General features: G+C 43.9%; 2 protein-coding genes and 1 pseudogene across 4 annotated transcripts; 1 reads left to right on the top strand and 2 right to left on the bottom strand.

The window, feature by feature from the left end:
* Window positions 1-2,948: 2,948 nt before the first annotated feature.
* LOC103289406 (C-X-C chemokine receptor type 2) lies at window positions 2,949-3,924 on the bottom strand. The gene is given in 3 exon segments (XM_028151184.2): window positions 2,949-3,055; window positions 3,058-3,447; window positions 3,450-3,924. Coding segments are annotated over 3 exon segments (957 nt in total). The 5' UTR covers window positions 3,910-3,924.
* A 19,026-nt stretch (window positions 3,925-22,950) lies between these two features.
* LOC129150764 (40S ribosomal protein SA-like) lies at window positions 22,951-23,926 on the bottom strand (annotated as a pseudogene).
* A 9,566-nt stretch (window positions 23,927-33,492) lies between these two features.
* Window positions 33,493-62,589, top strand: ARPC2 (actin related protein 2/3 complex subunit 2). 3 transcript variants are annotated; one of them, XM_054723453.1, is made up of 11 exons: window positions 33,493-33,594; window positions 33,797-33,878; window positions 41,275-41,309; window positions 43,281-43,393; window positions 47,148-47,193; window positions 50,497-50,683; window positions 51,338-51,431; window positions 57,320-57,446; window positions 58,742-58,802; window positions 59,206-59,306; window positions 59,633-59,720. In XM_054723453.1, the coding sequence occupies exons 2-10, from the start codon at window positions 33,805-33,807 to the stop codon at window positions 59,303-59,305; spliced, it is 837 nt and encodes a 278-aa protein (XP_054579428.1). In that variant the 5' UTR covers window positions 33,493-33,594; window positions 33,797-33,804; the 3' UTR covers window position 59,306; window positions 59,633-59,720. The 3 variants fall into 3 exon arrangements, with proteins under 3 accessions (XP_054579428.1, XP_008143400.1, XP_054579427.1); XM_008145178.3 differs by lacking the exon at window positions 58,742-58,802 and adding an exon at window positions 62,348-62,589 and having other exon boundaries at window positions 33,494-33,594; window positions 59,633-59,733; XM_054723452.1 differs by lacking the exons at window positions 33,493-33,594; window positions 58,742-58,802 and adding an exon at window positions 62,348-62,589 and having other exon boundaries at window positions 33,609-33,878; window positions 59,633-59,733.
* The last annotated feature ends 583 nt before the right edge of the window (window positions 62,590-63,172 follow it).

The following is a 63,172-nucleotide window of genomic DNA, read 5'->3' as shown; positions in this document are numbered from 1 at the left end:
AAGACTGAGTAGCAAATGGTTAAGGACCCAAATCTGCTCTCTAGAATGGTGTGGAAACCCAAGACCAAGAAATAACAAAAACAAAAAATGCTCTGAAACTTATGATTCAACTAGAGGCCCGGAGCATGAAATTCGTGCATGGAGGGGTGTCCCTCAGCCCAGCCTGCACCATCTCCAATCTGGGATGCCTCGAGGGATGTCCAACTGCCCATTTAGACCCAATCCCCAGTGGGACATCCCTCTCACAATCCAGAACTGCTGGCTCCCAACTGCTCACCTCCCTGCCTGCCTGTTTGCCCCTAACAGCTTCTGCCTGCCAGCCTGATCACCCCCTAACCACTCCCCTGCCAGCCTGATCAACACCTAACTGCTCCCCTGCTGGCCCGATTGCCCCTAACTGCCCTCCCCTGCCAACCTGGTCGCCCCCACTGTCCTCCCCTGCAGGCCTGATCACCCCTAACTGCCCTCGCCTGCCAGCCTGGTTGCCCCTAACTGCACTCCCCTGCTGGCCCAGTCACTCCTAACTGCCCTCCTTTACCAGCCAGGTCGCCCCCCAACTGCCCTCCCCTGCAGGCCTAGTCACCCCTAGCTGCCCTCCTCTGCTGGCCCGGTCACCCCTAACTGCCCTCCCTTACCAGCCTGGTCACCCCCAACTGCCCTCCTACTCTTACTAACAAAAATATTTAAGGCTGCCCTAACCGGTTTGGCTCAGTGGATAGAGCATCGGCCTGCAGACTCAAGGGTCCCAGGTTCAATTCTGGTCAAGGGCATGTACCTTGGTTGCAGGCACATCCCCAGTAGGGGGTGTGCAGGAGGCAGCTGATTGATGTTTCTCTCTCAATGTTTCTAACTCTTTATCCCTCTCCCTTCCTCTCTGTAAAAAATCAATAAAATATATTTTAAAAAAATATTTAAGGCTACATTGTATAAGTTTAAGGAACACAGATAATCATGCTTGTTAATGGCAATAACATTGGTTAGAGATCCCAACATGAAAACTCAGAGATGAAAGAAATCCTGGATACAGAGATGGAGTTAGTTTTGTTCACATCTACATTTATACACTGTCCTTAACTCTCTGCCATCTCTGACCCCTCAGCCCAACTCCTCTCCTAAGATGCACCCATCCCTGATCTCAGCACCTTCCTGAACATTGAGCTCCTCCCTGAGGTGAACTCTCTGCCTGACCTTCACCAGGTATCTAACCCTTATCCTATCTAGTGATCGAAATATCAGTCTTTTATATTTTAACTAAGGGCCCAGTGCACCTTGAAAGGAACTATGGGCCACGAAGCTGAGGTAGGCACAAGGGCAGGTCTCAGCCCATCCTCCACACCCCTGCCTGGCCCCTCCCGCCACAGCCCTTCCCATCCCTCCCCTGGTCTCCTGTCTGCCGGAAGCCCCACTCCCGCCACTGCCCCTCCCATATACTGATGGTGCCAGCCCTGCTCATACCCGCTGAAGGCATGAAGCAATTGGGGCCGGTGCCAGCAGCGGGTGCAAGCAGGGCCAGCATAGTCAGCAGGTGTGAGCAGAGGCTACCGGCCCTGATTGCCCCTCAGGAGCAGGGGGAGGTGGAGATGCCCTGAGGGGCGATTGGGGCCAGCAGCTGCTACCGCTTGCACCCACTGATGGTGCCGAGCAATTGGGGCTGGCGCTTGGCACCGGCAGTGGGTGTGAGCTGCGGGTCCAGCACCAGCAGCAGGTGCAAGCAGGGCCGGTGCCAGCAGCAGGTGTGAGCACCAGGTGGGACTGTGGCACGCAGGAGCAAAGAATTTTCAGTAACCACCAGAGGCTTGCCCCGATGACAGCAACTGGCGCCCCGCCTTGGCCTGGCACCCCTGCTCACCTGCTCCACCATCCTGTCATGGTCTACGCCCGCCATGTTCCGTGCACGTCCCCTAGTGGTCAGCACACATCATTGCGACCAGTCGTTCGGTTGTTCCACCGTTCGGTCTATTTGTATATTAGCCTTTTATCACATAGGATGTGCTATGTTATTTCAGTACCAATATCCTGGCATTTTTACAGATCCCAAATCAAAATCTTTTATGTCTTGAGCTATACCCAGAGAATTACACATTGCATTAACAAATCTAACTGAACAATGGTGTACTTGTTAGAAGACAGTTCTGACACCACCCCTCTCCTTTTGCTATTTGATTCCCACTTCTCGGTTACTAATGAGGCCAAGCATCTTTTCAAGTGTGTATTAGTCATTTGTATTTCCCCAGGCCCAATATTAACTTACTGAAGCCCCTGATGAAGTGGTCTTTGGGATGAAGGAAGTTGAGCATTGGGGGATACAGTAGGGAAGGTGGGAAGAGGATTCAGGAATGGAAAGAGAAGAAAGGGAGGATCCCAGGGCCAGTTCCCAGCCTCCTTTCCTGGATTCTTTCTGCATTCTTCTGTCTTCTCTCCTTAATCAAATCCAGCTCTTAGGGATTGAGCCCCTAACTCCTTCCTCGCCATCATATTTGGAGAGTCTCAAGCTAAGGCAGGCGGAGGCACCTCCATCCTGGTCCTGGAAGAGCACCTTAGGAAATACTCTAGAGAGGATCGTGATGGCTTTTTGTTCCAGTCACTAACTGGACTAAATACCAATGGCTACTGTTGTAGTCACTAACCCACCCTAGCCATTCACTCTATTTCTGACACTTCTCCCTGAGACTCACCAACCTCCACATTCATCCCATTCCTAAGCCTCCCTCCATTATCTGCTCCCAATGCCATCTTAAACCTCCCTAAATCTCACTCACATCATTGCCAGACTTTCCCTATTTCTAAATCTCTCCCTATACTCTGACCCTCCACCTTATCCCAAGTTCCCGCACCATCCCTGGCTCCCCGCTCTGACTCTACTCTCAACCCTGACCATAATCCCAACCTTGATCTAAATCCCATTCCTGAACCTTACTCCATCCCCAACTACAACAGCAACAGGGGTCTTAGAGGATAGTAGAAGTGTTCCTTGAAGAAGAGCCAACAAAGGAAGGCCTGCTCTCCTTGGTCAAGAACTCCTTGCTGATCAGGCCATGGATGGCCATGATCTTAGGAGTCCATGGCAAAACTTCTGACCAATGAAGGCGTAGATGAGGGGATTGAGGCAGCTGTGGAGGAAGCCCAGAATCTTGGTGGCACCCAGGGCCCGGCCAATGTCGTTTCAGCAAACACAGGTCTCCTTGATCATCCCGATCCTCATAAGGGTGTCTGACAAAAGGACCAGGTTGTAGGGCAGCCAGCAGAGCAGGAAGACGAGCACAATAGCAAAGATGACCTGCATGGCCCGGTGCTTCTGCCCCATTTGGGCCTGAAACAGTGTGCGCAGGGTGAGCCCATAGCAGAACAGCATGACCAGCAGTGGCAGGAGGAAGCCAAAGGTCTGGGGCAGGGCCCGCATTACCATGAGCCATTTAGTTGTACTGTCACTCAGGTCTTCATAGCACCTGGGCTGGATAAAGGTGGTTGATAGGCTTTACGTAAGACGAAGATGGGCAGGGACAGGATCAGAGATAGAGCCCAGATGCCTAAGCATATGAACTTGACCCAGTGCCGCTTCTGAGTCAGAGTGAGTGTGGCATGAACAATGGCCAGGTAGCGGTCCACGCTAATGCAGGCCAGTAGTAGAATTCCACTGTAGAAGTTGACTTCCTTCAGGAGTGAGACCACCTTGCACAGGGGTGTGCCAAAGATCCAGCCCTTTGCCTTGGAAGTGGCCCAGATAGGCAAGGTCAGGGCAAAAAGCAGGTCAGCCATGGCCAGGTTCAGCAGGTAGACATCAGTGACAGAGCAGCTGGCCCGGCTGTATAAAATGACCAGCATTACCAGGGAGTTTCCCAGCAGGCTCAGCAGGAAGAAAAGGGCATAGATGACGACCACAGCATGCCTATTGAGTGTCTCAGTGTCCATGAGACAGAGGCTATAATCTTTTTCTGTGGGTGGTGTGCCGGTGACGTTTTCAAAGTAATCCCATTCATATGAAGGAAGCCAAGATTTAATCTAGTTGAAAAAATTAGGAAAGAATTGTGATTTATAACTCCAATTCAAGTCACTCTCATCAAGAATGTGAGAATAGGGACGCGGAGACCACGCCATCTTGAGAAACACAGCAGCCTGAGACTCAGATCCTGGCTTCTGACACAAACCAGGACCCTGCAGCCACTGGGGACAGAGAACTGCTATCACAGCTTCAGACCAACAAACAACAAGAATCCAGACGTCCCGGCAGAATTCCGTGAGTCAAAGAGCCTATCCCCCTCCCTGCAGGTGCGCAGACAGCGCCATTTTAACTGATAGATCCGCCTCTCGCCCAAGCCGCAGAGCTTTGCGCAGGGACTCACTCCCCCTCAGGGAATTTGGCGCGTGTGGGACAGAATCAGCTCCCTGTTGGGGAAATCTGTCAGTGTGCACAGAGGGCTCCCCTTCGGAGAATTTGGGGGAATTTGGCTTGCGGGGTCACAGCTCTCCCTTCGGGGAATCTTAGTGCTTGCACAGAGGGGCTTTCCTGGCGCGCAGGACAGACTCCGCCCCCCTTCCGGGACTCCAGTAGAGTGAACGGAGCCAGCTCACCTTCAGGAAATTAAGAGTGTCCGCCCTAGCCGGTTTGGCTCAGTAGAGAGAGCACACACAGGACGCAGCTCCACTTCAGGGAATTTGGCACGCTGGACACAGCTGCCTGGGATCCCTGACCCACAGCGCATTCACACTAAGAGCCAGCGACCCCAATTGTTGGTGCATGCACACACAGGGACCCTGAGTCTCAACAAGAAACCGCACAAGGCAACAGAGACTCTGACACTCTAGTCTTGGTGCAGACACAGGGAAACTCTGACACCCGGCACATGCTAAGGATCTCATTTTCGGCACATACCAACAGTGTGGTGCAGACAGGGTCCCTGATTCTAAGTGTGCACACGAGACCACACGGAACACTGGGGACACTGACTCTGGGCAAGTCTGGTTCCCACCAACCAAAGGCAGCCACACGTCCTAGTGTCAGAGCACTTCAGTGAAACTCGGGTGGAGCGAAGTCCCCACAGCACACGGCCCAGGTCCACGCAAACAGAAGCTTGAGCTTTCTGGTGATAGCCAGAATGGGGAAACGAAATAACTCCCAGAGGAAAGAAAATGTGGAGTCGCCAAGAAAGGAAATCAGTGAAACTGAAGCTTGCAACATGACCGAAAAGGAGTTTAGAGTAATGGTCGTGGAATTTATACATCGGATGGATGAGAAAATAAACAACTTATGCAAGAATCAGGAAGAAATGAAAAGTGATATAGCTACAATCAAAAACACCATGGAAAGTTTCAACAGTAGACTACAAGAAACAGAGGACCGAATTAGTGAGTTAGAAGATCAGGTACAGAAACAAGCTCAATCTGAACAGCAATTGGAGAAAAGAATTAAAAAGCAGGAGGAAAGCCTAAGGGAGCTTCGGGACAACATGAAACGAAGTAACATGCGTATAATAGGGCTGCCAGAAGGACAAGAAGAGCAGCAGGGATTAGAAAATTTATTTAAAGAAATAATGACAGAAAACTTCCCAGATATGGGAAAGATAAAAGTTACGCAAGTACAGAGAGTCCCAAGCAGGATCAACCCCAAAAGACCCACACCAAGACATGTCATAATTTCAATGGCAAATATAAATGATAAAGAGAGAATCTTAAAGGCGGCAAGAGAGAGACAGAGAGTTACCTACAAAGGAACACCCATCAGATTGTCAAATGATTACTCAACAGAAACACAACAAGCTAGAAGTGAATGGACGGAGGTATACAAAGTGTTGCAAAGCAAAGGACTGAATCCAAGAATACTATATCCAGCAAGACTATCAATCAAAATTGAAGGGGAAGTCAGGAGCTTTGCAGATAAAAAAAGGCTTAAGGAGTTTATCACCACCAAACCAGCAATGCAAGAATTGCTAAAGGGAATACTGTAAAAAGAAGAAATAAACAGGTAAGAAAGAATATAGACACAAAAATAGATATGACCACAAACAAATACCTTTCAGTAATATCTTTAAATGTAAATGGACTAAATGCTCCAATCAAAAGATATCGAGTAGCTGAATGGATAAAAAAACACGACCCATATATATGCTGTCTACAAGAGACCCACCTCAGAACAAGAGACTCACACAGATTGAAAGTGAAGGGATGGAAAAATATCTTTCAGGCAAATGGAAATGAAAAAAAAGCTGGGGTAGCAATACTTATATCTGACAAAATAGACCTCAAAGTAAATGCCATAACAAGAGATAAAAACGGCCACTTCATAATACTAAAGGGAGAAATCCAACAAGAAGAAATAATTCTGGTAAACATATACGCTCCCAATATAGGAGCACCCAAATACATAAAAAAACTCCTGGAAGATTTCAAGGGAGAGATTAATAGCAATACAATCATAGTAGGAGACTTTAATACCCCACTATCACCACTGGACAAATCCTCTAAACAAAAAATCAGCAAAGAAACAGCAATCCTAAATTAATCACTAGACCAGATGGAATTAATTGACATCTTTAGAACATTTCACCCCAAAGCCACAGAATATACATTCTTCTCAAGTGCACATGGGTCATTTTCAAAGATAGACCATATGCTGGGTCACAGGCAAAGTCTCTTCAAATTCAAGAAGATAGAAATTATATCAAGCATCTTCTCAGATCACAGTGGCATAAAACTGGAAATCAACTACAATAAATACAATCCAAAGAAATCAAACACATGGAGACTAAACAGCATGCTATTAAACCATGACTGGGTCACCAGAGAGATCAAGGAAGAAATAAAAAACATCATGGCAACAAATGACAATGAAAACACAACAATCCAAAATCTATGGGACACAGCGAAAGCAGTCTTGAGAGGGAAGTTCATAGCTCTACAAGCCTATTGCAAAAAACAAGAAACAATGGTAATAAATTACTTAACCCTACAACTCAAAGAGCTAGAAAAAGAGCAGCAAGAAAAGCCCAGTGTAACCAGAAGGAAGGAAATAACAAAGATCAGAGCGGAGATAAATGACATAGAGACCAAAGAAACAATACAAAAGATCAACAAAACCAAGAGCTGGTTCTTTGAAAGGATAAACAAGATTGATGGGCCTCTAGCCAGGCTCACCAAGAAGCAAGAGAGAGGACCCAAATAAACAAAATCAGAAATGAAAGAGGTGAAATAACAACAGACCCCACTGAGATACAAAGGATTGTTACAAAATACTACGAACAACTCTATTCCAACAAACTGGACAACCTGGAGGAAATGGACATATTCCTAGAAAAATATAACCTTCCAAAAATCAATCAAGAAGAATCTAAAGAGCTCAATAGGCCAATAACTATGGATGAAATTGAAGCAGTCATCAAAAAGCTTCCGGCAAACAAAAGCCCGGGGCCTGATGGCTTCACAGGAGAGTTTTACCAAACATTCAAGGAAGAACTAAAACCTATCCTCCTCAGACTATTCCAAAAAATTCAAGAGGAAGGAACACTTCCAAGCTCCTTCTATGAAGCCAGCATCACCCTAATACCAAAACCAAATAAAGACAACACAATGAAAGAGAATTACAGACCAATATCCCTCATGAACATAGATGCCAAAATCCTCAACAAAATTCTAGCAAATCGACTCCAGCAGTACATCAGAAAGATCATACACCATGACCAAGTAGGATTTATCCCAGGAATGCAAGGATGGTACAATATCCGCAAATCAATAAACGTGATACATCACATAAACAAATTGAGAGATAAAAATCACATAGTCATATCAATTGATGCAGAAAAGGCATTTGACAAAATCCAACACCCTTTCTTGATAAAAACTCTCAACAAGGTGGGAATAGAAGGCTCATACCTCAACATAATAAAAGCTATATATGATAAACCCACAGCAAACATCATACTCAATGGACAAAAACTAAAAACATTTCCCCTAAGAACAGGAACAAGACAGGGATGCCCACTCTCACCACTCCTGTTTGACATAGTACTGGAAGTATTAGCCATTGCAATTAGACAAGAAGAAGAAATAAAAGGCATCCAAATTGGAAAAGAACAAGTAAAGCTGTCTTTATTTGCAGACGACATGATATTGTACATAAAAAATCCGAAAGACTCCGTCAAAAGACTAATAGACTTAATAAATGAATTTGGCAATGTAGCAGGATACAAAATTAACGCAAAGAAATCTATGGCCTTTCTATACACCAATAGTGAACTTACAGACAGAGAGACTAAAAAGGCATTTCCATTTACCATCGCACCAAAAAAATTAAGATACCTAGGAATAAACTTAACTAAGGAGGTAAAAGACCTATACACGGAAAACTACAGGACACTGAAAAAAGAGATAGAGGAAGACGTAAACAGATGGAAGAACATACCATGTTCATGGATTGGTAGAATCAACATCATTAAAATGTCCATACTACCCAAAGCAATCTATAGATTCAATGCACTCCCCATTAAAATACCAATGGCATATTTCACAGACCTTGAAAGAACTCTCCAAAAATTCATCTGGAATAAAAAAAGACCCCGAATAGCCACAGCAATCCTGAGAAAGAAGAATAAAGTAGGAGGGATCTCAATACCAGATTTCAAGCTGTATTACAAAGCCACTGTTCTCAAAACAGCCTGGTACTGGCACAAGAACAGACATATAGATCAGTGGAACAGAATAGAGAATCCAGATATTGACCCAAACCACTATGCTCAATTAATATTTGACAAAGGAGGGATGAACTTACAATGGAGTCAAGACAGTCTCTTCGACCATGTGTCCCTGGATCTGGGTGAGGCCTCGTGCACCTAGGCCCGGGTGAGGCCACGTGCCCCTGGGTCTGGGAGAGGCCAAGCGTCCCTGGGTCTGGGTGAGACCATGTGTCCCTAGATCCGGGTGAGGCCTCATGCACCTAGGCCTGGGTGAGGCCACGTGCCCCTGGGTCTGGGGGAGGCCAAGCGCACCTGGGTCCGGGTGAGACCATGTGTCCCTGGATCCGGGTGAGGCCTCGTGCACCTAGGTCCAGGTGAGGCCACGTGCCCCTGGGTCTAAGAGAGGCCACGCACCCCTGGGTCGGGGCGAGACCATGTGTCCCTGGATCCGGGTGAGGCCTCGTACACCTAGGCCTGGATGAGGCCACGTGCCCCTGGGTCTGGGAGAGCCCAAGCGTCCCTGGGTCCGGGTGAGACCATGTGTCCCTGGATCCGGGTGGGGCCTCGTGCACCTAGGCCCGGGGGAAGCCACGTGCCCCTGGGAGAGCCCAAGCGTCCCTGGGTCCGGGTGAGACTATGTGTCCCTAGATCCGGGTGAGGCCACGTGCCCCTTAGTCCGGGTGAAGCCGTGCCCCTGGGTCCGGCCGAGACCAAACCAGAGGGAGTCGGACCTCCGTTACCACCATTTGTCCACCATCCAGAGCTGAGGGGTCAGTGCTGACATGTACACATAAGGAACTGGTGGACATTGAAATTGGGTCTCAAAAGGACTGTTGGTCCAGAAAGAAACTCACTACAGACTAATCCATCTGCCTGTCAGCATAACTATTATAGCTCGTCTCACATTCAGTTCTCATAAGTATATATCTAGTGACATATGATCTCGCTCATCTAGGGGAAATGATGAACAACATAGACTGAGGAATGAGAACAGAACCAGAAGCAAGGAGGCATCAAGGGGACTATCGGGCCTCAGAGGGAGGATAGGGGAGGGTGGGGGGAGGGGGAGAATTCAACCAAAGGACTTGTGTGCATGCATATGAGCCTATCCAACGGTTAAGTTCAACAGGGGGTTGGGGCATGCGTGGGGAGGGGGGGGATGGGAATGGGGGGATGAGGACAAATATGTGACACCTTAATCAATAAAGAAATAAAAAAAAAAAGACAGTCTCTTCAATAAATGGTGTTGGGAAAATTGGACAGATACATGCAAAAAAATGAAGCTTGATCACCAACTTACGCCATACACAAAAATAAACTCAAAATGGATACAGGACTTAAACATAAGACGGGAAACCATAAAAATACTAGAGCAATCCACAGGCAGCAAAATCTCAGACATATGCCAAAAGAAATTCTTCACTGACACTGCCCCTAGGGCAATGGAAGCTAAAGAGAAAATTAACAAATGGGACTACATCAAAATAAAAAGCTTTTTCACAGCAAAAGAAACCATCAATAGTGCAGACATATGAGCCCAACCAGTGGTTAAGGACAACAGGGGGGTGGGGGCTTGTGTGGGGAGGGGGGTGGGATGGAAATGGGGGGACGAGGACAAATATGTGATACCTTAATCAATAAAGAAATTTAAAAAAAAAAAAGAAACCATCAACAAAACAACAAGAAGGCCTACTGCATGGGAGAACATATTTGCAAATGGCATCACTGATAAAGGTTTGATCTCCAACATCTACAGGCAGCTTATACAACTTAATAAAAGGAAGATAAATGATCCAATAAAAAAATAGGCAACAGACCTAAATAGAAGCTTTTCAAAAGAAGACAGAAGGAAGGCCAAGAGACACATGAAAACATGCTCAACGTCACTAATTATCTGAGAGATGCAAATCAAAACAACAATGCGGTACCATCTCACACCGGTCAGAATGGCTATCATCAACAAATCAACAAATGACAAGTGTTGGTGAGGATGCGGAGAAAAAGGAACCCTCGTGCACTGCTGGTGGGAATGCAGACTGGTGCAACCACTGTGGAGAACAGTATGGAGTTTCCTCAAAAAACTGAAAATGGAACTCCCATTTGACCCAGTAATCCCACTCCTGGGAATATATTCGAAGAAACTAGAAACACCAATCAGAAAGGATATATGCACCCCTATGTTCATAGCAGCACAATTCACCATAGCTAAGATTTAGAAACAGCCTAGGTGCCCGTCAGCAGATGACTGGATCAGAAAACTGTGGTACATCTACACAATGGAATACTATGCTGCCATAAAAAAGAAGGAATTCTCAGCATTTGCAGCAACCTGATGGAATTGGAGAACATTATGTTAAGTGAAATAAGCCAGTCAATGAAAGAAAAATACCACATGATCTCACTCATTTATGGGTAATAAAGAACATTATAAACTTGAACAAAAAGATAGATACAGAGACAGTAAAGCATCAAACAGACTGTCAAAATTACAGGGGGAAAGTTAGGGAGAGGTGGGGGAGATAAGAGATCAATCAAAGGACTTGTATGCATGCATATAAGCATAACCAACGGATGCAAAACTCTGGGGGGTGAGGGCATATATGGGAGTGGGGTGGGGGGTGGCAATGGTAAGATATGTATACATATAATACCTTAATAAAAAAAAAAAAGAAAAAGAAAAAAAGAATGTGAGAATAGACCTAGCTGGTTTGGCTCAGTGGATAGAGCATCGGCCTGCAGACTGAAGGGTCCCAGGTTCCATTCTGGTCAAGGGCACATGCCTGGGTTGCAGGTTCAATCCCCAGTGGGGGGCGTGTAGTAGGCAGCCAAGTGAAGTTTTGCTCTCACATACATATTTCGCTCTTTCCCTCTCCTCTCCGTTTTCTCTAAAAATAAATACGTAAATACATAAATAAATAAAGTTGCCGAAACCTGTAAGTCGGCCTGCGGACTCAAGGGTCCCAGGTTCAATTCTGGTCAAGGGCATGTACCTTGGTTGTGGGCACATCCCCAGTGGGGAGGGGGGGGGGGGTGCAGGAGGCAGCTGATCGATGTTTCTCTCTCATCGATGTTTCTAACTCTCTATCCCTCTCTCTTCCTCTCTGTAAAAAATCAATAAAATATATTTTTTTAAAAATAAATAAAGTTATCTGAGTTTTCTGCTCTATGGATGACAATGCTTATTCTCTTCCTTTTCTAATATTTATTTCCGCTTGTTTATTCCTTACATTCCCTAGCAGACCGCCTTTGAAAGCTTCCAACCTGCCTGACACACTTAAAGGGGAAAGGATTTGACTTTTTACAGAAGGAGTCCACTGGAGGAAAGCTCACAGGACTTAGGAGGAATTTGGGAGCTATCTGGTGGGAAGGACTGTGTACTTAAGCTGCGTTTGCAGAAAAGGCACACAATTTTTACTTATATTGTAAGTTCCTTTGGGGGCTGGTGGAGATGTTGATGGAGATATGGAGGGAGAATTGAACCCCCTCCATACTAGCCACCAGCATTTCCTTTGCACAACCACTACCAATAATTGGTTGATTAGAACAGCCCTGGAGCTGGGGGCATAGGCCACAGCTGGACAACATAGGTCTGGCTGGACAACAGGGGGATCATTGGGGCAACTAGTGAATGGAGGAGGTGGGGTTCATTCTGCTCCTCTCTCTGTTCTGAAGGATGGCTTCACTGGGAACCTGCCTCAGCTGACCCCAGCAGCTAATGTTGTCCCCTGGCTTTACACCTCTGGTACTTTAATCACTTCTCCATTATCACATGAACCCTACTGTACTGCGATGCTGTGTTTACCAGTCAGCCCTCCCCACTAGACCAGGGATCCTCTCCGAGTCATCTTAGGATCCTCCACCAGGGAACAAGTGCTCAAACCAATGGTTGTGCAATGACACTAGACAGATCTCCTATGATTTATGGATCATGGATCTCCACTAGGATTCAGAGTGTCTGTCACTGCAGGTACATGGTTATGCCTAAGGTGTGCCTGAAAGCTTCACTTGCATACAGCCAGGCTGGTCTGTCTGGCATTGCTCTTTCCAAACCATCCTCTATTGTTTAAAGTTAGTGGCCATCTCGCACCTAGGTCCAGGTGTGGCCACGTGCCCCTGGGTCTGGGAGAGGCCAAGCGTCCCTGGGTCCGGGTGAGACCATGTGTCCCTGGATGCGGGTGAGGCCTCGTGCACCTAGGTCCAGGCGAGGCCACGTGCCCCTGGGTCTGAGAGAGGCCACACACCCCTGGGTCTGGGCGAGACCATGTGTCCCTGGATCCGGGTGAGGCCTCGTGCACCTAGGCCCAGGTGAGGCCACGTGCCCCTGGGTCTGGGAGAGCCCAAGCGTCCCTGGGTCCGGGTGAGACCATGTGTCCCTGGATCCGGGTGAGGCCTCGTGCACCTAGGCCCGGGTGAGGCCACGTGCCCCTGGGTCTGGGAGAGGCCAAGCGTCCCTGGGTCCGGGTGAGACCATGTGTCCCTAGACCCGGGTGAGGCCACGTGCCCCTTAGTCCGGGTGAAGCCGTGCCCCTGGGTCCAGCCGAGACCAAACCAGAGGGAGTCAGACCTCCGTTACCACCATTTGTCCACCATCCAGAGCTGAGGGGTCAGTGCTGACATGTACACATAAGGAACTGGTGGACATTGAAATTGGGTCTCAATAGAACTGTTGGTCCAGAAAGAAACTCACTACAGACTGATCCATCTGCCTGTCAGCATAACTATTATTGCCCATCTCACATTCAGTTCTCATAAGTATATATCTAGTGACATATGATCTTGCTCATCTAGGGGAAATGATGAACAACATAGACTGATGAACAAGAACAGAACCAGAAGCAAGGAGATATCGATCGGACTATCGGGCCTCGGAGGGAGGATAGGGGAGGGTGGGGGGAGGGGGAGAGTTCAACCAAAGGACTTGTGTGCATGCATATGAGCCTATCCAACGGTTAAGTTCTACAGGGGGTTGGGGCATGCGTGGGGAGGGGGGGGATGGGAATGGGGGGATGAGGACAAATATGTGACACCTTAATCAATAAAGAAATTTAAAAAAAAATAAAAAATAAAAAAATAAAGTTAGTGGCCATCTGTTCGAGTGCAAATTATGCACCTACCCATAAATGCCAAATTTATCATGCCACTGGTGCCTACCATTCTGCCCCGGGCAAGCATTTTTTTTTTTTTAGGCTAAGTCATGCTCTCCACCTGGTTCTCTTATCATTTATAAATAGTAGCAGGAAGTGTAGGAGACCATTGCCTAGAGCTACCCATGCTTTGCGTTTACTGCCCTGGGAATATTGTGATCTAATGCCTAGACTAAAAAGGAATTGAGGATGGGAAAGTCCCCGAAGGGAGTGGACATTCCTCCTATTAATCATCTAGAGAAAATGTAGCTCATGAGGCAGAAAGTAGTGACTGGACACAGAGAAAAGAGACTGGGGCCTGGACTGCAAAACGCCTACAGGTCAAGAGGCAGCTACAGGGGAAAAGAGTGTTGGCCACCAGGGGGCAGCAATGGGCCCACTGAGAAAGACCAGGACAAGCAGCCATATCTTATATCTATTTTTAAAACCCCTTGTGTTTAATTCTTTCTGCTTTTCCTAATCCCCCAGTCAAGCCGGTTCAGCATTCCAGTCTATTTAGACTAATGACTGAGAATTAGAAAAGACTCTGGTCCACCCTCAAGCCTGGAAGAGCAGCAGTGGTAGCTTAGGTCTCCAGTGGGAACACGATCTGGGGGTCAAGAGTCGAAAAGAATCTTTGCCTTCATGGCAAGAAAGAGCATTTCATTGAGGAGGGGGAAGGGCACATGTACATGGGCATGAGATAATGTTTTATCTACTTGAAAATGTTCCAACAAGTCTACCCACCCAACTATCTTCAACCTCACTTCCCACTTCTAACCGCTCCATCACAAACAGATCTGTAATGTTCCTAATGGGAAAGCATTTCTCCTTTCTGTGCATAGCATCCAATGCCCCAAAGACACGTGGAGGTCATGCGTCGTGATATGTGAAGCCTGAATGCCACTCTGATGGCAAAATGCGGAGGCCTCTTCTTGACACCATGTTTTTTAAATGGCAGCTTCTATGCAAGACCACGTGAACAGCACAGTACGGCTGTGAGTATATCGATGTTGCCACGTGTCAGCTTTGATGTCCGCATCGGCGTCTCTTCACATTCCTGAAGGAGAATCCACTTAAACCTGAGGACCAAAGTGGAGGCAAAGAAGGGGGAGGAGAGGATTCACCCCCCTCCCAGGGATTACCCCCATTGCCAAATGAGAGGTTCAAGGACAAGCATGTGGCCTAAGATGATCCACTCAGAGCCAAGTTCAGGTTGGTTGTTTAACAACATTGGAAAAAACAAGTATGTAGTCTTGTTGCTGCTGGATGTCATTTTGCTACCATAAATGGCAAACCAGTCCAAGGACAATAACTAACATGCGGAGGAAGGCAGAGCTCAGAGAACCAGAGAAACAGGAGCCAGGGTCCTGAACAAAGCAAGTGCAGAGGTCATCTTCTCTCTGTACTTTTCAGTTACATGAGGCAATAAATTCTCTTTATTGTTAAGACCTATTTGTTGGAGAGTGGGAATTTTTGAGCACTCCAGAGAGGCCGTGGACTGTGCCCCAGACAGAGCTGTCAGTGCTGACACTAGGCCAGGCCTTGAGATAGGATCTCATGGCCCCTTCCCAGCATGTAGGCCTTCTTTCATAGAATACTGTCAGCTTTCTGAAGAACAAGATGACCCTGTGAATAACATGGTCGTCATTGGCATGATCCTGACGTTGCTTGGGAAAAACTGTTTCGTCTTGGGTTACTTGTTCTGCAAAAACTGGATGTGGTTAATGTGCTTAAAAGTGGTCCTACACGAAGGGTCGCTGCTGCTCTCTGGTCTCCCTGCATGGAGAATGGCAGAGCAGTCGCCAGGTCTCCCAGCCGCCCGGCTAATAAAGGCTCCCTAAATTTTAATTTGGTCTGGGTTCCAGCAGTCATTCACTCGCATCCGCTCCACACTATTCAAGTAAAGTTTTCTGTTACCCCCAACCAAAACTGTGCCTAACTGAGAGAGTTCTAGAAACAAAAGGTGATCTAGAATGAGAGGAGAGGGGAGGAATGTCATTGCATCACAGGGTCCTGGCTGTGACGGTCAGGATAATAGCAGGACATAATAGAGATATGACCTCCTGGGTGCAGACCTCCTGCCCCCAATTGCCAAGCTCTGGTGGAAGCCAGAGAAGAACTTGGAAAGTTGAGTACATGAGGGATCCAGAAATCCCTGCTTTGAAGTCAGACAGACCATAATTCAAACACTGCCCACCCCCCTTTATTAGTTTGTGATCTTGGACAAGTTTGTTAACATGTATCAAAGTATTCTTATCCACAGACATGGAGATAATAAAACTTGCCTAATGGTGCTGTTGTGATGATGAATGAGATAAGAGTACAGTATCTAGAGCCAAACCACCCACTTCCATGCAAATCCCAGCTCTGTCCCATGGCCAGTATGTCCACGAGAAGAGTAGATACTTGCCTTGGGCCTCAATTTTCTCATCTTTAAAATGAGGATGAAAGTAGCACCTAGCTTATAGGATGGATATGAAGATCAATGAGTTAATACATGTAAAGTGCTTAGCACAGCATCTCACAGATAACAAATGTTGAATCACTTTTATCCGTCTTTATACAAAACTCCCATGGTCCTATTGGGTAAATATGTACCAAACACACTAAACAATACAGACCCTGACCCTGCAATCCCACCTAATAAAAAGGAAGGAAGGAACGTAGGAGGGAAGGAAGAGTGGAAGGACAGTTTATCACAGGATTGTTCATAATAAAATTGGGTAATCATTTCAATGTCTTTCAAAATACTTTTATACAAAGTATAGTAGAACTATAAAATGGAACACTATGCTTCTATTTTGATAACTGTATCTCAAGTGCCTAGGAGGTATCTTAGTAATTAGGGTTCAATATAAAGTTTTTGAAGAAAGAAAAGCTAAGGGAAGAAAGATGGATTATATTTCTAGAGATTGGAGGACCCACCATGACTTGCTTTCTGTTTATTTCACCTCCAGCCTCTGGCAAATAATTCTGAAGGTAAAGTGGACTCCACCATGGCCATAAAGAAATGACTTAGCAGAACATAAGACCTCTAGCTATACTGGAAAACCAACTTAGATAAAGCAAAGGAGATAAAAAAGAATCTAGGCCTGATTGACAGGGACTGTAGTTGCAACAACAATCCAGTAGAGGGCAGCATTATCTTCGGTGGGAGTGGTGAAATAATCCAGGTGAAAATACCTTGTACTCCCTAGAAATTGGATTAGACAACAAACATCTTTCACCTAACACCACCCTTGAAAGTTTGAAAACCTTTTCCATTCTCCCCTTCAAGTCCTTCCAGGTTAGACTTTAGCAAGTGCCAGAATATGAGTGCAGTTTGAGATGAGCGGTTGAGGTTTGTCACCCACATATGTCACTCAACTAATCACTGGCTTCAAGAACTTAATAGTCCTGTTCCTGTGGTCATCACTCTTTTCCAGCCCACTGACCCTTCCTCCAGAGCAGTGTGAACCCATACTTTCAAACAGCACCTTTGCATACTCTCGGCAAAGCAATGAAAAGGTATAGTTCAGAGAACTAAAAAATTTTCCATTTTCTTCTAGCTCATTATTTGGTCCTCCAGCAGTTAGCTCGGCCTGCCATCACAAAATCCCGTGGACTCGGTGGCTTAAACAACAGCTATGTATTTCTTACAGTCTGAAGGCTGGAAGTCTGAGATCAGGGTGCCGGCAAGCCTGTGTTGTGGTGAGAGCTCTCCATCTGGTTTGCAGACAGCTGTCTTCCATGCAGCCGTTTGCTCTCACGGTGCAGAGAGAGAAGGAGCTCTGGTCTCTTCCTCTTCTTATAAAGACACTAATATCATCGTGGGGCCCCACCCTCATGACTCCATCTAAACTTAATTGTCTCCCAAAGGCCCCACATCCAACAACCATGACTTTGGGGATTGAGGCTTCAACATACGAATTTTGAGGAGGCACAGACATTCAGCCATAACAAGCACAGCATCACAATTTGAGTAGGATGATTTCCTTCCCCTGTAGTGCTCTCTTACATATTCATGAGGCAAGTTCCAACAAACTTCTGTCTGTCTTTAGTGCAGGCTTGCTTGCTTGTTTTCTCTTATAGGGAGGTAACTACTCAGAGCTCTACCCTATGTGACCCAACCAGCATAAGCAACAGTCTGTCTTGACAGGCGTGGCTGCCAACATAGTATCCTTGGTTGCAGTAAAAACAAACTGTACAAATAGTTACCTGGGAGTGAGGGATTAGGGATGGAACGGGAAGAGAGGGAACAGGTGGGAAGAATACTTTTCATTAATAGATTTTAATAGTTAAAACATGTGAACTGGTTCCTACTTAAATATTAAGTGTAAAATATAAACCTAAAATGTTAAAAACGAACTTAAACATGGAGTGGGGAAATGCGGTGCTGCTGAACACCTCCTTTAAGCGCTGGTCTGCAATTGTCTGTCTTCTGGCTGCCCTGTCTCCACTTTCACCCAGGGAGCCCAGGAGGCCTTCGGCCAATTCCAGGAAGCACCTGGCTGGGCCCCGGGTTAGAGACCCGTTGCTTCTCTTCATTCCCTCCACTACAGACCCTTGACTCCAAATCAGCTCACCCTGGACTCTCTTGGTCCTTATCTCCTTCCTGTCACTGGTCTATCTAGCTTCTCGTCAGTCCCTCCACTGCAAGCCAGGGCATCCTGGCATCTCATCTTCCTCTTGGCCCTCTCTGCCTGCACTGTTTCCAGAGGTGATTCCAGATAACTCCATGAATGTGCTCCTACACTCTCCTAGGCACCAAGGTGACATCACACCCTGGGTTTTCATCTAGCCCTGGCAGTGAACTCTCACTAACTTGCATTGACTATTGAAACCCTCTTATGTGCCCTAGCAACATCCCCATTTTCTTTCATTTAAAATAAGGCTCTTGATTTATACTTGATTGTACATAGATACAGCTTCCATTGAAATTACCTCTCATACTAGTAGTCCTAAAGCCACGGATGCAATCAGACTGAAGGTGAGTTTCTTTGGCTGCACAGAATTGGTTCCTTTGTTCATTTAAATTAAAATTGGTTCCCAACTCTTAAAAAGTTAGACATTTTCATATTAAAAGAATCTGGGTTTTGCCGAAACCGGTTTGGCTCGGTGGATGGAGCGTCGGCCTGCGGACTCAAGGGTCCCAGGTTCGATTCTGGTCGGGGGCATGTACCTTGGTTGCAGGCACATCCCCAGTAGGGGGTATGCAGGAGGCAGCTGATCGATGTTTCTCTCTCATCGATGTTTCTAACTCTCTATCCCTCTCTCTTCCTCTCTGTAAAAAATCAATAAAATATATTTTTAAAAAAAGAATCTGGGTTTCTATGTCCTCTTCTAAAATTTAGAAGATTGGCAATACTGAGCCCATGGGACGGCGGGGGGGGGGGGGGGGTCGGGCGGGGGGGGGAACCTGCTAAATTGGTACAGAGAAGAGATCCTAGAAACACCATTCAATTTTAAACAAAAACCCCAAAGCAATCAAATGGGAAAAAGAAAGTTTTAGCAATAACATGGTGCTGGAATAACTAAATATGGGAAAAACACAAACTTTGACCCCTATATAGTACACAAACATTATTTCGAGATGAATCATAGGCCTAAATGTAAAAGCTAAAACTGAAAAGCCTTTAGAGAAAAACATGAATGAGTATTATCTTCATAACTTAGGGTTACGCTAAAGGCTTCTTAGACAAATAAAAGAATGCAACAACCATTTTTAAAAATTTTTGATAAATTAGACTTCATCATAATCAGAAATTTCTACTCATCAAAAAGACAATGTTTAAAACAGGAATAGACAAGCCGCTGCCTGGGAGCCAGCACTGACTCGGTGGTGGTAGAAGCCATGGCTGGCCGAGGTCTCCCCAAGAGAGAGACCATGGCGTGAGAAGGGAGGAGAGCCATAGCTCCCAAATGCACTGATTGTCCTTGTGCCTCTCACACAAATCTGTAACTCAAATGTCTCACAGCTTCCAGCCATGTTAAATTGTAATCAAGACAATAAATTACATGGCTAAAGTTTGGAAATAGACAAGCTGGAAACTAAACATTCCCTAGGCCTCTGAAACCCAGATGCACGACAGAGTCAAGCTGCCTCCTGCCTTTAGACACAACCCAGAAACAGAGCTGATGGGTGACATTGGCAGGCCCCGGAGGAAACCCATCTCTCCTGTATTTATTCCTTTTGTCCTCTTGATGCTATTTAAGGAATAAACATTTACCCTTAAAGATGGTCCTCCTAAGAGTACAGAGATGGCATAAAGAACATACTAGTTGTCAGAAAACCTGGTTTAGAATTACATTAAGTTGGACAACTTAACTACTCAGAACCTCTTTTTCCTCTTGTGTAAACTAAGGATAATAACTCTGTAAAGAACAAATGAGAAAACACTCTTTTTAAAAATATATATATTTTATTGATTTTTTTACAGAGAAGAAGGGAGAGGGATAGAGAGTTAGAAACATCGATGAGAGAGAAACATCGATCAGCTGCCTCCTGCACACTCCCCACTGGGGATGTGCCTGCAACCAAGGTACATGCCCTTGACTGGAATCAAACCTAGGACCCTTCACTGAGCCAAACCATCTAGGGCTCCATTCTTAACATTTTTGAAGAAGCATGGTAGCTCGACTGCAATAAAAACATAATACAGCCCAACTGGTGTGGGTCGGTGATTGAGCATCGACCTATGAACCAGGTCACGGTTTAATTCCCAGTCAAGGCACATGCCTGGGTTGCAGGCTCAGTCCCCATAGCGGGGTGTGCAGAAGGCAGCCAATCAATGATTCTCCTTTATCATCGATGTTTCTCTCTCTTTCCCTTTCCCTTCCTCTCTGAAATCAATAAAAATATTTTTTTAAAAAATACAGACAGCAGTGTAGAAGCAAGATCATGAGACAGGCAGAGAAGGTACTCTCTCTCTCCCTCTGACCAAAAGCGCTGACCCAGTCCTGTCAGCCTCAGCACCTGCCTTGGATGGCTTTCTCTTTTGTTTTTTGTTTGTTTGTTTTGTTTGTTTGTTTTATTGATTTCAGAGAGGAAGAAAGAGTTAGAAACATCAATGATGAGAGGGAATCATTGATTGGCTGCCCCCTGCACGCCCCCCACTGGGGATCAAGCCCACAACCCAGGTACGTGCCCTTGACCACTGGAATCAAACCTGGGACCCCTCAGTCCAAAAGCCGATGCTCTATCCACTGAACCAAACCAGCAAGGATATCTCTCTTGGTGTTAGAACCTGCATGATGTCGATGGTGGATGAATCCTCTCTCTCCAGTTACCACTCAATCCCTCCTCCCCTACAGCCAGATTTCTATAAAGAACTGTGTGTTTTCCCTCCTTTTTCTCCTAATTCTCAGCCCATCAAGTTGGCCGCTGAGCTCCGCCCCTCCACCAAAACCAGTTCTCTCCTTGGACACCTCTCAGTCCTATCTCAATTTCCCAGCAGCATTTAGCATCACACTCCTGTGTCTATCCTTTCATGGTATCCTTCACCAGTGTTTCCTTTCTCTTGCTCTTCTTCCTGTACCCTCTTTCCTAGACAACCTCATCCAGTGTGTTAATCACTGTACAAACACCAGTGTCCTCCAGGAGACATTTGCTTCATTGCTATAGCCACATGTCTTATAAATTTCATTCATTCATTCTCATTCATTCATGTCTCATAGATCTCATTCATTCTGTTCATCACCTAAATGCGTCAGGAGCTACAGGTACTGGATAAAAGAAACAAAGAACTACAAACCTGTCAGAATGGCTGTCATCAATAAATCAACGAACAAGTGTTGGTGAGGATATAGAGAAAAGGGAATCCTCATGCACTGTTGGTGGGAAATGCAAATTGGTACAGCCACTATGAACCTGTTTCTATTTTGTTAATTTATTTTGTTCATTAGATTTCACATAGGAGTGAAATCATAAGGTACTTGCCTTTCTCTGACTGGCTAATTTCACTTACTATAATGCTCTCTAGGTCCACCCATGCTGTCTCAAAGGGTAATATTTCCTTCTTTTTTATGGCTGAATAGTATTCCATAGTGTAAAGGAACCACAGCTTAAGGCCACTGGAATTTTGATAAAGGGTGCATTGAATCTGTAGATGCTTTGGGGAAGTATTGCCATCTTAACAATAGTCTCCCAATTCATGACCATGGAATGTCTTTCCATTGATTTAGGTCTTCTTTAATTTATTTTAGCAATGTTTTGTGGGTTTTAGTGTACAGACCTTTCTCCTCCTTGGTTATACTTATTCCTAAGTAATTTATTCTTTTAAATGAAAATCATTTCTTCATTCCTTTTCAGATTGTTTCTTGCTGGACTATAGAAACACAACTGAATTTTGTGTATTGATGATCTTAAACACTAAAAGTTTGCTGAATTCAATTATTAGCTCTAGCAGTTTTTTGTGGATTCTATGCGATTTCCTTTTTTAAAAAAAAAATATACATTTTTATTTATTTCAGAGAGGAAGGAAGAGGGAGAGAGAGATAGAAACATCGATGACAGAGAATCATTGATTGGCTGCTTCCTGCATGCCCCCTACTGGGGATAGAGCCTGCAACCCAGGCATGTACCCTTGACCAGAATCAAATCCAGGACCCTTCAGTCTGCAGGCTGAAGCTCTATCCACTGAGCCAAAGCAGCTAGGGCTATGGAATTTTCTTTATACAGAATTATGTCATGTGCAAATAGAGATAAGTTGAGTTCTTGTTTTCCAATTTAGATGCCTATTTATTTTTATTGCCTATTTTCTCTGGCTAGGACTTCCAGTACAATGACAAATGGCACAGGTGAAAGCAAACATCTTTGTCTTCTTTCTGATATGAGAGGAAAGCTTTCAGTCTTTCCCCACTGAGTATGATGGTAGTTTTGAGGTTTTTCTCATAAACGTCCACTATCATGTTTTAAAAATTCCCTTTCATTCCTAATTTTCTGAGTATTTTTATCATGAAAGGGTGCTGAATTTTGTCAAATGTCTTTCGTGCATCTATTGAGCTCTTTTTTCTTTTCCTTCATTCCATTAATGGGATGCATTACATTCATTGATATTCTTATGTTGAACCAACATGCATTTCTGAGATAAATTTTACTTGATCGTGGTATATAATCTTTTTAATGTGCTGTTGAGTTCGGTTTGCTAGTTGTTTTTTTGTTTTTTTAAGAAACTGTTTATTTTCCATCAACCTTATTTCCGTTCTGTTAAGAATTTGTGGAAGAACAGCTTAGGACCACTCAGTGGTTGTTGCTACCCATTCAGTAGCCTGAGCAGTGGGGGCTGCAGGCCAGTCTTCCGTGGCAGGCTGAGCACTCCAATCTTCAGTAGGAAACTGCTGAATGGGTACAGAGGGCACCTGCACGCCTTCAGACCAGTCTGCGACCTCAGGCTGAGCAGCAGTGAACTCAGGAGCAGGAGCAGTCCATTCACCCTGAAATTCCTCCTTGGTCACAGCCTTTTTAGCAGCGGCCTGCTCTTCCTTTTCAATCTCTTCAGGATCTCTGTAGAAGTATAGATCAGGCATGACTTCCCACGGGTGTTCACGGGAGATGGTGCCACGCATGCGTAGTACTTCCCGGGCCAGCATCCACCACATCAGACCCACTGAGTGAGCCCCCTTGTTGTTGCAAGGGATGGCAATGTCCACATAGCGCAGAGGAGAGTCTGTGTTACACAGAGCAATGGTGGGCAGGTTAACATAAGACGCCTCTGTGAGAGGCTGGTGGTCAGCCCTGGGGTCAGTAACCACCAGAAGTCTTGGCTCCCAGAAGGCTGCCTGGATCTGGTTGGTGAAGGTTCCAGGAGTGAAGCGGCCGGCAATAGAAGTGGCTCCAGTGGCAGCAGCAAACTTCAGCACAGCTCGCTAGCCAGGATTCCTGGACGATATGACACTGACGTCAGCTGGGTTTTCGATGGCAACAATGGCCCGAGCTTCCAGCAGAAGCTTCTCCCAGGTTCTCTTCAGATTGATGATGTAGATGCCATCACTTTTCCTTTTGTAGATGTACTGTTCCATCTGGAAGTCAAGGTTGGTGCCACCTAAGTGGGTTCCTGCTGCAAGGAATTTGAGGACATCCTCCACCTTCATTTGCAGGACATCAAGGGCTCCGGACATGGTGAAAAGTTTACCTTTAAGTTACGTGGGAACCGAGAACAATGCCCTATAGAGCCCTCCCTGGGTAGCGCGGAAAGGTGGTTTGCTAGTATTTTGTTGGGGATTTTTCAAAATATGTTTTTATTGATTTCAGAGAGGAAGGAAGAGGGAGAGAGAGATAGAAACATCAGTGATGAGAATCACTGGTCAGCTGCCTTCTGCACGCCCCCTACTGGGGATTGAGCCCGCAACCCGGGCACATGCCCTTGACCAGAATCGAACCCGGGATCCTTCAATCTGCAGGCTGATGCTCTATCCTCTAAGCCAAACCGGCTAGGGCTTGTTGGGGATTTTTGAATCTATATTCATAAAAGATAGTGATCTGTAGTTTGCTTTTCTTGCGGTATCTTTGTCTCGGTAACACTGGCTTCATAGAATGTGTTAGGAAGTTTTCCTTCCTCTTCTGTTTCTTGGAAGAATTTGAGTAGAGTTGGTATTACTTCTTTAAACGTTTGGCAGAATTTACCAGTGAAGCCATATGGTCCTAAACTTTTTTTTCTTAGGAAGTTTTTGATTATTGATTCAGTATCTTGTTATAGATATTTTCTACTCTTGAGTTTTGGTAATTTGTGTCTTTCTAGAACTTGTTCATTTCATCTACATTATTTAATATTTTGGTATACAGTCACTCATGATATTCTCTTAATTATTTTAATTTATGTAAGGTGTGTATTTTCATTTCTCGTTTTAGTTTTTTTGCCTCAATCAAGCTAAAAGTTTATCAACTTTGTTAATCTTTTCAAAGGGAAAATCCTTTTATTTCATTGGTTCTCTTTATTGTTTCTCCATTCTCTATTTTATGTATCTACTAGTGGCCCAGTGCACGAAATTCATGCATGTGGGGGGGTTCCCTCAGCCCAGCCTGCACCCTCTCCAATCAGGGACCCCTTGGGATCAGGCCTAAACCAGCAGTCAGACATCTGTCTCCCAATCTGGGATCACTGGCCTCTCACACAAATCTGTACAGAGAAGAGATAGCTCCATGAATGTGCTCCTACACTCTCCTAGGCACCAAGGTGACAACACACCCTGGGTTTTCATCTAGCCCTGGCAATGAAGTCTCACTGACTTGCCTGATTGCCCCTAACTGCTCTCCCCTGCCGATCTGATTTCGCCCCCCAACTGCCCTCCCCTGCCAGCATGATCTTGCCCCCAACTGCTCTCCCCTGCTGGCCTGATTGACCCTAACTGCCTCTGCCAGCCTGATCTCACCCCCAGTGGCCCTCCCCTGCTAGCCTGATGTCGCCCCCAACTGTCCTCCCCTGCAGGCCTGATCTTGCCCCCAACTGCCCTCCCCTGCCGGCCTGATTGCCCCTAATGACCTCTGCCTCGTCCTCTAACACCATGGCTTTGCCCGGAAAGAAGTCGGACATCTGGAAGATGGCCAGTCGACCTGGTCTAATTAGCATATTACCCTTTTAGTAGTATAGATAGATTATATAGGATAGGATTGCTTAAATGGGGGAGGGGGAGCCTTTTTCATCAGGAGGAGATGCTCTTGGCAGATAAAAATACATAATCCCTATATCTGGACTGATAGCCAGCCATATGCATTATATTTCCAAACCAATCATTAAGAAATTGAACTGCTTTCTTACATCTTACACCAAACAGCTGTTAACCTTAAAACACCTCATCAGCCCCCACCTTAGGTTCTGTCTTTGCAGTTCACCCAGATTAGGTTCTGATCGGTCGGTTTCTATGCCAGTCAGTGTCAAAAGCTTCGCCTCCTAGGCAGCCATTGGCTCCTCGCACTTCACCCAGATTTGGTTCTGGTTAGTCAGTTTCTATGCCAGTCCGCATCAAAAGCTCTGCCTCCTAGGCTGCCATTGGCTCCTCACACTTCACCCAGATTTGGTTCTGATTGGTCAGTTTCTTATGCTAGTCAGCGTCTCCGGGCCTATCAACGGGCCTGATTAGAGAGGCGTAGCTGCTGGCTAGGCCCCGAGAGAAAGCGAGAGGCAAGTGCTGATCAACAGCTGCCACAGAGGCTATGGATCAGACCCTGCTTCTCTCTCCAGGCCTCTCTTCGGGCCTGATTTGCAGCCCCCTCGGCAGTCAGTGCTGGGTCGGGGCACCCGCAGCAGCAGCAGTCAGTCGAGCCTTCGGTCGTTTTGGATGTTATGGACCCTGGGTTTTTATATATTAGGATGTGCTAACGTTTATCATTTCCTTCCTTTTGGCAGCTTTGGATTTAGTTTGCTCTTCTTTTTCTAGTTTCTTAAGTTACATAGTTAGGGTGTTGATTTGTGATCTTTCTTCTTTTATAATACAGACATTTGAAACTATAAATTTTCCTCTGGGCTCTACTTTCACTGCTTCCCATAAGTTTTGGTATATTGTATTTTCATTTTTATTCATCTCAAAGTACTTTCTAATTTATCTAGCGATTTCTTCTTTAATGTATTGGTTGTTTAAAAGTGTTGAAGAAAATATTTTATGATTTCAATCTTTAAAAATTTATTTCGATTTTTTTATGACCTAACACCTGGTCTATCCTGGAGAATGTTCCATGTACCCTTGAGAAGAATGTATATCCTGCTGTTATTGGAAGTGGTATTCTACATATGTATGTTAGGTTTGATTGGTCTATTGTGTTCTTCAAGTCCTCTTTTTCCTCATTGATCTTCTGTCTAGATGTTTAATCCATTATTGAAAGTGGGATATTAAAATACAATTCCAACTATCTTACCTAATGATAGACAAACATGTAAATTGACTGTACCTCCGCTACGCCACCAGCCAATCAGGAGTGATATGCAAATTAACCCAAAAAAGATGGCGGTTAATTTGCATACACAGACACCACGTGACGGGGGTGGGACTCAAGTGTTCTGCCCCACCCCTGGTCTCTCAGGGCCTCTGGGCAGCATGGGAAGGCAGGGCCGGAGCAGAAAGAGGCGGCTCCAGGGCCTGAGCTGCAGCCAGGGAAAGGAAAGCCCATTCTAGCACAAATCTTCATGCATCGGGCTTCTAGTTATTATAGAACTGTCTATTTATCCCTTCAATTCTATCAATATTTGCTCCATATAGTATAGGGGCTCTGTTATTTATGTTTATAATTATTACATCTTCTTGATAAATTGGCCCTTTAACCGGTAGATAATGTCCTTTTTTTGTCTTTTATAACAACTTTTATCTTAAAATCTTTTTTTGTTGTTGTTGTTGTTGCTAATAGTATAGCAACCCCATCTCTCTATTTGCATGGAATATCTTTTTTCACCGTTTCACTTTCAACTTATTTGTGTTTTTGGATCTAAAGTGAGACTCTAATAAGCAGCATATAGTTGAATCATGTGTTTTTTAAATTCATTCTGCAGATTTCTTTATTTTAATAAAGTGAGTTTAATCCATTTACACTTAAAATAATTACTGATAGCCCTGGCCAGTGTGGCTCAGTTGGATGAGCGCCATCCTGTGCACTGAAAGGTTGCTGGTTTGATTCCTGGTCAGGACACATCCCAGGTTTCAGGCTCAATCCCTGGTAGGAATCATGCAGGAGGTGGCCAATCAATATTTTGCTCTCACACTGATGTTTATCTATCTATCTATCTATCTATCTATCTCTATCATTATCTACTTTTCTCTCTTCAAAAATCAATTAGAAAATAATAATGCCTGGCCAGTGTGGCTCAGTGGTTGAGCATTGACCTATGAACCAGGAGGTCATGGTTTGATTCCCAGTCAGAGCACATGCCCAGGTTGTGGGCTTGATCCCCAGTGGGTGGCATGCAAGAGGTAGCCCATCAATGATTTCCTCTCATCATTGATGTTTCTAGCTCTCTCTCCCTCTCCCTTCCTCTCTGAAATCAATAAAAACATATTAATTAAAAAAAAAAAAGAAAACAGTATGCATTGTTATGCCAGTAGTGGCCCCATATATCTTATGCTTACCAAGTATCCTGATTAAACCATTTTCTCCTGTACTTGACTTATGCTCATGTTGTCTTATACAGTAACATGCTAGGAGCAATAGGCTACACCAGTGATGGCGAACCTATGACACGCGTGTCAGCACTGACACGCATAGCCATTTCTGATGACATGTGGCTGCATGCCGAGGATGAAACATTTGCTGCTCCTGAGGATGAAACATTTGCGACTAGAGTCTTGGAGTTAATTTTTTCCTCAAAGTGACACACTACCCGAGTTATGCTCAGTTTTTTGGCGAAGTTTGACACACCAAGCTCAAAAGGTTGCCCATCACTGGGCTACACCATATAGCCTAGGTGTGTAGCAGGCTATACCATCTAGGTTTGTGTAAGTGTGCTCTATGGTGTTTGCAAAATGACTTAATCATCTAACAATGCATTTCTCAGAACATATCCCCATTGCTAAGTTGTGTGTTAAAAAACTGTGGATGCAGCTAAGTTGATACCACACCTAGGCCCTAAGGGTTGGGGAGAAGGCATGGTTATCAGGACCTGGAATGAAGGAAAGAGCTTTGCTGAGGTAGCCACCTTGAGAGAACCAGTGACATTTGATCAGCCTGAGGCAACAACCTCACAAGGAAGAGGATTAAATACTCTGATTCCTCTCTCTCTCTCTCTCTCTCTCTCTCTCTCTCTCTCTCTCTCTCTCTCCTCTCCCCTCTCCCCCACTGGCTCCCCACTTCTTTCTTCACTCACTCACTCCTCTTTCTGGGGCTTCTTATTGCCAACCAAAGCCCAAGTGCCAGGACACCCAGTTGATGTGGAGGTGGAGAAGAGGGAAGAGTAGATCCAGAGGACTAAATGGAAGCTAGCCAGACAGCCCCTCCCACCCCCAAGATGACCTCCAGCCTCTATCTTTAAGACTAAAACCAGCAAATTTCTGGCTATTTTAGAACGGTTTTTCTGCTTTGGTCAACAGGGTTCAACAGAATGAAAGTTTAATCAAGAAGCTGTTCTCATTATTTTTAAATAGAGTGTCAGTTTCCTCATCTACAAAATGAACTAGTAGTAGTAGTACCTTCTTCTAAGAGTTGTCACAGGGATTCAGTGAGATGGTACATGTAAGGCTATTAAATGTACCATCTAGCCCAGAATAAATCCTCAACCCCCAATAAATGTTAGCCATTATTAAGTCTCCAGCCATCCATCTCTCGGCACTTCCCCCTTCCAGCTGCACATCACAATTTACTGATCTTTCACTTTCTGTGAGATGTCATGCTATCTGGCCCCTGAGTCTTCATTCATTCCTCTCTATCTGCTGGGATAATTCTTATTTTAAGAACAATCAGGGAACATTTGAGATCTTGCTCCCCAGCACATGTCATCAGTTTGGCTCAAAGAAACTCAAAAACTTCTCAAAAAAAAAATCAAATATATTTTTCATATCCATTCTTTTCAAAGGCTAACAATACCAAGTGCTAGCAAGGGCAGGGAGCAATGAAAACCTTCATACATTGCTCATGGTAGCATAAATTGGTACAACTACTTTGAAGAGCAATTTGGCAACATCTAGCAAAGTTGAAGATGTCTGTAGCCCACAGTTACATTCCTAGGACCATACTCTAAAGAAACTTCACACCGGAACAAAGAAAATACGTATAAGAAAGTTAAAAGTGGCATTGCTTATAGTAGCAAAAATACTGTAAAGAACGTTAATCTCCTTCAACAAGAGAATGAACTAATACCTAGAAAATCATAATGGACAATCTTACATTGGAAGGCTACATCACAGTTAAAATGGCTACATGTAGCCCTGGCCGGTTTTTCTCAGTGGTTAGAGTGTCGGTTCTGAACCAAAAGGTCTTGAGTTCGATTCCTGGTCAAGAGCACATACCTCAGTTGAAGGTTTGATCCCAGCCCTAGGGCACATGCAGGAGGCAACAATCGATGTGTCTCTCTCACATCAATGTTTCTCTCGCTCTCTCTCTCTCTCTCCTTCTCCCTCTCTCTCACCCTCTCCCCTTCCCCCTCTTCCTTCCCTTCCTCTCTCTCTAAAAATCAATGGAAAAAATATCCTCGGGTGAGGGTTAAAAAAAAAAGCTACAGGTAACAACATGGGTAAATCTCAAAAACACATTGTTGACTAAAAGAAACAATTTTCAAAATATTACAGTATGATACAATTAATAGTTTAAAATCATGAAAAAATGCTATATGTTGTTTATAGATCGATGCATATGTGGTACAAGTGTAAAAACATGCTTGTTAAGGATAAATACCTAGTGCAGGGAGATGGTTAACTTTGCTGAGTTGGGGGAGAAAGGAGAGAAAAGAATGGACTTAGATGGGGTTTACAAGAAGTTTTAACTGTATTTCTTTTTTTTAAAAGCTCAGGAGCAAGTTTAATTATAAAATGTTAAGATTCAAAGAAGCTGCGTAGTGAGTACCGAGATATTTATTTGTTCTATTTGTCATTAGTTTAAATAAACCAAAAGTAAGATGAAGACAACTGATTGAAAATCTGTTCTAGGTGCCCAAGCAGTCAAGTAAAGTATCCCTTTTCCCACCCAGCCTATCCCACTTACACACCTTCCTTCATCTCCTCTACCAGAGGTCCATCTGCTATAGACTCTAGCTCAGTGGAAGGCAGTGCGTAGGCACAGGGCTGATAATGGCATTAAGTGGAAGTCAGCTGAGACTCAAAACATTCTTCCTGCCCGAACTGGTTTGGCTCAGTGGATAGAGCGTCAGCCTTTGGACTCATGGGTCCCAGGTTCGATTCTCGGACACATCCCCAGTAGGGGGTGTGCAGGAGGCAGCTGATTGATGTTTCTCTCTCATCGATGTTTCTGACTCTCTCTCCCTCTCCCTTCCTCTCTGTAAAAAAAATCAATAAAATATATTTAAAAAACAACAACATTCTTCCCTGTGTGCCGAGCCAGCACGGCCATGGGTGAACCTGTACTCAGCCCCACATTGGGCGCCATATGTGCCGCGCCAGCACAGCCAGGTTTGGTGAGCCGGAGAGGGGGCGGTGAAGGATTAAGAAAAGACAGACAAGAGAAGAAAGCTAGGGCTGGGTGGGACGCTGCCCTCTCTGATGGAGAGAGAGCACCATGGCCTGCAAGCCAAGTCTTTATTTTATAGCCAGATTCCAGGAGGCAAAGTAAGGGTGTGGTCAAGATGTTTACAACATTCTCGTGAGTTTCGAATCTACTCAATTACATGCACCTGATCAAGCTTTGTTTCCTTGCTGCACCTCCCACAGCTTATATCACTTAGCCACGTGGGACCACAGATTCGGACCATAAGGTCAAGCTTACAACTGTAGCCTTTGGCTATAATTGTGTTGGGACTTACACATGGCTTTGCCACGAGAGGATTGTGCCCTCTCATTAGTCCCATGCTTGAACCTTTCCAAACGCTGTAGTCGCTCTCCACATCCCTGTTCTCATACACTCTGGGAATACTCACAGCCAAGCTTGTAAACCCTAAACACAACTGGATGATTTTCCTTTGGAGAAAAGATATCCCAATGTTGATATTTGTGGGCCCTCAATGAAATCTGGCACATCATTGGTGCATCTTAGAGTGAAGCCCATCAATTCAGTGCTTCTCACAGCGTAATGTGTCTTGTGATCTTGTTGAAATGCAGATTCCAAAGGCTGTAGTTTATAATGGGGCCTGAGATTCTGCGTTTCCAAAAGCTCCCAATGAAGCCAGTGCTCTAGTCCCTTTTGCGTAACACTCAGCCTCCACCCAATTATTTTACAGCCTCCTTGTCCTTAAATATGAACAGATTGCTAAAGTAGCCAGTCTTTAGAGGATGGCTAGTAACATAAAAGAGAGACCAAACAAATTAGCATAAAGATACACCCAAGGAAACAGATCAAAGCAGAAAGGAGAACTAAAAACATATCCTATATAATAAAAGGTTAATATGCAAATAGACCAAACGGAGGAACAACCAAACAACCGGTCGCTATGACATGCATTGACCACCAGGGGGCATGTGCGGAACATGGCAGGTTTCGGCCATGGCGGGATGGTGGAATAGGGGAGCAGGGGTACCAGACCAAGGCAAGGCACTGGTTGCTGTCATCAGGGCAAGCCTCTGGTGGTTACTGAAAATACTTTGCTCCCACGCACCGTGGTCCCATGGGCGCTCACACCTGCTGCCGGCCCCAATCGCTCAGCACCATCAGTGGGTACCAGGGGCGGCTGCTGGCCCCAATCGTCCCTCAGGGCTTCTCCACCTCTCCCTGCTCCTGCTGCAGGCTCCAGCCCCAAGCATCAGCACGTGGGAGCAGCGGCAGGGAACTGGCAGGGAACTGGGCCGCAGCAGACAGAGGATGGGGTGCCAAGGCAGGAGGGGCCGGGCGGGGGTGTGGAGGATGGGCCGAGACCCACCCCTGTGCCCACCACAGCCTCACAGTCCACAGTAACTTTCAAGGTGCACAAATCGGTGCACTGGGCCCTTAGTATATTATAATGTCCTCAAAGAGAAGATATTCCTATCCATAAAACATATACTATGCTCAGAAAGATAGAAGATATTCCTATCCATAAAACAAGGATCAAATAATACGGGGAGGGCCCAGTTGGGGGAAAAAGATATTGGAAATTAAATATGCGTTATTTAAAAACATTAATGTCAAAACTTTAACACATAATTTGGGGGGGACCTACAATGTCGTGAAGTTTATCCATGGCTGGTAAGTAAGGAAATCTGTTTTAAAGGGCTCTATGGGCCTTGAGGACAGGTGCTAGGGTTGTGTTTTTTTGTTTTTGTTGTTATTGTTCATTTTTTGGATCCTAATCCCCACCTTCGGCCCAAGGGCACTTAGCAGAAAATAAATGAACTAAGTTTGTTAAATTCTCCCTGGAGGAGACACACAGGCAGAAGGTGCAGATGAAGCACAAATATGAGTTCAGATTCCTTGCATAGATGAGTAAGAAAGTCTGCGTGGCAGCGGTACTGGAAGGCGAGGGACAAGGCAAAGATAACCCTGTTGGAGTACCCGGAGGCAGCTCCCCAGGCTCAGCATTGTAGGCATGACAGGAGCCCAAGGAGGCCCATCCCAGGTGCCTTTTCACCTAGATGACTTCGCATTCCTTTCCTTCGTTGCCCTTTAAACAATTTATAGTTGTATAATTGAGAGTTTATTGACTGTTTGCTCTACCAGACTATAGCTCCACTAGGGCAGGACCTGGCCTTCTCATTCACCACTGTACCCCCAGCACAGAGCAGGAGCCCACTACACAGTGTTGGAGAAATGGGTGCCACTGGACAATCATTCGTGTGGCATGAGGAAGGAACACATCGACAAAAAACAAGCTGAGAGCAAAGCCGGCTGGTAGATGCCAAGGGCGAGCTACTTGCGAGTTCTCTGAAGTGACAAGACCGGAAAGATGGAGCAGGACCTCTGGAACGAGCGAGCGAGCGGGAGGGAGGGACTGGACAGTGAGGCGGGCCTCGGGACCTCAGCGAGACCGGAGCTCTACAGGAGGGGCGGGACCAGACCCGGTCTCTAGGAAACTGGAGGTGGGGAGGCGGCATCGCAAGCACAGCCCTCCGGCCTCCCGCCCCCGCGCGCCTGCGCGCGCGCGCACGAGGGGTCGAAGCGGAAATGGCGCCGCGGGGCCGCGCGTCCGGGCGGCGAGCGGAAGTGGGTGTGAGAGCGGAAGTGGCCGGCTAGAGCCGGGGGCTGGGCGGGGACCGGTCTTGTGGGTGAGGCGGCAGCAGCAGCAGCGGCGGCGGCGGCTCGGCAGGCGGGTTCAGGCATCTGGGGCCAGGTCGGTCCGGTGGGTGGGTGGGTGTCTCCACAGTCAGTGCGTGCATCTTCCCCTTCCCCTACCCCGATCCCTCTCCCCTTCTTCCCTAACCTCCTACCCCACCCAGACCCCTCCTCAGGGGGCAGCAGGGCCGCTCCCTCTGTCCTTCCTTCCCTTACCCATCCTCACCCGCCCTTGTTTCTCCTTCCCCTGCCCGGGGCAGCCGCCGCCATGATCCTGCTGGAGGTGAACAACCGCATCATCGAGGAGACGCTCGCGCTCAAGTTCGAGAACGCGGCCGCCGGGTGAGCGCGCGCGCCCGGGGACGGAGGGTGGCGGGGGAGGCAGAGTTGACCCCGGCAATCCCAGCGTTCAGCCCCCCGAGACGTGGAGGAGAGAGATGGGGGACCTGGCTGGGTGTGGGGACTGCCCCGGCGCAGTAGACGTGGGAGGCGATTGGGTGCGGAGGGGTGAGGGGCAGAGGTGCGTGGGGAGCGGCTCCGAGGAGGATGCGGAAGCAGTGAGTGGACAGGAGTGCGCGTGCTAAAGGGCAGGAGACCTGTGGGACGTGAGGACAGCCTGGGCCGGAACTCTCATTGGAGGATGCCACTGCCCTCTGTAGCAAGCATGGGACCTCTTTCCCTCCGTATTCCCCGTCATTGTTAGGAGGAACCGAAGGCAGCCCGTACGGATTGGGTCGGAAGGAGTTCTCGGGAATCCCCAGAGCTGGAGGAGGGCAGGAGATGCAGGCCCAGGTCTTTCGGCCTTCTCGCACCCCACCCCAGCTCCTCGTCTAAAGGAGCAGGAGGGGACACCGAAAGCCGACCCAGTCTCCAGTCTCGCTGCCAGCAAAACGCCATCTCTCTGGTTTCCCTTCCCAGAACCCTACTGTGAGAGACACCGGCCGTTCTGTTACATGTTTCTCAAGCAAAGCTAATAGTCTCCCCATCCGCACCCTTTCCTTATCTCTCTTAGGTTCTCATTCTCTTTTCCCCACCCATTAGGCTTTATCTGGTTATCTTTTACATTCTTATACCAGCTCCCTGATCTGTGATTTCTTCTGTGGTGATTCTGGCCCAGGTACACGCTTGAAAGCGTCCAGTGTGTAAAGGTCTTTTCTACCATTGGCCTTTTTAAACGTGGGCTTAGGACAAATTTCCAAGGCAGCCTTCTCCGTCAAACAGAAGAATCAGTAGAAGGTAACCTCCTCCCCCAAAGCTGCTTTGCTTTTACAACATGAGGCAGGAGATTTTAGCTTCTAATTTTTGGTGCCCTGTGGTTAGTCCCTTTGCCCATTTCCCCATTTGCGAGGATGGGCTTCACATTTTGCTTGCACAGTTGAGGAAATAAGTGCAAACTGTTTCTGGTGAGCATGGAACTAGTAATTGGAAACTTGGTGCTTGGAGATCCATAGATGGGAGAGGGTTGGTGCAAGGGAAATTGTAAGTAGTCATAGGGAACCTGTGGCTTGGAGGCCTTAAAAGAAAGATACTTCTAACCCACTGTGTCTCCTATATTGTGTCTCCTATATCTTTTTTTAACGTATCTTTATTTTTTTTTCTTTATTGATTAAGGTATTACATATGTGTCCTTATCCCCATTGCCCCCCCACCCCACCACCACCACCAGTGTCACCTATATATTTTATAAGGCCACCGATTTTGATCTGTAAAACAAAGAACAGCTTTCCTTGAAGCAATGCGTACAGTGAACAGCAGCTTTGTTTCCTGCCAGGGGCTGCAATTGCTTATATTTTAGGCTAACTTGCTTTTTGTCTTAAGCCTCCACTTACCAGTTCCTTTACATTTTAAATGTTGAAGCGAATCAGCTCAGACTTATTTTGGGTGATTGCTCTCTACTTTTAGAGCAGTGTAGCACACAAGAGGAAGTTAATTAACTTCTGCATTTTCACAGCTGATTCTAAGTGCATTCTCAAGTCCAGACTAGTAGAGAAATGAGACCTAGGTGGTTATAAGCTGGTGCATTTTCAAGTAGGAGCATGCCTAGTACTGTGGGAGTCTGTTCATATCTATTTGTGTACTAATAACTTGTGGTTCCAAAATATAGCCCATTATTTGGAACTTCAGCTCTATTCTTTTTAGAAAATTACTCTTAAAAGGACCAACTAACCATTTTAGAAGACTTAAAGTAGTCACTCAAGTCTGGAAGGCATAAGTTATAACTTCTAGGGGATTTCTTACAAAGTATATGTTGTAGCAGTGTTGGGGCAGGGCAGCAAGGTTTGGCTTTTATTCTGGCCCATCTTCCCTTAGAGACGTGACTTTAAATAAGTGGGCTCAAAACATTCTGCTGAAAAGCTCTTTGAAAATCTTTGAAAAGAGACCGTGATATCCAGTTTAGGAAGTAGGACTTTCCTGGGATTGCACATGTAACACCCTAGTGTGAATTTCCAGACATACAGGTAAGGTGAGGCAACAGTGAAGTAAAGTATTTATGAAGGCACATGCCTAGGGTAGAACTCCCAGCAAAGGTTATCTAGTGTGATAAATCATAAACATGTATGGGCACCAGCAGGACAGAAAAAGGGGGCCTTTCTGAGAGAGCCCATTGGCAAAGTCAGCTAAGGGGTGAAATGTGTTGGGTTGAAGATCAGAGAAATAAATTCAGGAAAAGGAGTAGCTTGGAGGAGAAACCCTGGAGTTTTGAAAGGCTTTGCCTGTGTGGAAACCTGCTGGAGAGGTCAGCTCCACCCTACTTTACTCTTCTCAGAGCAAACCATTTGGGGAGATTATAGTTCAGATCAACCCTCTCCAGAGTGAATCTCCAACTCTGTGATGATCCTATATGGTAGCCAGTAGCTGTGTGTGGCTAGTTAAGTTTAAATAAGAATTAAAGTGAAATAAAGTTAAGTTCCTCACACTAGTCACAGTTCTAGTGCTCAGTTTGCCCATGTGGCTAGAAGCTGTGGTATTTGAACAGCACAGATGTGTAACATTTCCATTCTCGCAGAATATTCTAACGGACAGCAAGCACTCTCCAGCTACTGAAAATGTAAGCATGAGATAGTCTTAAAACAGTTCTGTGGCATATAATTCAGAACACTGGCAGTAACTTTCCTTTTGAGGTTGGTCTTTTTTTAAATGATGCACCTTAGATCATCCTATTGGGTCTTCTTGCCTATGACATCCTACTAAAAGGCTAAATTTCCTTTTGGTAGTCACTCATTGGTTAAAGCAGTCCTATCATCTAAACTGTTTAAGAATACATTTGGTCATGATAACATTTTAATTTGGAGGCAGTTCCGACAAAGCCTAAGATTCATTCCAAGCAAATTGCTTTTTATTTTTCCTACCACACTCCTGGGAGAATGGCTTATTGGAATGATTCATATATCCTCACAAAATGATGATTATTGGTAAGTTGTCTTCCCAATAGCCTACAAACTAAGAGAAAGTGACTGATTAAAAAGCCATACTCAACATTGCAAATAACCTCATGTGCAGGTCTTGTCAACAGCATTGCCTTTTCAGTTAGGAATTCTTACCCAGACCCCCCAATTGAAATAGAAGTAATCTGTCAAGTTAATTAAATTCTCTTGTTACTCTGTACACACCAAGAACTTTTTCAGCCTCAAAAGCTAGGCTGTCAACTTAGCTAGAGTCTGGAGTCCAAGACTGAGAAAATGCTGTCAGATGCAAATTGCTGTTGATTTTAAGTGCATTCTGGCTCCTTGCCACAGCTGTGCATATTGTGGGGAGCTGTGGTTCTGTGAGGGGGAGTGAATCTCAGTAAGCAAGCATTGCCAATTGGTGTGGGTGAGGACTGTGGGAAGAGATATTTGAAAAAGAAAAGGAATAAATTAAATCTTGCTGATACCTTGTTCTCATTCCCAGCTATACTGCATATGTCCTCAGAGATAAACTGGTTTGAAGTGACTGGGAATTAGGACATTGTATGTAGTGGCTGATTTGCTCAAAAGATCTGGTTGGTCTTTTTACAGGTCATTATAGTTACACACTGTTGCCTGTCCTCTGGCCTCCTTGGGACCGCTTTGGGCATGAAGCCCCAGAGCTACACTCCACCAACTGATGACTCCTTCAGGGCAGGGTCTATCTTTTTAATCATCTTTCCCCACCCCCACTGGGCTTCCTCACTTATATATTGTCAGTTTGGTAAGTGTTTTCTTGAAGTAGATAAAGCCAGCTAGCATGGTTCTTCCTTTCTTGAGGAGCTTACTGCTTTTCTGACATTGTGTGAATTGGCTTTTAGATCCTCTTCTCCATATTTTGAGATATGGCTTTAGCAGAGAGTAGGACCACCTCTTATCTAATATGTCCATTTTTGTAGGCTTTACTCAAAAAACATGATGGGAGCCTTATAGAGGGCTTAAAGGAGAATAGTTAAAAAACCTTTATAGTAAGATAGTGAACAGAATTGAATAATTCCTTTAATTCACCTCATGGAAAGGGATAACTAGAAGAGAGACTTAAGTGCCCAAAGGGAATTGATATATTTGGGAGTAAAAAAACTCCAAAATCCTTAATGAAAAAAGGGGATTGGATAATACAGTTGCCAGAGTGTTGTTGTTTTTTTTATTGACTAATTAGTGCCATTCTAGAAGCTTTCTTAGAAAAACCATAGAAGACTTTTTTTTCTAAAGAATTTTAAGGATAGTTCTTGAAACCCAACCTAATGAATATACTATGTTTTAGTGTCTTGTGCTGTCCAGTCAGTAACCCTGAGGACTTCTTCAGCTGGCTTGTACTGCTGATCCATTGCTGATTCTTGGAATTACCACAGTTCCAACACCTTTCCCAATTGTGACTTCAAAGTCTGGTCTCTGACATCACCTAGAAGAAAAACTAGTTTATTGGTCATCTTCTGTAAACCAGGCACTTTGCTCTAAGCTGCAATATGGCTTCATTTGATTTCAAATGTGCACTTTGACAGCAGTTCCCATTTACAGTAGAAACTGCTCTTGAGAGTTACGGGGAGTAGACATATATTCTAAGCATTGTGCACCCAGCACTGGTGATTCCTGACCTTATTTATGATATGTCACACATAGATTGGTACATTTGGGTAAATGGCCTAGCCTCAAGGTCCAGCCACTGGACTGCCCTAAGGGCTGTGAGGATCATTATCTCAGCATAGCTGTAACTTAGTCATAAGACACTGATTACAAAACTTTGCTGTGCCATATCATCTCAGTTAGTCCTCACAACAGCCTTTGAGGTGGGTGTTTTAATCTCCATTTTCTAGAAAAGGAAACTGAGACTCAGTGATATTGGTGTAACATTGCCTGTGCTTACATAGCCAGTAGGTGATAGAACTTGCATTGAACTGTCAGCTCTGAGGAACTTGGTTTCTCTGTGATTAAACTCACCCTCACTATATGAAACTTTAGCAAATGGTAGAACCGAAAATAACCGTTTATCTATTTGGCCTATTAAGGTTAAGAGGACCAAGATGCAGACCAATCTTACACCCCTCGGCTCCATGATATTTTCAAGCCACAGGAGTAAACAACAAACACCTGGTCTTGGAATTCAGACAGATCTTAATTATGGGATATTTCACACTCGGTACAGTCTCCTTGTTGGAGAGTTCTCGGACCTCTCTAACTCCCAGATGACTTCTCTGGCAGACTCCTTTGGCCTAGAGCTCTCTGCAGCCTGTCTCTCCTCTGCAACCTTTTGTGCAGCCATAAATAGTAAACTAAAATATTAATGGCAGTGATTTGACAAATATTCTCAAGTCAGGCAGAAACCACTTAGAACAGATCTTAGCAACTTCTCTCCTAGGGATCTGTGCTCAGGGAACTCTACAGACTAGAGAAATGTACAATTTCAGAGTCAAAATGTTTCTTTGGAACCCTAAGGTGATTTATTTCTAGTTGATTCTTCTCAGTCTGTTAATGAAGTGGGAGAATGAGGAACTCAGTCCTTCATTGGCTGAGTTAAAGCTTAAAGGTTTAAAAAAAAGAAAACCACTACCACCTACTTACTACATGATGCAATGTCGACTTTTATAAATCCTCCACCCTTTCTGGCACAGCCAGCCTTCTCCAGGAAAATATGCTTCAGTGCTTCCTCCTATTTGTGCAGCCTCTTAACATCTCATTCAAATGGGCCACAAATTAAAATGCACTTCTTTCTTCTTTGCTCTTCTTTTCTAGAGATAAGGAATGGTTGTTGGCCATTCCTTGCCTTTGTTCTTGGCTCCAGTTTCAAATGAAAGATCAGAAGCAGTTTAAAAGTTCATCTCATTCTTCTCATCATATTCTGAATTCATTGCTTTTTCATAAACCCACTTGATGCTTCCATTCTTAGAGATACCAACATGTTTTTCCAACATGTTTTTCCTATATGGATGACTTTGATTTTTCAACAGAGCTAACATATACTCAATAGAAGCCAGTTTTCTTGAAAGGTATTGTTGAGCCTCTGCAGCAGCTCTTTTAAATAGTCGAGTCATAAACCAAATTATTTATTCCATTATTTCCCAGCAACCCTGGAGGGCAACTCAGTCTTGGTTCTTTTTACAGGTAAGGGAGCATGAAATCCTGAGCAAGTTAGGCAAGAATAAATGTGAAAATGTGCCTATCTTATCTACTGGCCCATAAAACAAAGTAGAATCATTTGTGTTAGTGGTAGCCAGCTGGTAAACAGTTTTCATTTGTTTCCTACCATCAGGCTTTGAGAAGTGGAAAGAGCATGGAAAGTAGCTTTTCACTGGGGGTTAATTGACTATTATTGTTTATAGCTAGGATGTATGTCATGCTTTCTACGTAATAGTTCAATAGCATTTATCAAATAGAAGTCCATGAACCAGGCTAAGCTAGGAAGCGCACAGAAAGTATTAGGCTTATTAGGCTGTCTGCCTTCCGTGATAGGTTCTTTTGTGTCTGTTTCTTGCTTTATCGTTAGCAGTTCTATGAGGTAGGTAGGATCACTTGTGTTCTTCCATTTTATAGATGGGTAGATCAGAAAATACAGACACATGGATAATAATCTGTCTGAAAATATGGTCCTGGTGAAAAAGTTACAGTTGGAAAACAAGTGCCTTAACTGTTCTCAGCGGTTTCACAATGTTGTTTTGTGCTACACTCTGTATGGAAGTATAGCACTGCAATTACAAAACAAAACTAGGGTAGAACCAGTCAAAGGTGGCTTCATGAAGGAGAGCGGTGAGTGCTTCAGTGATACAAAGGGAGAAGGAAAGATGTGTAGGAAGACTTATATATTGGCTTTGAAATGGAATAGAACTTTCTGTTTTGCTTTATGGCCTGAAATCATCCTTTTACTTGAAATAAATTAAAAGCATCCTATATTCTATTTAGCAGTTTTCCTGCTGAATGTACTACCTCCATCACTACTGTCCTGTGGGGAGGCATTGACCAAAAGATGGCATCTTGTGGTTCATAAATACAAACATGTATATCAGGATCTTAAGGAATTCAGAGCTGAACTACAACACTCTGAGCACCAACCACAACAGATTCCACATTAGCTGGGAAAACAAAAGCTACATCTGTCCTGCTTCCTTTTTTTATCCTCCACCTTAAGTAAATCTAAAGGTTCAGGTGCATGAAAAAATGAATTGTGTATTCAGATCAGCAGTAAGCATAAGATTGAATCAGAGTGGTCTGATCTTAAATTAAACTCAGGAGCCTTTGCAAGTCCCCTTGAAGGCAAGCAGCAATACAGTTATATTAACTAAAGAACTTTTGTTTTGCAGAAACAAACCAGAAGCAGTAGAAGTAACATTTGCAGGTAAGTGTCTTTATCTCAATTCTATAAAGAGAAGACACGCCCTGGCCAGTTTGGCTCAATGGATGGAGCATCGGCCTGCGGACTGAAGGGTCCCGGGTTCGATTCCAGTCAAGGGCATGTACCTTGGTTGCGGGCACATCCCCAGTGGGGGTTGTGCAAGAGGCAGCTGATCGATGTTTCTCTTTCATCGATGTTTCTAGCTCTCTATCCTTTTCCCTTCCTCTCTGTAAAAAAATCAATAAAAATATATATATATATTTTAAAAAAAGAGAAGACACAATTAAAAAATAGAAAACAAATTTGTTCCTAAAACAAGCCTTGACACTTGGAGCACCATCTCTTAAATTGTCAAGTCTTTATGAGGTCTTTATTATAGATGATTTTTTAAAATATTTTTATTTATTTCAGAGAGGGAGGGAGAGGGAGAGAGAGATAGTAACATCAATGATGAGAGAAAATCATTCATCGGCTGCCTCCTGCATACCCCCTACTGGGGATCAAGTCCGCAATCCAGGCATGTGCCCTGATCAGGAATCGAACTGTGACCTCCTGGTTCATAGGTTGACACTCAACCACTGAGCCACACCAGCCAGGCTATAGATAATTATTTTATGAATTTATGAACTATATAAAGTTACCTGCTGATATCTTGGAAGTTTGGGTTTAATTTTGTGGTACAAAATAAGGTTTTATAATTTTGCAATATTAAGATGTTATCTTCAAATAGCCATCATCTCAATTTGCCTAGAACTAGAGTAGTAGGGAAACACAAAAATGCAGAGACCTATTCAAAAAGAGAGAGATGTTATGTTTTCTATTCCCTGCAAAGAATTAAGCGATAACACTACTTTCTTGCTCTGTGAACTTTGAGTTATACAGCCACCCTCTGTAAAATGAGGATACTTGACTAGATGATCTTGGAAGCTGAAGTCTGAAGTGCTGTGACTTTGGCAGTAAACGGTCCACCTGCCCTCCTAGCTAGGAATGCTAGATCTCCCTAAAGAGATGGCAGTCATCACCTAGTTTCAGGAACTATCTATGTAGGGCAGCTTCTCTGTGTACTACAGGAAGATAGAAGCCAAAGAGAAAGGAGGCCTATAGATTAGAAGAAACTTGCCGAAAACCGGTTTGGCTCAGTGGATAGAGCGTTGGCCTGCGGACTCAAGGGTCCCAGGTTCGATTCCGGTCAAGGGCATGTACCTTGGTTGCGGGCACATCCCCAGTGGGGGGTGTGCAAGAGGCAGCTGATCGATGTTTCTAACTCTCTATCCCTCTCTCTTCCTCTCTGTAAAAAATCAATAAAATATATTAAAAAAAAAAAAGAAGAAACTTAAGGGATAACCAAATGCAGTGTGTGGCCTTGTTTGGATCTGAATTCAAATAAGAAAACAGTATTAAAAACTTCTTTGAGACAGCATTTGAACATTTGACTAGATATTTGATATTAAGAAATTGTTTTAAAATCTTAGGCATGATAGTGGTGTTGTGGTTATGGTTTTTTTTTAAGTCTTCTATTTATTTTCTAGGAATACATTCTAAAATATTTATCGTATGTGATGTCTGGGATTTGGGTTAGAATCAAATCCACTGAGGGGAGGGGTGTCTAAATAAAACAATATTGGCCATGTGTTGATAATTGTTGAAGTCATATAATGGGAATAGGGGTTCATTATACTGTTCTATACATGTTTAAAGTACGTCACAATAAAAGTTTTATTAAAAAATTTTCTAACACCAAGCTGTGATTAAGGTAAGGATAGCTTTGTAATTTTAGAAAAGAGCAAAGAAATGAGTACTTAACAGTTCTATCACAGTGTTTCTGCTGACTGCCCATGTGGATTTAAAATAAATGTCATTTTACTAATATGCCTTCTAAAAAGAGGGACTTTCTTATGGCCTGCAAACAGATAGGTACTTTGAGATATTATTCCTCATTCCCAAGTTAAGCAATCTTATTTACTTTACTTACAGATTTTGATGGGGTCCTCTATCATATTTCAAATCCTAATGGAGACAAAACAAAAGTGATGGTCAGTATTTCATTGAAATTCTACAAGGAACTTCAGGCACATGGTGCTGATGAGGTAAGTTCCACATCATTTTCCTTGGGACTCTTGTTTTCTTCTCACCTTTTGTTGACAGCTTGCCACCCAGAGAAAAGATCCATGGCACTGAATTTCCCCCACTGGCACTGGCCACTCTGGATAGCGTGCTCACCTAACAGGGTTTTGGTTTTTTGTTTGCTTTTACTCTAGAGAAATAAAGATGTTCCCTAACCATTGAAAACAAAAACAGCTTTAGTTCTAAAAAAATACAGCAAAGAATACTCTTCGTTGACCGATACAAAAATGGCTATCATGAGACTTGAGATGGGTTCCCTTCTATTTCTATAACAGTGTCAAGCAGGTATATTAATTCTGGCCTCTTTAAAGTTTATGATCAGACCTAACCGGTTTGGCTCAATGGATCGAGTGTCAACCTGTGGACTCAAGGGTCCCAGGTTCGATTCCGATCGAGGGCATATACCTTGGTTGCAGGCACATTCCCAGTAGGGAGTGTGCAGAAGGCAGCTGATTGATGTTTCTCTCTCATCGATGTTTCTGACTCTCTCCCTCTCCCTTCCTCTCTGTAAAAAATCAATAAAATATATTAAAAAAATAAAGTTTATGATCATAATTTTTCATTCTGAAAATTTAGGCACAAATATTCCCTTTAAAATTTTAAATTTAATATTCTTTAGAGCTGGCCTCTTAAAGTACCTCTTCTTCTTTATGACTGCTTAGGGGAAATATGAAAGGGTGTCCATGCGTTGTGAAACTCTCGGTGGCCATGCCTTATTCACTGGTTTCGTTCAGTAGTTAAAGTAGCAGGTTTGGTTCCTGTTGAACTATATTTGCTCTGAGGAGAGCCATTTATGGAAGAAAGAAACTGCTATTACACCAGTGTGCGCACATTGTGGTTGGGTCTCAAAGCAGGAAGTATGACTCAGTTCCTGAATCAGTTTTCAAATATCTTTTAGTTTTAACAAGCTAGGTTCTCCTTAATCTGGTGAATGAAGATGCAGCCATTTCTATTTTCTTTCTGATTAAGAGTAGTAGCTCTTGATTATTTAAAATTTATGTAATGAAAAGACTGCAAAAGAATATGATAGAAATCTCAATTCTTTGGTTTAAAAATTAAAATTATATGTTAACCAAACAATGCCAAAAGCCATAAGCAGTCACCTACCTTAATTATTCATATGCAGTTGATTTGCCCCATAAATTCAAGGGAAGAGTAAAACCTTTTCTTATTTGCCTCTTAAGTTCAAAGGAAGAAGAAATGTTTAGAGATTTTGTATTCATAGTTATTTTACCTGAGAAAGAAAAGCTTCAGGAAGAAGATGTAGTGATATAAAGAATTCTATTAAAGCTAGTAGCTGATTCTTCTCTTTACCATATAGAGAGCAAGAAGAAATAAATGGCTATTAAAGTGGCCCTGCTTAGATTAACTGTAAAATAGCTACATGAAAATAAGCCAACCAAATTGTGTAATGATTTTTCCTAGGCAGCCCTCTCTCTGTAAAGATCTAGGTGCAATAATAATAATCTTTAGAAGGGAAAGAAGTGTTAATTAAGCTAGATTTCTTAAATCTCTCCAGTCTGCGCTTTCCTTCCAATGGAATGCCAGAACACATTGCTATTCTTAGAGCTACCACAAGGGTCAAAGAACCAACCCCACCCACTCAAGTGGGTGGAATGAGTAACATTCACAGTGTTGGAGCAGAGGGCACAAGTAAGTGGCTCCCAGGGTTGGTTAAACAGTGACCAGCGTGCGATAACCACAGGAAGCTTGTTACTTTGTCACAGGCCCTTTTTCAAGGCATAAAGCCTCTGCCTCTGGTGGGAAGCTTTGATGGGGATGATTGATAGGTTACCTATACCATCTCCTGGTGTTAAGGTTGGAAGAGTGGGCACAAATTGAAAAGTGAATCATAGTTAAAAGTGCAAGTGAAATAAACCAGGTACATTGGCTGGTTTGATCAAGGGGAGTGAGCAGAGGAGTTGAATGTGGTATAAATTTGGCTCTAAAAACCTTTTAGATCTTAGAACTTAGTAAGCCTGGAATTAAACCTAATCTTAAGGGCTGTGGTTTCTCCCATATCTAATTTCCCCTTCCTCCAATACTAATAGTGCACATAGTACAGAAGTGTAGCTCAGGGGCACTGTGCTAGTTAAGATCCTTACAGGATGTGCATGTTACTTTTTTCCCAAAAAATTCTTTAGAAGAAGTGGTATATAGGACACCTGAAGATCATGACCTTGAACCTTTCCCCTTTAGTTCCTCTTCTGTGAAAGAGATACCTCACAGTGGCTATATGGTCACCAAATAGGAACTATATGTGGCATTATTTATCTTTTGCCTTTATACAAACTGATATGATCCCTGGTTCATGCTTTGAGATCCACCCTATTAACCGAGCTTTGCAGTTTGAGGATTTCTTCCAGCTAAAGGAAAATGGTTAAATAATATGTGGAATATTAAAGAATAGCTAAGAATGGGAGCACGGAGAACCTCACCATGCAATAATTTTCTCAAATGGGTCATAAAATATATGGTCTGCTGCTTTTTAAAAAATATCTAGAGAGCACATTGAAAATAAGATCAGAAGAAAAACATTGATATTCACTCACATCTATTTATTGCTTGTCCTGATATGCGGGTATATGTAACTGAGACCACAGCAGTGAACAGCACAGAGTGCCTGCCCCTGTGGACCTCCACTCTGTTGCTGCCTGTGTCTACAGTGTTTTTCTCTGGCTAACGCAGTTCTTTAAAACATGCAGGTATAACTTCTATAATTAAAACAGAAGTTTGTGCTTTATTGATTTTAGAGGGGAAAAGAGAGAGAGAGATAGAAACATCAATGATGAGAGAGAATCGTTAATCGGCTGCCTCCTGCACACCCCACACTGGGGATCGAGCCTGCAACCTGGGCATGTGCCATGACCGGAAATTGAATCATGACCTCCTGGTTCATAAGTCAACACTCAACCACTGAGCCACGCCAGCTGGGCAAATATCTATCTTTTTAGTGCTTAATGTGTCCCATGTGACATTAAGTCAGAACTGTTTCTTCCAAAACAAAAAGTTTGTTTCTTAACCCATGGCAGCCTAAGAGCAATTTCCACCAGGTGAAGCAGTTATACTAGCACAGAAAAAGTAGGGAGATGTGAAAAGGTTTTATCATTTACTTCAAAAAGCTGGAAAGTAGCCAGCAGTAAGTATTCGTTTGGGGAAAAACGCCTTTAGAGAATACAATCTTCTATGGACCCACCAGTATAAATAACTGGCTAAGATTCAGTTATTCATTGTCTTGCCTTTAAAAAGCTGGTGATGAGCTAAATAATTTTAAAGCATGCAAAGTGAGCAGACTAATTGGAATCAGTTCCCAACAATTGTGATTTTATCTCTTCATTCACCTGGGCTAATGGTTTGGCCGTACTTACTTGATAACTAACGTTATCCATACTCACTTGGCATGCATCCTTCTGCTCTATTGAAAAAAAAGATGTTTACGTGCAGTGTGTGATCTGGAGGTTGTGACCAAGTCCTAACAGAGTAAAGGATGAGCCTTGATTGAAAATCAGGTCCTAGGCTAACCTTTTGGATTTAATCTCAGTTCTGTGAGTGACTTGCTTGGTATCTCAGATAAATCTGCTTCCCTCTCTGTCGTTTCCCATCTACCAAAAGAAATGAAAAATGCTGGCTTAGGAGAAGCTTGGCAAACACCGTGCTTTAAAAATAATGAAATTATCATGACCTTTGGATTAACATATTTGTTTTTGTATTTTCTAGTTACTAAAGAGAGTGTATGGGAGCTTCTTGGTAAATCCAGAATCAGGTACGTAGTAATATACATGACTGGAGAGACATGGAAAGAGACCTGCCCTGTTTGTACTATGCTTTTTTTAGCCAGCAGATTTTGTTTATTATCTTGCAAATATTTCTGTATGACCCCAGTTCCCACTGCAAGTCTCCATAAAAATAGCTTTTAAGGGGCTTTGTATTGTTCAATAATGGTACACAGTGTGGTGTACAGTATTGGTGTGTTTTTTGTGGGGTTTTGTTTTTGTTTTTGTTTTTTTACATAAAGGGTCCAGTTGACTCTTTTGTATTAATCTTTTAGCCAGAGACCCCCCTTTGTGGTGATTAAGATGCCTTTTGAAAAGACTAAGCAAATATTGATTCCCACCCAATCCCTAGAAATACCTTTTTCTGTACACAGCACATTTTGGAGAAGGAAAAGGAATATTCACAATTGTTCTCACATTTTCAAATAACAAAAATGGTCAGAAGAATTAAAGAGCACTATTGCCATCCTTGATTAGAATAGCTATGTTATACTGCTTTAAAGGAAGTTTAAAGTGGGAAAACAGTATTTTTATCCCTAAGTGATTAAGTAATCATCTCAAAATTTGAGGCATTTAACTGGCCCCCACAGTCTGGACCAGGTAGTAAGACCGTTTGAGGGTAATGTTTGTTACTCAAATATTATTGCTGTGGTACCTTGATTGATACATTGTTTTAAGAAGGAAGATGTGTCTGTCACTTTCTTTTAACAGCAGTTACTTTTGCAAGCATATTTCCTTCTCTTTTCCGACATGGTCCTGCCTCACCACTCCCCTTAGAATACTTGCTGTCTCATATATGCTGCTCTAGAAGCAAAATATCAAATACAGAAAGGTGCCTTTGGAATGTAACTTGTTACTAGGAGTATTTGTGAATGGGAGCTTTAACTGCCGTCCATAAGTAATGTTGAAATGTGTTAATCCCCAAATTGATGATACCAATATATCGCAGAAATAAAAACCAAAGGTAACTAACTGTAGACTTTAAGGGGAATCAAAGAGTTTCAGAAAGAAAGAATCAGAGCTAAAACAGAAAAATCACATAGGAAATTTGGGGCATGCTTGTCACAGCTCAGATCCTAAAATCTATCGGGACAACGAGAGTAACACAGAGAGCTTATGTTTTTGTACCTGGGCTTTTTTTCCACTTCCTACTAAAGCACAGACATTGCCAGATTAGAGACCTGTGTTCACACAAGGGCAAAACATGTGAAAAATAGTGTCTCTCCTCTTTTTCTATGGGTTTATCTGGGCAAGTTTGGAAAATGCAGCAGGGCATACTAGATTTTTTATTTTCTTCATCTTCAGTATGGTATGTTGTTTTTTAAATATATTTTATTGATTTTTTACAGAGAGGAAGGGAGAGGGATAGAGAGTTAGAAACATCAATCAGCTGCCTCTTGCACACCTCCTACTGGGGATGTGCCCGCAACCAAGGTACATACCCTTGACCAGAATCGAACCTGGGACCCTTCAGTCTGCAAGCCGACACTCTATCCACTGAGCCAAACCGGTCAGGGCCTCAGTATTTTTTTTTTCATCACATCAGAAGCCTTACTTAAAGTCTGACTTCAGCAATAGTTTTATTTATTTTGTTGGTTTTTTAAAATATATTTTATTGATTTTTTACAGAGAGGAAGGGAGAGGGATAGAGAGCTAGAAACATCGATGAGAGAGAAACATCGACCAGCTGCCTCCTGCACACCCCCTACTGGGGATGTGCCCGTAACCAATGTACATGCCCTTGACCGAAATCGAACCTGGGACCTTTCAGTCCGCAGACCGACGCTCTCTCCATTGAGCCAAACCGGTTTTGGCTATTTGTTTTATTTGGCTTCTTAAAGCTAGCAAACCTCAACTTTAAATATTTTCTTTTTTTATCTAATCTTGTGGTCTTTTGCTTACTGGTTTTTGGGTCCCTAAAATGGAATAATGCTTGATATTATTTAATATTGGAGGGCCAAAAATGTGCTAAGCACTATCTAGAGCAGAGATTTACATAGCTCATGCTCTCAATGAGGATAGACTCAACAAAAAACACAGACCTGAGGAATGTTCTTGGGAAAAAATTAAATTAAATGTTCAAGATGTTCAGCAATATGAAATCCTTTGCAGTTCTGGTAAAAGTATTCCCATCAGTTGCCTAGAATATGAAATGATCCTCAGTGATGTGCAGATAGATATTTATCTATAGGCATTTGGGCACATACTAATCATTTCTTTATATAGTCAAGCGTGCCAGCCTTGTGTGCTTTAAGGAGCCAGAACAGTGCAGTGGTCAGCAGCCTTGAATTTCAGTCCTGTTCTGCCTCATTTATTGATGATTCACTGTGTTCCAGACACTTTAAATATTGTACTTTTCTCTTAACTCTCCCAATCGTCTCCCCCATCTCACCCCACCCCCTTTTTTAACAGATGCAAGAATTGGAGAGGTTAGGCAGTCTGTCTAAGGTCACAAAAGTGGCAAGGCCAGGATTTGGCTCCAGTTCTGTTTAGCTCCAAATAGAGTTGCCTCTACCTCTCTGTCATGCTGCATTTGTCATGGCACTTTGCCTGTTTGAAGCTCTTTTTCCCTCTGAAATGAGAATAAAAATCTGACCTGCCTGTTTCAAAGTATTCCTATGGAGACCAAATGAAGTAAAATATTTTAAAACATTTTGAAAAATTTAGTGTATACAAATAAAAGCTACTGGAGATTTTTTTTTTTCTAGATTTTTCCATATCCTGCCTCCTTCCACAAAGGACTTGCAATGGTACATAAGGAGGTATATTTTATTATCAGAAAGATACCCAGTGCCCTGCCGGTGTGGCTCAGTGGCTGAGCATAGACCCATGAACCTAGAAGTGTCTCTCTATACTTCTCCCGTCCTCTCTCTCTAAACTCAATAAAAGCGTATTTAAAAAATAAATAAAAAAGATGCCCAGTTTGTTGGCACTTGGCACATTAAGTCTCCGAGAAAAATTTTACTCAGTCGCCTTCACAACTGTGCGTAGAACACTAAATTTCTAATCAAAGTTTCCAGAGGATGTCGTCTTCCCATTTACTTGTAATCAGTCATCTTCGATATTAATTCAAATTTTTGCATAGCGTTTGTTAATTAGCTGTATGTATACAGTGATGTTACAAGAATTGAGATTTTATTTCACCTCATTTGTCCTATGAGGTTGGTGGGAATGGACAGCATTCTACCGGGGTTAAAAGTATGAGCATTGAGACAAAATAAAATGTCATAAGAACTTGGAAAGTTTTTGTTTGTTTTTTAATAATATCATACTGGGTGTTTTTTTCCCGCCAGGATACAATGTCTCTTTGCTATACGACCTTGAAAATCTGCCTGCATCCAAGGATTCCATTGTGCATCAGGCTGGCATGTTGAAACGAAATTGTTTTGCCTCTGTCTTTGAGAAATACTTCCAGTTCCAAGAAGAGGGCAAGGAAGGAGAGAACAGGGCAGTTATCCATTATAGGGATGATGAGACCATGTGAGTAAAGAATATGGTTCTGAAGCCTGGGTATGGCTGTCGCACACACTTATCAAAAGACATACAGCTAGGTCAAACCTTAGACTCTGTGTGTGAACCCTCCTCCCCCGAAGTGTCTTTCTCATAAATTCTTTAAGCCAGGATGTATGATTTGAGGTCAGAGGGGAGGCTACTTCCCTAGTCTCCAGTATTGAACATTGGCAATAGATGAAAAGAGAATCTAGTGCTTTCCTTTAAGGTGCCACTGTTCTGCGTCCCCTTCGGTAATATAGCCGGATAATCAGGAGGTAGAGGGTGCCCATAGGTTCTGTGTTATTGCAACTCTTGGATCATCTATATGCTGTGAGTTTCATTGTATGTAAAGAATTAAACTTTTAAAGTGGTGTTCAGAGAATCACTAACTCGAGATTCCATTTCATACCATATAGGCAAAGTTAATAATATCTACTTTGGTGATTTTCCTCTCCTGCCGCTCTCAGGCCATGCACTTATTATACGAACTTTGTTGGCCATAACTACTTAGTCTCACTGGGCACACCTTGTTTTATGAATTGAGAGATTTATGACTTTACCCTCCTAATTTACTTGTAGATCAAGTTCTTAACAAAACCCCGTTCTGACTCTGTACTTACTCATGGGTTTTGTTCCCCTCAGGTATGTTGAGTCTAAAAAGGACAGAGTCACGGTAGTCTTCAGCACAGTGTTTAAGGATGACGACGATGTGGTCATTGGAAAGGTGTTCATGCAGGTATGGAGCGGACGTCTTGGGGCAAAACCATAGTGTGGTGGTTTATAACCTGGCACCAAAACCCACCATAGGCACAGAAAAGAGAACTGTCAGTTCTGTTGATGTTGGACCTTGTTGAAGATTCAATTAAACAGCCCCCACCACTGAATGTTTCTTAGTGGTTTTAGCCTTTGTAGGACTGGACTAGAGGGTGATTTGAGTATTAAACATACTAACAATATGACTAAAATATTAAGCATCCTACCTGCCATGGGGGTCTTTGATTTAAAGCTTGGTCACACTTCCTATCCTCTTGTATTCATCAGATTTCTGGCAAGGTCTATTGACTTTTGTCACTAGATTCCTGAGTCTGATACCTGCTAACCAGTTGCTGGCTCTGGGACATGAGAGCTCATGATGAAGTGGTATCCAGGCTGATTTCTCCTGAAATGGCTTGGCATTCAAAATCTAGTATAGTGGTTAAGTTTTCAAAAAACTTTATGTTCGTTCTGTTCCTTGGTAGGGTGATGAGATTTAAGAATTCTGAGGCAGAGTTTTTTTTTGCCAAGTGGAGTTGAAAGATAGTTGTACTTAATATAGTGCGGATACTTGATTACAACGTGGCTAGGGAAATCTTCAAAAGTGATCTCAATTTGATCCATCTGTCATGGCTTTTTGTGTTTAGACTAATGAATCAGAAACTCTAATTTTGGAGTCCCTATGCAGAAGAATTGGAATATTAATACTTCTAGCCTTTGAGAGTAATAAATTTTGTATGTATGTTTGAGAGAGAGAGAGAGAGAGAGAGAGAGAGAGAGAGAGAGAGAAAGAGATATATATATATATATAATATCTTGGGTCCAAAATGTAAGCCTCCAGACAGGAGTTTCATATATTTTTGTGCAGAATTGACGGGAATTAAATGCAGTAGCTCAGAAATTGGGGTAAATCCAGACCAACGAACTAATTTTAAAAGCTATGAAGTATATATTTAGATTTGGCTGGTTTTTACCAATCTTGTTCCATTTTATTCCAGGCGACATCTTAGCTTCTTTTTATACTCTAAACAGATCTTATCTTGGAGAGTGTACTGGAGATTTGTTTCCTAGGAGAATTTTGTGTATTTTTTTGTTTATGAATGTAAATCCTCCCTCACAGTACATGTGGTAGAGGACTTGTCTAAAAGGGAAAACAAAGTCTCTGCATTTTTGCACTGACAGCATCTCCAGTTAGTGACTGGCCTGGCACTGTGCAGGCTCATATGGTGTCTGGGAATGTGAAATGGCTGTGCTCAGGAAGCCATCTGCCCGCCTCCCTCTCCAAACTGAAAGTCTAGGGTCACTTATTTGAAATGACCATAGAAACCTAGACTGACTCTGCCAGTTTTTTCCCAAAAATAAATAATCTGCGCATTTTCTTGGGCCTAGTTATTTTAAACTTCTAGGAGAAAGAACAATGGATGCCTGGCACAGAATGTTGTGACCTGGGACACTGTTTGAAGTCCCTCGTGGTCACTAGTCTGCTTGCTGTGGGCCTTTGTGGGTTTTCCCATGCCAACATGCACTTCTAGCCTGGTCAGAACACAATTCCTGCTTTTGTCATTTGGCAGACACACTCTGAGGGATGCTTACTGCCTGTAGAAAAAAGACAGGGAGTTTCCAGTCCACATACACACAATGGTCTAGTGCCTGGATTGGTGCATTATCTTTGTAGGCCTGTAAGCTGATGTATGCCCACAAAGAGAAAGGCTGGTAGGTGTCATCATTTCAATGCTTATTCTGTGAAAAGCAATTAAAAACAACTCTTTTGGAGATTGGAGTATGGTAAACTAGAATTTTTCCATATTACGTAGATCTTAAAGTCAGTAACTAAGAAAAGTTAAATGGAAACCACTGGGTTCCCTATGTTGAGGGACAAGACACAAGCCATCTGCCTCTTTAGATATTTGTGAAGATATTATTTTGAGGACCCTTGCTATCTGTATATTTGTGTGATTATATATATATGTAATATACTAGAAGCCTGGTGTACGAAATTCGTGCACGGGTGCAGTCCCTAGGCCTGGCTGGCGATCGAAGCCCGAGTGTCTAGCATGGATGGGCAGGTCCCAGCTGATCTCTGGGCCCCCGGGCTCCCGGGCCCCCGCGCGCACCCTCTGCCTGAGTAATCGGGCCCCTGCCCGGCTCCCTCAGTGCCTGGGAGCCCTGCTCACACCCGCCTTGGCTTGGTGCTGCCCGCTCACCTGCTCCACCATCCCACCAAGGTCCCGCTCTCGACAGGGCCTATTGGGGCCGGCAGTGCCTCCACTGCCAGCACCGTATCACTGACACCCGCCATGTTCTGCGCCACCCCCTGGTCAGCGCACGTCATAGTGAGTGGTCGAACTCCTGGTCAAGGGGACAATTTGCATATTAGGCTTTTATCTATTTTATAAAAGGCCTGTGGCCCTGACGCCGTAACAACCAAAGACTGGCGCGGGTGAGTGGGGCTGCACGATTTCGTGCACTGGGCTTCTAGTTATATAATAATATATAGGATATTTTCCTCACTTGGGAACAGAGTCAAAGTCAATTTTTTTGTTTGTTTTGTTAATCCTCACTGGAGGATACTTTTTCCATTGATTTTTAGAGAGAGTAGAAGAGAGAAAGAGACAGAGATTAAAACATTGGTTGGTTGCCTCCCACACAGGACCCTGAACAGGGCCAGGGTCATGTAACAGAGGTACATGCCCTTGACCAGAATCAAACCTGGGGCCCTTCAGTCCTTGGGCCAACGCTCTATCCACTGAGCCAAACTGGCTAGGGCCAAAGTCAGTAATTTTGGTAGATATTGCCAAGCTCTCCTCCACAGAAGGTGTACCATTTTCCCTTCCATTCGTTTTAACATGCCCATTTCCCCAGAATGTGTTGTCAGACTTGGATTTCTTTCAATCTGATGGATTTTAAATGGTATCTATGTTCCATTATGAGCAAGGTCAAAACATCTTTTCTTATGTTTAAGGTTTTTGTTTTTCTTTACTTGTGAGGTATCTTTTTATGTTCTTTACCCATTTTTCAGTTGAGTTATTGATCTTCTCTATTTCTTCATATAGTAGGGAGATTAGCCATTTGTCTGTGATAAGAGTTGCAATTTTCCCCTCCAGTTTGTCATTAGATTTTGTAGTCTTTTTATTCCCCCATGCAGAAGTAGTTCATTTACACATAATTAAATTGATCAATCTTGTCCTTTATGGCTTTCTTGATTTTGAGTCATAGAAACTCCTTTCCTACTTCAAGATTATAAAGAAATTGACCTAGCCTGGCCGGCATGGCTCAATGGTTGAGCCTGTGAGCCAGGAGGTCACGGTTCAATTCCGGCTCAGGGCACGTGCCTGGGTTGCAGGTTTGATCTCCAGTAGGAAGTGTGCAGGAGGCAGCTGATCGATGATTCTCTCTCATTGTTAATGTTTCTATCTCTCCCTCTTCCTTCCTCTCTGAAATATATTTAAAGAAAAAAAAATTGACCTGTGTTATTTTTCTAGAATTTTTAGTTTCATTTTACACATAAATCTTTTTATGATCTATTTGGAGTTTCTCCTGGTCTGTAACATAAAAGATGGACCCATCCAGCTATCCATGGCTACCCACTGGTCCCAATAGCAATAATTTAAAAGCACATGTTAATACTACTGATTCAAGATGCTACCTGTATCATATACTAAATTTCTGTAGATACTTGGATTTATTCTGAACTCCTGTAATAAATTGTGCTGTGATAGAAAAGAAAAATAGTATTGTGATGCTCAAGACCTCCTACCTGGAGGGAGAAAAAGAGATAGTATTGCTGATACATATGTAACAAAGACACTAAGGAAAGAAACTGGGTGGTTGGTGGGTTGATTTTTAAGTATTAAGAGAGAGAACCAAAGAGAAAGACATGACATTTCTAAAGGAGAAGTAAGTCTTAAATGTATTATTTTCTATATGCAGAACTAATGAAATAGTAATGTCACCTCAGATTTATAAATACCCCATCTGGATGTGAATGCCACATTTATAAGTGAATTGGAGCCTTTGAGAAACTTACTAAACACAAGAAAATGCTGGCAGATGGTTATTATCTGTTTTGTTTTCTCCCCTAAGGCTGAAGAGTAAAACCAATAGAAGTTAGAAAACCTCCCAGCCCCTTTGCATAATGAAAGGTGTTTTCTAGAGATGGGCAATCTCTAGAGTTTTGCTTTAGGAATTTCCATTTTCAATGATCATAACTCCTTTTCAGCCTCTCCAAATAGTTTTCTTTTGGAGAACAAAATTCAAAAGGGAGTAACCTAATGCAGCTATGTTGATTTATTTTCTACCAACTGAGATCCCAGAGTAGACATTAGAACTCCTCAAGTGTTATCCTTCCTTTGCCGTTAATTTGCTGGGAGCTTCCTGATCAGTGTGTATTATTACCTCCAAATGGAAACATGGTTTCTGTTCCTTCCTGTAGAATGTAAGTCAGCTAGGGTAGAAGTGCTTTCTTTCATTCAGCAATCCATGTGCTAGGCAGCCTCTTTGAAGGACAAAGGAATAGCTAGAGGAATAAAGTAGAATCCTTGGCTTGAGGAACTCACAACCTGGTAGGGAAGCCAGCTGCATTAATAAATAGTGCAGTGTCATAGTAGAGGTTTGTAGAAAAGACATGGGAAACCCACGGAGAGAGCAGCCAGCTGTCCCAGGCTGCTGGAGATGGCATTATAAAAGAGGTCATATGTGAGCGTAGTAGAAGAGCGGCTGTTTAAACATGCTTTTAGTGCTCATAAAACTCAGGTCTTGGTTAAGCCCTTGGTTCCATCCTTCTGTCATCACTCAGTGACTTTGGATCATCTGGTCTTACTGGCATTGCTGGAAAATCTAGTTCAGTTCTTACAGATCTGGGTTGAGACAGGGATGCCTTATATCATTTATCTGTTTACACAGGAATGTATGGATTGGAAAAGCTTGAGACTTGGAGATTTGAACAGGGATGGTGTGGCTGATTGTCTTATCCTCAGTCATTTTGCTGTAGCTTGATAAGGATGGGTGGGCTCGTTTTGTTAAAGGTGATGAGCTCTTACGCAGCATGGTGACTGTTTATTTAGTCCAGGGCCATTCAAGAGCCAGAATTAAACATTAGGTTTTCATTTCTCATGTCACACGGTCTCCTTGTCTCAGTGAACACTGTAAGACAACTCAGCTTCTTTAACTGCGTTGTCTTCTGCCCCATGAAGAGCTTAAATTTCGTCTAAAGTTCTCATTGATGAATTCTAAATAGTAACAGGATCTAAGATATTTCAGTGAAACAAGACTGTGTTAACACCCGGAGCTCAGAGAAAATGTGGTATTCATGAGACTGAAAGACATGGAGATGAGGGTGAAGGGAGTGATAAAAAAAATCGGTCTGCTCATCAGGATTTATATGCAAAGATAAAAGGAGTTGAGACTTCCTCTTGAAGTCTTAACCAAGTTTAAGCTTGGGTTCCATTCATCCAGAAATTTTAAAGATTTCCTGAAAAGTATCACCTCCTTCACATTGAATCAACAAAACTACTAAGTAGTAGCCCTTACCTTAAATTAAATCTGGTTCTCCCAGTGCTTTGCAATTTGTCATCTGTTTAATCTCAGATATGATTCTACCACCTATGATATTCTAAAACAAGAGAAAGGGAAGAAGATTAACAATGGCTTTTATCACATTTTGAATATTGAACATAAGTACATTCTGATTTCTACTTTTTGAATCTGAAGTGCGTTGTTAGCACCAGCACTTGTAATATTTCACATTAGGTATAGTTGAGTTTTAGTCATCTACTGGTCCAGAGAGCTGAAAGGTCACACCCCACAGAGCAAAACCCGTAACATAAGTTGCTATTTATCTTACACCAGATTCTCTTTGCTTTGTCCTGGCAGGAGTTCAAAGAAGGACGCAGAGCCAGCCACACGGCCCCACAGGTCCTCTTTAGCCACAGGGAACCTCCTCTGGAGCTGAAAGACACCGATGCTGCTGTGGGTGACAACATTGGCTACATTACCTTCGGTAAGCAGGGTGAGGTCACCATGTTTGTGTGCCTTTGATGCGTTCAGACTACAGACTGCCTACCCTGGACAAACCTTTGTTAAATGTGAGGGGGAGGGGGCAAAAGTAGGCATACCAATGCTGTAAGTGGGGTGTCACAAGATACTAATTATAGGTCATGTACAGTAGTCATCTCTCCTTTTTCTTGTTTTAAATCCTAAGGGGAGGGGTAGCCTCTGATGTCAAGTGTTGGGAGTAAAGCATTGCTGAGCAGCTGTTGGGAGTTCTCTGTCATTTGGCATTTCTTGGTTTTCTTGGAATTAGGCTGAAGCTCCAACCATAATTCACTTATTCCACTTTTTCCACTGAGGAATTCAGGTCTTCCCATCTTACAGCTGCTTCTGCCTAGTGATCTGGCTTGGCTCATTGTTAGAGCTGACAGTTTGGAATAACGGTGTGTACACACACTGTACCTCATGCCCTAAAATGTCCCCTTTCGTGAAGTTTTCATTAATTCACCTCAGTGCTAAATGGGGTGAGTGGATTTACCCTATTTCCTTACATCTAAGCTACACATTTTTTCTTTTCATGAGGTCAGGATGCAGCTACAGTTCATAGCATATCACAGTTTAATTGGCAGCATATGTCTCTGTGGTACATAAACTGATGGTAAACTTCCAGCCATGAGCATCTTAGGTTCTGTACAGTGTAGTTATCCTATCCTGGTGGTCACTTCTTTTCGGGGCACATTCCTTTTCATTTCAGCAAAACTTCATACTTAGGATTTTGCTGATGGTGAAGCCACTGAGTAGAGTAGGTGCGGGAAATAGAGAGGATTCAAGAAGCCAAAGGGGGCAGGGGCGGGGGTATAGGTGCAGAGGGCTGAGTGCCTGCACAGGTCTTCAGGTGGTCAGTGCTATGGGAGCCGCTTTTCTCAGCCTCCATCCAAAGCAGTCCCTCCTGCCTGTCCTCATCAAGAGAGTTCAAGTCCTTATTGTTTATACCATAATGTTTGGTTTTCACCACAGGAATACCGGGTCTTGTCTGAATCTAGTTTATCTGAAGGTTTACTCTACTTCAGCACCAAGGACATAGTACAGGCAGGCTTGGTTTCCTAATCCTTGGTTTCCTAATTCTTTCTTTTTAATACATTTTTTTTATTGATTTCAGAGAGGAAGGGAGAGGGAGAGAGAGATAGAAACATCAATGATGAGAGAGAATCATTGATCGGTTGCCTCCTGCACACCCCCTCCTGGGGATCGAGCCTGCCACCCGGGCATGTGCCCCTGGCTGGAATCTAACCTGGGACCCTTCAGTCCGCAGGCTAATGCTCACCACTGAGCCAAACCAGCTGGGGCCTAATCCTGATTTCTTAAGGTAAAGTATTTTCTCCAAAGTTAGTAGATAGTAGTATCGCCTTTCAAAGAGATTGCTAAGCTGCAGAGGCATGTGGCAGGCAAGGTTTTATTATTTTGGGAGTGCACAGCCACAGAATCCGGAACTGGGATGAATGCCAGGGCCACGCCCTTTCCTTGGGGAGCTCTGTTTTCTGCCATGATCGCCTCCTTTTTCTGAGTGTCCTCACCTGCACTCACTGGCACGGCACCTGCCCTAGTTAAGGTCTTTATCCCTTCCTGGTCTCAAGGAGGAAACCCTGACAGCCTGGGCATGAAACGAGTGGATGATACTTAAGCAGGAGATGGGAGCTAACGGTGGGTTACTGGTCTTCCTGCCCTTTGGCATTGGTGTTATATGTTGACCCTTTTTTTGTGCCCCCCAGTGCTGTTCCCTCGCCACACCAATGCCAGCGCTCGAGACAATACCATCAACCTGATCCACACGTTCCGGGACTACCTGCACTACCACATCAAGTGCTCTAAGGTGAGAGGAGCCACAACATCTCAGCTCCTGTGCCCTCGGTCATTCTCTCCACTAGAGCTGATAACAAAAAGTCATCCTGTAGTCCAGGCTGTTGCTGTGAACTCTAAGTAGATGGTTCTAGAGGTCAGGAAATCACGGTTTTTGATTCATCTCTCCCCCACCACCACTCCCCCTAGCAGAGAGATGAATCTATGTCTCCTGCTTCCCTGCAAAGCCCTGTGTCAATTCAGGGGATGTTTCCAAACCTTCCTGATAACTTCTAGTGAAAGCAAAGCTGTCTTTCTAGTATGGGACTCTGCTTCAGTACTCGATGTGTTTGCCCCCAGGCCTATATTCACACACGTATGCGGGCAAAAACATCCGACTTCCTCAAGGTGCTGAACCGTGCACGCCCAGATGCCGAGAAGAAAGAAATGAAAACAATCACGTGAGTAGGGCGAGCCCACAACAAGACCACAACAAGAGCTTAGTGAGCTCCTCTCCTGAGCTCACTAAGCAGGAAATAGTGGGTGTTGGTAGCCTGGCCCTTCGGCTATCTTCTGGGCAGTAGCTATCCATATGTGAGGCAGCAGAGTTGGGCCTCAGCTACCAGACAGACTAAAGGTGGGGTGAACAGGTTTTCATTTCTGAATGGGCGGGGCTGTGTTTCCTTATTCCCACATGTTTGTGAGCTAGAAGAATGGCAGCTAGAACACAATGGGACCTTTTTACCCAGATAGGCTGTGTTCTCTCTGGGCCTGAGTTGAGGTCAGTGTTGTCCTTCTCAAGGTCTTCCTGGAGAAGGAGTAATTTACTTTAACAACATTTGCTTGAGTAAATGGGCCTGGAAACACACACCAGTGTTGTTTTTCCTGGTCTGCTCCTCAGCAGGCGTTTTGCATGGAGAAGAGGTTGCCTTTATCAGGGATGGAAATGGTGAGTGTGTACAGGAGAGGCCTCTTGATCTAGAGCCTGGAGATTTAGGTCTTTGTGTAAAGTGCCAGGCCTTGGTTCCCTTGCTGGTGAAGTTTAGGCAATCCTGTTCTTAAAATAAGGTAATAGGTACTTATTTACTGTCTTTTGTGCCCATTGAATTACAGTATTGAGGGGACCTAAGCCTCCCTCCCACACTTTCCCCCAGTGCCCTTCACAGCTGGTGTATTTGCCAACACCCAGTACTCTTGCAGATAACCTTTGGTAGGTGTTGTATGCATAAAGCTTCAAGCTCTCTCCTCTGGCTAGTTAGTTTCTGCTGCCACTTGACTGGATGAGAGGAGTATCTGGCTCTTAATGTGCCTGAGCAGAGGGTTTTCAACCTCTGAAACACCAGATAGCAGTTAAAGTCGCCCCTGGCTTCTTCAGGCAAAGGCTTTGGAGACTTCCAGTCTCATTAGGAAATTAGTACCAAAGGCCTTTCTCTGGAGTAGCTCTGCCCAGAGCCTGAGTGCTGTTCAGCCTGTAACTAGATCCTCTGCTTAGATGCCCAGGTACTCTGGCAACAAAATGGCAGCATGATTCCTTCTGCAGCTTCTGGCCTATCCTAAAACAGGGCGGCGAATGGGTGCAGACAGAAGCAGGTGTAAGTGCTGAGACACACATGTTCTTTCTGCCCCTCCAGAACCTTGCCTCCATCCTGGAGTTTACAACCTTCCCTTCTTTCTCTGCTCACTTTCCACAGGAGTGCTTTTCTCACCAGGCACCACTTTGGTGACCCTGAGTGTGAGGCAACCCATTTTGTGCCACTTTCAGAGCTCAGGGGAGAGAAGGCAGTTTGGTAGAGCCCAGGAGGTGAACAAGCAGCTAGGGACAGCAGAAGGAAGCCTGACTTGGCCAGCCTGTCAAACACCAAACACAGGGAGTCACAGGGCTGCCTGCTTGTCCATTCAGGAGATGAGCCCACTAGGCAGCCACTGCCCAGTGTCTTCCCCCACGCCTCCTTCACCCTGCTACACAGCCAACAGGTGCTCCTGGGAGTTGCTGCAAAGTGAGTGCAGTTGTCTGAGGGGCAGGATAGAACAACTCTATCCTGATAGGGGAATTGGGAAAGGATGAGTCATTGAAATTAATAAATTGCCCATAAACCTCCTCCTTGGGACTTACAAAGAGCAGCTTTGCCTTTTTCTGTCCCGAAACCTCTCTTTGGCAGAGATGGGCCCCAGAAAGAAGGGGGAGGCAGATACCTGCAGCCATCCCCAAAACCAGATTATGTTACTAAGGGTAGGCAGGAGTTAACTGGTTCAGCTGGGCAGGAGAAGCCAGGACACCCACACACACACTTCCTGGTACAATAGAGCAGAAGGGGCCTGCAGAACCATGAACAGCATGTAATAGGGTGGCAGGCCTGCTGCAAGAAATGGCCCCGGATCAGAAGCCAACCGTTAGCAGGCCCCGGATCAGAAGCCAGCCGTTAGCACTTACAGTGCTCTGCCAGAATCAAAGGCTCATGAACTTTTTATTGGAGGTGGGATGGTTTCCTTTGGGGGTGGGTGAGACATTCAGGGCATGAAAAAATTCCCATAGTTCTCAGCTCTTGCTTCCAGGCTGCTTTAGCAAATACTACTCTCTGTCATTGAGAACCCGCCTATTCTCAAAGCTACCCTTGTGGGGGAATAGTGGGTAGAACACGACTCAGAAGCCTAGCCAGGCAGGTATTCTGTAACCACAAGTGTAATTGAGGGTTACTTCTTTGATCATTCTGCCTCCATGGTGAAAGATTTAAAATGGGATTGCCATCTGCTGCCCAAAAAGCTATAAGCTGTGTAGGAGGAGCCTGATCTCTACCAGGAAAAGGCTTGTGCCCACTCTGAAATACAAGTAGATCTAGGCCACCCAGAAACTGTGGACAAATGATTTTCCTTTCTACTGAGGACGTTGAATGTCCTCATGGACTTAGCGCAGGTATTTCCTGGTACCTGAAAGTACTCAATAGAACGAAAGAGCTGGTGGAACCTTTCCACCTCGTGCTTAGTGTCTCTTTGGGATCCCATCCCTAGTTCAGGAGTGTGGGTGGAAGGTAAGGTGAGCCTGAAACTAGCCTTGACACTTATTCTCTGCTTTTAAAGGGGGAAGACGTTTTCATCCCGCTAACTCTTGGGAACAGGAAGAGGAAGCTGCTGGCAACTGAAGGCTGGAACACTTGCTACTGGATAATCGTAGCTTTTAATGTTGCACCTCTTCAGGTTCTCAAGGGATTCTCCATTTAGGTTCCATTTTGTACACGTTGGAAAATAATCTGCAGAAACGAGCTGTGCTTGCAAGGACTTGATAGTTCCCAAGAATTAAAAAAAAAAAAAAATCCACTTGATCAACTTAATTCCTTTTCTTTATCTTCCCGCCCTCACTCCCCTTCCCTTCCACCCTCCTTCCAAGCTCTTTTGCTTTGCAATATATTACTGGTAATGAGTTGCAGGATAATGCAATCTTAACTTGTTTTCTCCTCAGTATTTGAGTTCAAAACTCCTGTATCTAAAGAAATACGGTTGGGGTCATTAATAAAGAAAATCTTTCTATCTTACATGAGAATTTGCTGGGTTTCTAGACTGTGAGTCCAAAAGAGAGGTGAGATGGAGAACGAGGAACCTGAAGACCTGAACTGGAAAACCTCAGGCTCCAGAGCCCCTCAGCCTCCCCTTAGAGAGAATGGCTAGCTAGTGAGCTCTTGGTTGGCATTTCTGAGTAAACTTGAATAAGTTTGCTCTAAAGCTCTGTTACTAAATCTGTCTGGCTGTAGCCAAGAAACTCCCAGGACAGTGATAGGCACATTAAAGTGTGTTCTGGATTATTCTTTTATCATGAATAATGTATAGCCTTTCCCCAGTGTATTCCAGGAAGTGTGTGATTCTGCAGGACATTGGTAGGTATTTAGGTGTGGATCTGATGCAAACAAA

The sequence above is a fragment of the Eptesicus fuscus genome, chromosome 11 (assembly GCF_027574615.1).
Source record: "Eptesicus fuscus isolate TK198812 chromosome 11, DD_ASM_mEF_20220401, whole genome shotgun sequence".
In the NCBI taxonomy this organism is placed as follows: domain Eukaryota; kingdom Metazoa; phylum Chordata; class Mammalia; order Chiroptera; family Vespertilionidae; genus Eptesicus; species Eptesicus fuscus.
This window is presented reverse-complemented; position numbering and strand designations above follow the sequence as displayed.

What these genes read in the sequence shown, in the direction of transcription:
- ARPC2 (XM_008145178.3), top strand. Translation starts at nt 33,805, where the DNA reads ATGATCCTGCTGGAGGTGAACAACCGCATCATCGAGGAGACGCTCGCG. An exon ending in TTCGAGAACGCGGCCGCCGG is followed by an intron (nt 33,879 to 41,274) that starts GTGAGCGCGCGC and finishes TTTGTTTTGCAG; the next exon opens with AAACAAACCAGAAGCAGTAG. An exon ending in AAAGAAATGAAAACAATCAC is followed by an intron (nt 59,734 to 62,347) that starts GTGAGTAGGGCG and finishes CTGCTTTTAAAG; the next exon opens with GGGGAAGACGTTTTCATCCC.